This window comes from Chiloscyllium punctatum, chromosome 49 (assembly GCF_047496795.1).
Source record: "Chiloscyllium punctatum isolate Juve2018m chromosome 49, sChiPun1.3, whole genome shotgun sequence".
Lineage (NCBI taxonomy): Eukaryota > Metazoa > Chordata > Chondrichthyes > Orectolobiformes > Hemiscylliidae > Chiloscyllium > Chiloscyllium punctatum.
In genome coordinates, this window is record NC_092787.1 from 21,666,496 (window position 1) to 21,738,399 (window position 71,904).

The following is a 71,904-nucleotide window of genomic DNA, read 5'->3' on the forward strand; positions in this document are numbered from 1 at the left end:
TGCTCTAATGTCTGCATAATCTGCTCTTGCACATATCCAGGAACTGTTGCTCCCGCTGAATAACTCCTCTGTTTTTTGGCGCTCTGTAATAACCATTCAGTAACAGTGTGACAAGTAATTCTTTTCCGTGTGTTAATGTGTGTTTCAGGGAGAAACATTATTGAACCTGTCATGCTCCTGTGTAGCGTGTTAGTTTAAATCAAACCGTGATGGTATATATTAATACAATAAATATCTGGTATACAGGCCTTTGATTTGAAATCTATGTATATGATATTCATGGTGAAATAAATTAAATCTGTGTATTTAAGCTTTGAAAGTGACCGGTGGCAAATACAAAACGAAATGTCATATCTGTGTAATCAAAGCCTCTATTTAAATAAAGCAGTGTCTTTGTGGAGGTCATTGACCCAGAATTGTTTCTTTATTTCCTCACACCTTTGCCTCAAGTGGATCCTGTCATCAGGCCTGAGTTACAGTATGATTCAGTCAGAAGTCACACAACACCAATGATTTGGAGATGCCAGTGTTGGACTGGGGTGCACAAAGTTAAAAATCACACAACACCAGGTTATAGTCCAACGGGTTTAATTGGAAGCACACTAGCTTTCGGAGTGCCACTCCTTCATCAGGTGATTGTGGACGACACAATTGTAAGCTGAAAATGTGTTGCTGGAAAAGCGCAGCAGGTCAGGCAGCAACCATGGAGCAGGAGAATCGACGTTTCGGGCATGAGCCCTTCTTCAGGAAGAAGGGCTCATGCCCAAAACGTCGATTCTCCTGCTCCTTGGATGCTGCCTGACCTGCTGCACTTTTCCAGCAACACATTTTCAGCTCTGATTTCCAGCATCTGCAGTCCTCACTTTCTCCTAGTTGACACAATTGTAAGGCACAGAATTTAAAGTAAAAGTTTACAGTGTGATGTAACTGAAATTATACATTGAAAAATACCTTGATTGTTTGTTGAGTCTTTCATCTGTTCGAATACCACGACAGTTTCACTTCTTTCATGTGTAAATCACAAAACTTGTTTTAAAAGTTGCACTCTCAGGTTAAATTGTTACAGTTAACTGTAATTTTAAAAATCTTTTTCAAAAAAGATTTTGTGATTTACACATGAAAGAAGTGAAATTGTCACGGTATTCGAACAGATGAAAGACTCAACAATCAAGGTATTTTTCAATGTATAATTTCAGTTACATCACACTGTAAACTTCTGCTATAAATTCTGTGCCTTACAATTGTGTCCTCCACAACCACCTGATGAAGGAGCAGCGCTCCGAAAGCTAGTGCTTCCAATTAAACCTGTTGGACTATAACCTGGTGTTGTGTGATTTTTAACACAACACCAAGTTATAGTCGAATACTTTTTATTTGAAATCACGAGCTTTCGGAGATTTGCCAGAGTGGACCCAGGGATTGGAGGGGAATGGTGGGGGTCCGCGTAATTTGAAGGTTGGGTTCGAAAGGCTAGGGTTGGTCTCTCTACAACAAATGGTATTGACGGGAGATTTGATGGAGGTGTTTAAGACTGAGAGGCTGAGCTCAGATAGGTAAAACAAAAATTCTTCTCATTTGCTGATGGTGCATAAGATTAGGATTTTAGGAAAGAGATGCAGGAAGAAAGTACTTGGAGCAAATGGTAATGATCTGAAGGGCTTTTGCCCGAAACGTTGATTTCGCTGCTCGTTGGATGCTGCCTGAACTGCTGTGCTCTTCCAGCACCACTAATCCAGATAATGATCTGGAAGTCCCTGCCAATGGAGATGGGAAGAAGGAATCTGGATGATGATAAACCGGCAGTGGCTATGGTGAAATGGGACAGACTGCACTGAAAGCCAGCAAGAACTAAATGGTCTGAATGGCTGTAAGTGACTCAGCTCCAATCTGTAGAAAGCTGTGAGCGAGTGTTGGGCTATTACCCTTTTGGAGGGCAGATGGCCACGTTTATGAAGAAAGCTGGGTCTCAGCATATTTCTTACCTGATGCTCTAATCCCTCAGAAATCCCTCTGTCTTTCATTGTTTATTCATGGGACGTGAGTGTCGTTGTTAAAGGCAACATTTTTCATTCGGCACCTAATTACGTTTGACAAATTTGTTAATGGATTGATGCGACTGAATAGCTTGCTCGGCCATTTCAGAACCCAGTTAAGAGCCAACCACGTTGCTGTAGATTCTGAATCACGTGTAGGTCAGACCGATGAGGCTGGCGGATGTCCTTCTGTAAAGGACCAAATGATCATAAGAAGGAGGAGGTGAAGAAGGGAAGGCAATGGCCTAGTAGTATTATCACTGGACTGTTAAACCAGAGACCTAGGTAGTGTTCTGGGGACATGGGTTCAAATCCTGCCACGGCAGATGGTGGAATTTGAATTCAATAAAAGAAAATCTGGAATTAAGAGTCTAATGATGACTGTTGTAAACTGTTGGGGGAAAAGCCATCTGGTTCATTAATGTCCTTTATGGAAGGAAATGGCTATCCTTACCTGATTGGGCCTACATGTGAGTCCAGACCCACAGCAATGTGGTTAAGTCTTAACTGCCCTCTGGGGCAATGAATGCTACCTTGTGATTTTAAAAAGGCCATTCGGCCCATCAAGTCTGCTTCACCATTCAAAGGGATCATGGCTGACCTAATAATTCTCAACTCCACTTTCCTGCTCTTTCCACCAGAGGGCATAGGTTTAAGGTGAGAGGGGAAAGATTTAAAAAGGACCTAAGGGCAACTTTTTCACACAGAGGGTGGTACGGATATGGAATGAGCTGCCAGAGGAAGTGGTGGAGGCTGGTACGATTGCAACATTTAAAAGGCGTCTGGATGGGTACATGAATAGGAAGGGTTTAGAGGGATATGGGCCAAAACGGAATTAATATTTAATGTTGACCAGGAAACCATTGTTGATTGTCAGGAAAAACCCATCTGGTTCATTCATGGCCTTTAGGGAAGGAATCTGCCATCCTTATCTGGTCTGGCTCCAAACCCATAGCAATGTGGTCGATTTGTATCTCCCGATTGGGCAATTAGGGATGTTGTTCAAACTGCCAATACAGTCTCTGGTTTGGTTCATAGATCATAGAATATTCCAGTGCAGTACAGGTCCTTCAGCCCTCGATGTTGTGCCGACCTGTGAAACCAATCTGAAGTCCATCTAACCTACACTATTCTATTCTCATCCAGATGCCTATTCAATGACCATTTAAATGCTGTTTGAACGTTGGTGAGTCTACTAATGTTGCAAGCAGTGCGTCCTTGCCCTTACCACTCTCTGAGTAAAGAAACCACCTCTGACATCCATACTATATCTGTCATTGCTCAATTTAAAGCTGTGTTCCCTCGTACTAGCCATTGCCATGCGAGGAGAAAGGCTCTCACTGTCCAACATATCTAACCCTCTGATTATCTTATATGTCTCAATTAAGTCGCCTCTCAACCTTCTCTCTAACAAAACAGCCTCAAGTCCCTCAGCCTTTCCTTGTAAGACCTTCCCTCCATACTAGGTAACATCCTAGTAAATCTCCTCTGAACCCTTTCCAAAGCTTCCACATCCTTCCTATAATGCTGTGACCAGAACTGTACTCAATACTCCAAATGTGGCTGCACCAAGAGTTTTGTACAACTGCAGCATGACCTCATAGTTCCGAAACTCAATCCCTCTACCAAGGTTCCTCCCTTGTTTTGATCTCATTAAACATCAGGATCTGTTGTAATTCCAGATTAACACAGTGATCAAGGTTATGAATGAAGTTATTGTGAAATTATAAATTGCCAATTTGGAACTGTGTATCTGGGGAAGGGATGGATTAGCAGGTATGTAAACGCAACATATTTTCACACAAGACCATTGTGAGGTTATAATTATATCTGGGAACTTCAGGTTTGCCTTCAATGGGATGGCATGGGATACCTCGGCCACAATCAACAGTTAAGCCCCCCACCCGTCCCCTTCATCTCCCTTCTCTTCCCCCTTTGTCGCTATAAGTTGAAAGAGAAGAAATGGCTTTGAGATAGTAGGGATGTAGGAAATAGAAACAGGAATAGACCATTCAGCCTGCTCCATTATCATTGTTGATCATCTACCTCTGGGCCATTTTACCTCCTGTCCCCTACACCTCGAAACCCTATCAACTATCATTTAATTCTCTTCGACACCTTGATCAGGTTGCCACTTATCCTTTGAGATGCCAAGAAATGCAAGTCCCCTCAATAAAAGCCACTGGGGGGTGGGAATGGAACTTGATGCGTGGAATTCTCCATTGCTTGTTCCCCAGTTTGATCCCATCTCAAGGCTATTTCCCCAGAGGCAGGTTCTGGCCACTAAGACCCAGCGGTCAGAGGCTGACCCGGACATCCTGAGATCAAGAGTTTTTTGAGCACCATGATGTGGGAATCGAACAGGAAAGTGGAGTTGATCGTAGTAAATAGTGGAGCAGGTTCTAGGGGCTGAGTGTCCTACTTAAAAATTAACCGATAAAAAATGATTGTATCTACTGGAATTTGATTTGATTTATTACTATCATGTGTATCAAGGTACAGTGAAAAGTGTTTTACATGCTTTACAGGCTGATTGTACTATACAAGTTCATCAGGGAACAGAACAGAGTGCAGGGTACAGTGTTAAAGCTCAGAGAAGGTGCAGAAAGAGATCAACATTAAGATTAAAGAGGTCCATTCAAAAGTCTGATAACAGCCGGGAAGACGCTGTTCTCGAATCTGCTCGTAAATGCATTCAAACTTTTCTATCTTCTGCCTGACAAAACAGGGTGGAAGAGAGTGTAATCGAGGTGGGAGGGGTCTTTGATTGTGTTGGTTGCTTTCCTGATGCAATTGGAATTGTAACTGGAGTCAATGGATGGAAATTACTACAGGTGCTGAGTTAATGTGGACTCGAAACGTTAGCTTGCTCTCCATGGATGTTGTTTGACCCGCTGTGATCTCCAGCATTTGTTGTTTTCAGTCAATAAATAGGAGGCTGGATTGTGTGATGGACTGGGCTGTGTTCATGACTCTCTGTAATTCCTCACAGTCTTGGGAAGAGAAGTCACCATACCACACTGTGATGCACCCAGCTGGGATGCTTTCTGTGATGCATTCAGATAGGATACTTTCTGTGATGCACCTATAAAAAATTTTGAGAGTCTTTACCAAATTTCCTGAGGGTCCTGAGGAAGTAGAGGGGTTGCTGTGTTTTCTTGACAATTGTATTGGCATGGGTGTACCAGGATAGATTGTTGGTTCTCACTCCCAGGAACTTGATACTCTTAACCAACTCCACCTCAGCACCATTGATGCAACTGGGGCGTGCTCTCCATTCTGCTTCCTGAAATCAAAGGCCAGCCCCTTTGTTTACTGATGGCGATGGAGAGGTCATTGTGTTTACAATATGCTGCTAAGTACTCTATCACCTTCCAGTTCTCCGTCTTGTTGTTGTTTAAGACCTGACCTATAACAATGGTGTCGTTCGCAAATTTGTAAATACAGTTGGTGCAGAATTTAGCCACACAGTCATGTGTGTAAAAGGAGGATAATAAGGGGTTGAGTGTGCAATCTTGTGGGGCACTGGTGTTGAGGATTATGGTGGAGGAGGTGTTGTCACCTATCCTTACTGACTACAGTCCATTGGTCAGGAATCCAACTACAAAGGGGAGAGCAGAGACCTAGGTCCTGGAGTTTGGAGATGAATTTGTTTGGAATTATGGTGTTGAAGGCGGACCTGTAGTCAATACGTAGGAGCCTGACGTAGGTATCCGTGTTATCCAGATGTTCCAGGGATGGGTGTAGGGCCAGAGAGATGGCGTCAGCTGTGAACTGTAGTATTGGTAAGCAACTTGCAAGAGCTCAACATGATCTGGGAGGATGGAGTTAATGTGAACCATGACTAACCTCTTGAAGCCCTTCATAATTATGGACATCAGAGCTGGAGATCAGAGGCTGGAGATGTCTATGAATGCTCCTGCCAGCTTGTCCTCTGGAGGACGAGGGAATGAAAGCCTCTGGAGGGTGTACAAGCTCCTAATTCTTATGTGGCTCATGTCCTTACATGAACAAGAATGTGATGTGAGGTGAATTGGAAACTAGATGCGGAATTAAGGTTTGGGGACGATTTATAATTAATTGATGTGGGGCCTGCAGTAGCTTTTGAAGAAGGGGAGATGATGACTCAGAGGTGATCATGCATACAAAATATTGCATCTGGTGTACTTTTCATCTGTCCCAGTTCGGACCCATTTCCCTTTCTAGATATCAGTTTCTGTCATACTTGTGTGCAATATGTACAAATTCTATTTCGACAAAAATAGCAAAGGAATTAAAATTGTTTATTGAGGGGAAGCAATGATCAGAACATTGGAAGAGAATTAATGGAAATTACCAATCATGATCAAAAAAAAAAGTTACCGCAGAATGAGGTACAGGTAGTTCTCCTATAACGCACGTTTCTTAAATGCGATTTGGCTGTAACGTGATTTGTGAATAGCGGACTTTGTTTTATAAAGCGAACTCCTGTCCACTGTTACGTGATTCCCGTCCCCGGCACTAGGTGTCGCAGTGCGCGGAGGACTGGACTCCCGCGTTGGCATCGCGTGGTCAGTTTGTTCGCGCACTTTCTGGTGAAAGGTACAGACCTGTTTGTCAGTGATTTCAGTGTTAAGTTTACTGTATTATTTCACTAAAATACATGATTTAAGGATTTGCTTAGACTGTGTTATTGTTTGTGTTAGGCTAACTATTATTTTTGTTTCGACTTTTCCTGATATTTTTGGCGGTTGGCCCCTAATCCTGTTTTTCCCCACAAGGCTCCATTATTTATATCCAGGAGAAAGTGAGGACTGCAGGTGCTGGAGATCAGAGTCGAGAGTGTGGCGCTGGAAAAGCACAGCCGGTCAGGCGCAGCGTCCGAGGAGCAGGAGAGTCGACGTTTTGGGCATAAGCCCTTCGTCAGGAATGAGGCTTGAGGGTCGGGGCTGAGAGAGATAAATGGGAGTGGGCGGGGTTGGTAACTGGGAAAGCGATAGGTAAAGTTGGAGGCTTGGGGCTGCACCCGCCAACCCCACCGCCCCCCGTGGCAACACTTCAACTACCCCGACCCACTCCGACAAGGACTTGCAGGTGCTGGGCCTCCTCCACCACCAAACTATTACCATCCGATGCCTGGAGGAAGAGCGGCTCATATTCTGCCTTGGGACCCTGCAACCACACGGGATAAATGTGGATTTCAACAGCTTCCTCATTTCCCCTTCCCCCCCCCCCACATTATCCTAGTCTCATGCCTCCAACTTGGCACCACCCTCCAGACCCATCCATCACTGCCCCCTCTGACCTATCACCTTCTCCCTCACCTTCATCACTTTCCCATCTCATTCCTGATGAAGGGCTAATGCCCGAAACGTCGATTCTCCTGCACCTCAGATGCTTCCTGACCGGCTGTGCTTTTCCAAAACCACACTCTTGACCCATTATTTATATTGCATGATTTTCTATAACACAGTGTCACACAGGAACATCACTACTGCCTTGTAGGAGAACTACCTGTACATCTATAGTAAAAATAAATGAATTGCTGGTAGCATCTAGAGTCAGGCACAAGTGGATTTCCTGGCAAAGTGCAGATTTGTGTTCTCACTGGGATAGGCACCGGTGTTAAAGACACATAACAGGTTGTAAAAGCAGTTCAGCTTGCTCTCTTCATCAACAACCTGGGAGTGGTGGAAATTAGGGTCCTCTTTAAAAGTGAACCTCTTACAGTATTTCATATATAGTATTTTCTGTGTAGCATGAGTGTTACAGCACTAACTAGCAAACAGATCTCTCTAGTCTGAAGAAACAAAGGAAAAGAAACAAAACAAAGGAAAGTTTATAAGAATCCCTGAGATCATATCTTATGTCAAAAAATATATGAGGCACCACACTACCCTAATATAAATGCAGTGCTTGAAAAAATTTTTATTCTTCAAAGGTATGAAAACTGACCTTTGAATGGAGGTGTGCAAGGGACCATCCTGGCGTCATGAGTAACTGCCAGTGGTCATTGGTCGAAAGAGTTTAGACATGTCATTGACACAGCAACAATGTATCTCAACTGGGGTAGGTGAGTAAACAGGAGTGAGTGATTTCAAAGAAATGAGCCACCACCTTCCTGGGGGAAGACCAGAAGTTCTCCAAAATTGGTCTGACGGAAGAACAAAGATGGTCGCTGCCAAGGATCAAGAAGATCATGGGCGGTGCAGTGGCTCAGTGGTTAGCACTGCTGCCTCACAGCATGAGGGTCCCAGGTTCGATTCCAGCCTCTGGCAACTGTCTGTGTGGAGTTTGCACATTCTCCCCATGTCTGCGTGGGTTTCCTCTGGGTGCTCCGGTTTCCTCCCACAGCCCACAGATGTGCAGGTCAGGTGAATTGGCCACGCTACATTACCCATAGTGTTAGGTGCATTAGTCAGAGGGAAATGGGTCTGGGTGGGTTACTCTTCGGAGGGTCAGTGTGGATTGGTTGGGCTGAAGGGCCTGTTTCCACACTGTAGATAATCTAATCTAATCTAATGACATTGTACATCTACTAGGGACCTCTGCTGAAAACAGCAAATGCTGGAGATCACAATGGGTCAGACAGCATCCCTGGAGACGGAGCAAGCTAATGTTCCCTTAGCTTGTCCGTAAGGATTCTGGGTAATCCAAGATGGAGGACGGGAAACATTTCTGGCTGTAAGAGCTGCTCCTTTTTTTTTGAAGTATTTTAGGTGCTGGAGGTGATTTCCTCGAATTACTGTTTTATATGCTGTTGCATTGTTTTGGAACTTTGGAAAAAAAAAAGTCAAAACAACAGCAGCTTTAAAAGAGAGATGAACAGACAAAGGAAGCACATGGTGAGAACAGTGCAGGACAGAGAGAGAGAGAGAGAGAGAGAACCTGAACAGTTACTGCCTTTGCTGTTTTTGAATTCATGTCATAGAGTCATAGAGATGTACAGCATGGAAACAGACCCTTCAGTCCAACCTGTCCATGCCAACCAGATATCCCAACACAATCTAATCCCACCTGTCGGCACACGGCCCATTTCCCTCCAAACCATTCCTATTCATATACCCATCCAAATGCTTCTTAAATGTTGCAATTGTACCAGCCTCCACCACTTCCTCTGGCAGCTCATTCCATACACATACCACCCTATGCGTGAAAAAGTTGCCCCTTAGGTCTCTTTTATATTTTTTCCCCTCTCACCCTAAACCTTTGCCCTCTAGTTCTGGACTCCCCGACCCCAGGGAAAAGACTTTGCCTACTTACCCTATCCATGCCCCTCATAATTTTGTAAACCTCTATAAGGCCACCCCTCAGCCTCTGACGCTTCAGGGAAAACAGTCCCAGCCTGTTCTGCCTCTCCCTGTAGCTCAGATCCCTGGCAACATCCTGTAAATCTTTTCTGAACCCTTTCAAGTTTCACAACATCTTTCCGATAGGAAGGAGACCAGATTTGCACGCAATATTCCAACAGTGGCCATACCAATGTCCTGTACAGCCACAACATGATCTCCCAACTCCTGTACTCAATACTCTGATCAATAAAGGAAAGCATACCAAACGCCTTCTTCACTATCCTATCTACCTGCAACTCCACTTTCAAGGAACTATGAGCCTGCACTCCAAGGTCTCTTTGTTCAGCAACACTCCCGAGGACCTTACCAATAAGTGTATAATTCCTGCTAAGATTTGCTTTCCCAAAATGCAGCACTTCACATTTATTTGAATTAAACTCCATCTGCCACTTCTCAGCCCATTGGCCCATCTGATCCAGATCCTGTTGTAATCTGAGGTAACCCTCTTCGCTGTCCACTACACGTCCAATTTTGGTGTCATCTGCAAACTTACTAACTGTACCTCTTATGCTCACATCCAAATTATTTATGTAAATGACAAAAAGTAGAGGGCCCAGCACCGATCCTTGTGGTACTCCACTGGTCACAGACCTCCAGTCTGAAAAACAACCCTCCACCACCACCCTCTGTCTTCTACCTTTGTCGCTGGACAACAGAGTGCATCTGGAAAAATTAACAACAGTGAATTTCACAACTAATCTTGGAGGGACTGGTTTGGGCGAAGTTCACAACGCAGAATCAGATAAGTTAATTGTTGTTTTAAGTCTCCAAGAGAAAGGCTGTATTAGTGAGTACAGTGGGTTCTTTCTTGATTATGTGTTTTTGGAGATAAGTCTCTTGATTAAACTTAAAATATAAACCATAGCTATTAATTTAATCTGATGCAGTGTTTTGTAGAGGAATAAGATGGTGTTATTTTATGGGTCTGTATATTGTGAAAGAGCAAAATGGCCTTTGCAGTGATATGTACTTCTTGTCAGATGTGGGAGTTTAAAGAGACTTTAATGGTTACTGCGGATTATATCTGCCATAAATGCTGTTGGATGCGAATCTTATCAGATCGAGTAGATCGGTTGGAGAAACAGACAGAAGCGATGAGGAATTTGCAACAGCAACAGTATGTGATGGATAGCAGTTATCGGAAGGGGGGGGAATGTCTCAGATACAGTCATATAGCAGGTTAACTGCAGGAAGGGTAAGAGAGATGGCAGCTAGGGCAGGAGTCTTTTGTGGATATACCCATTTCAAACAGGTGTGCTGTTTTGGAAAATGTAGGGGGTGATGAATTCTCAGGGGAACATTGCACGAACAGCCAAGTTTCTGGTATTGAGACTGGCTCTAATGCAATGATGGGTATGTCAGCTTCGAAGAGATCAATTGTATTAGGGGTTCTGTAGTCCGAGGTACAGACAGACATTTCTGTGGCCAGCAGAGAAAAAGCAGAATGGTGTGTTATTTCCCTGGTGCCAGGATCAAGGATGTCTCAGAGAGGGTGCAGAATGTTCTCACGGGGGAGAGGGACCAGCAGGAGGTCATCGTCCACATTGGAACCAACGATATAGGAAGGGTAAAGGTTGAGATTCTGAAGGGAGATTACAGAGAGTCAGGCAAAAATTTAAAAAGGAGGTCCCCAAGGGGAGTGATATCCAGATTACCCCCAGTGCTATGAGCTAGTGAGGGCAGGAATAGGAGGATAGAGCAGATGAATGCATGGCTGAGGAGCTGGTGCATGGGCGAAGGATTCACATTTTTGGATCATTGGAATCTTTTGGGTTAGAAGTGACCTGTACAAGAAGGACGGATTGCACCTAAATTGGAAGGGGACTAATATACTGGCAGGGAGATTTGCTAGAACTGCTTGGGAGGATTTAAACTAGTAAGGTGGGGGGGGACCCAGGGAGATAGTGAGGAAAGAGATCAATCTGAGACTGGTACAGTTGGGAACAGAGGCGAATCAAACAGTCAGGGCAGGCAGGGACAAGGTAGGTCTAATAAATTAAACTGCATTTATTTCAATGCAAGGGGCCCAACAGGGAAGGCAGATGAGCTCAGGGCATGGTTAGGAACATGGGACTGCAATCTCATAGCAATTACAGAAACATGGCTCAGGGATGGGCAGGACTAGCAGCTTAATGTTCCAGAATACAAATGCTACAGGAAGGATAGAAAGGGAGGCAAGAGAGGAGGGGGAGTGGCATTTTTGATAAGGGATAGCATTACAGCTGTGCTAAGGGAGGATATTGTTGGAAATACATCCAGGGAAGTTATTTGGGTGGAACTGAGAAATAAGAAAGGGATGATCACCTTATTGGGATTGTATTATAGATCCCCCAATAGCCAGAGGGAAATTGAGAAACAAACTTGTAAGGAGATCTCAACTATCTGTAAGAATAACAGGGTAGTTATGGTAGGGGATTTTAACATTCCAAACATCGACTGGGATTGCCATAGTGTTAAAGGTTTAGATGGAGAGGAATTTGTTAAGTGTGTACAAGACAATTTTCTGATTCAGTATGTGGATGTACCTACTAGAGAAGGTGCAAAACTTGACCTACTTTTGGGAAATAAGGCAGAGCAGGTGACTGAGGTGTCAGTCGGGGAGCACTTTGGGGCCAGCGACTATAAATCTATTCGTTTTAAAATCGTGATGGAAAAAGATAGACCAGATCTAAAAGGTGAAGTTCTAAATTGGAAAAGGACAATTTTGACGGTATTAGGCAAGAACTTTTGAAAGCTGATTGGAGGCAGATGTTCGCAGGTAAAGGGATGGCTGGAAAATGGGAAGCCTTCAGAAATGAGATAAAAAGAATCCAGAGAAATTAAATGCCTGTCAGGGTGAAAGGGAAGGCTGGTAGGTATAGGGAATGCTGGTTGACTAAAGAAATTGAGTGTTTGGTTAAGAAAAAGAAGAAAGCATATGTCAGGTATAGACAGGATAGATCGAGTGAATCCTTAGAAGAGTATAAAGGAAGTAGGAATATATTTAAGAGGAAAATCAGGAAGGCAAAAAGGGGACATGAGATAGCTTTGGCAAATAGAATAGAGGAGAATCCAAAGGGTTTTTACAAATATATTAAGGACAAAAGGGTAACTAGGGAGAGAATAGGTTCCCTCAAAGATCAACAAGGCGGCCTTTGTGTGGAGCCGCAGGAGATGGGGGAGATACAATATGAATATTTTGCATCAGTATTTACTGTGGAAAAGGATATAGACTGTAGGGAAATAGATGGTGTCATCTTGCAAAATGTCCAGATTACAGAGGAGGAAGTGCTGGATGTCTTGAAACGTTTAAAAGTGGATAAATCCCCAGGACCTGATCAGGTGTGCCCGAGAACCCTGTGGGAAGCTAGAGAAGTGATTGCTGGGCCTCTTGCTGCGATATTTGTATCATCGATAGTCACAGGTGAGATGCCGGAAGACTGGAGGTTGGCAAACGTGGTACCACTGTTTAAGAAGGGTGGTAAGGACAAGCCAGGGAACTAGAGACCAGTAAGCCTGACCTCAGTGGTGGGCAAGTTGTTGGAGGGAATCCTGAGGGACAGGATGTACATGTATTTGGAAAGGCAAGGACTGATTAGGGATAGTCAACATGGCTTTGTGCGTGGGAAATCATGTCTCACAAACTTGATTGAGCTTTTTGAAGAAGAAACAAAGAGGATTGATGAGGGCAGAGCAGTAGATGTGATCTATATGGATTTCAGTAAGGCATTCGACAAGGTTCCCCATGGGAGACTGATTAGCAAGGTTAGATCTCATGGAATACAGGGAGAACTAGCCATTTGGATACAGAACTGGCTCAAAGGTAGAAGACAGAAGGTGGTGGTGGAGGGTTGTTTTTCAGATAGGAGGCCTGTGACCAGTGGAGTACCACAAGGATCGGTGCTGGGTCCTCTACTTTTTGTCATTTACATAAATGATTTGGATGCGAGCATAAGAGGTATAGTTAGTAAGTTTGCAGATGACACCAAAATTGGAGGTGTAGTGAACAGCGAAGAGGGTTACCTCAGATTACAACAGGATCTGGACCAGATGGGCCAATGGGCTGAGAAGTGGCAGATGGAGTTTAATTCAGATAAATGCAAGGTGCTGCATTTTGGGAAAGCAAATCTTAGCAGGACTTATACACTTAATGGTAAAGTCCTTGGGAGTGTTGCTGAACAAAGAGACCTTGGAGTGCAGGTTCATAGCTCCTTGAACGTGGAGTCGTAGGTAGATAGGATAGTGAAGAAGGCGTTTGGTATGCTTTCCTTTATTGGTCAGAGTATTGAGTACAGGGGTTGGGAGGTCACGTTGTGGCTGTACAGGACATTGGTTAGGCCACTGTTGGAATATTGCTTGCATTTCTGGTCTCCTTCCTATTGGAAAGATGTTGTGAAACTTGAAAGGGTTCAGAAAAGACTTACAAGGATGTTGCCAGGGTTGGAGGATTTGAGCTATAGGGAGAGGCTGAACAGGCTGGGGCTGTTTTCCCTGGAGCGTCGGAGGCTGAGGGGTGATCTTATAGAGATTTACAAAATTGAGGGGCATGGATAGGATAAATAGACAAAGTCTTTTCCCAGGGTCGGGGAGTCCAGAACTAGAGGGCATAGGTTTAAGGTGAGAGGGGAAAGATATAAAAGAGACCTAAGGCCAACTTTTTCACGCAGAGGGTGGTACGTGTATGGAATGAGCTGCCAGAGGATGTGGTGGAGGCTGGTACAATTGCAACATTTAAGAGGCATTTGGATGGGTATATGAATAGGAAGGGTTTGGAGGGAAATGGGCCGGATGCTGGCAGGTGGGACTAGATTGTGTTGAGATATCTGGTCAGCATGGACAGGTTGGACCGAAGGATCTGTTTCCATGCTGTACATCTCTATGCCTATGACTCTTCATCAGACTCTTCATCAGAGCCCTCCAGGTCTACTGCTCCTGTTCCTTCTCTCTTCACGATGGTTTTGCTCTCCTTATCTGAGGAAATATGGTCTGGCTGTGGAGAGGGCATAAAAAAGCTTTATCAGACTGATTCCTGGGATGATCATATTTATGTATGAAGATGGGCTAGATTGCTTAGAACTGTTTTCATTGGAATACAGAAAATTGAGGGGAATCTCAGAGAAATCTGTAAAATTTAACAGGAATGGGCAGGGTAAATGTAGGAAAGATGTTCCCGATAACTGGGAAGTCCAGAACCAGGCGTCATAGTTTAAGGATACAGGGTAGGTCATGTTGGACTGAGATGAGGAGAAATTTCTTCACCCAGAGAGTGGTCAGTCTGTGGAATTCCCTGCCACATGAATGATTTCTAGATGGAAACAGCTATTTGTCTTTAGGCTAAAGGGGTCAAAGGGTATGGAGAGAAAGCGGGAAGAAGATGCTGAGTTGAATGATCAACCATGATCATATTGAATGGGGGAGCAAGCTTGACAGGCCAAATGGCCTACTCCTGTTCCTATTTTCTATGTTTGTACTTCATTCACCCTGTGTCTCAGAAATAACTTGTATGTGGAATTGTGAACGTTCAACTCCTCCAATGAGTTATTTAATTGCCCTAAGCTGTTTGTGATTGGCTGCAGCTGCAGAGCTTAGATCTGATCCATTTTCGTATGCACTCATTCAGCTCTGTCTATTAGTCACTGTTTATTTTGTTTGACATGTATGTAGTCCTGTTTTGTAGCTTCAGCAGGTTTTCACCTCAGTTTGAGGTGTGACTGGTTAGTAACGGTATGGCAGGGATATGCCAGTCCATGTGGTGACAGATTGTGATTGAATACTATTCTGCTACTGGCCCACAGCATGTCATGAATGCCCAGTCTTGTGTTGCTAGATCTGTTTGAAATCTGTCCTATTCAGAACGGTGATTGTGCTACACAACGTGATGGTACGTATCCTTAATGTGAGGTTGAGAATTTGTCTCCACAAAAATATCTAACAGGTATATTTGTTGAGGAAAAGGTCATATGTGTTTTTTCTTCTTGATGGTTCTCTCATGACCTGTTGCAAACCCATCTAACAGCAAGAGCCTTTAGCACTTGGTCACTTCAATTGGCAGTGATGGTTTATTGAGGTCTCCCATTCGATGCCCTTGCCACCCTCCATGCGTTCTCCAAGTGGTGTTGAACGTGGAGGGATCTTGAATCAGCAGTCAAGGATGGGATAGTAGATAGTAACCATCAGGAGGCTTCCTTGCCCATGTTTGACAGGAGATTTCATGGGATGCAGAATCAGTCTTGAGGACTCACAGGACAACTCTTTCCCAAAAGGATACCTCTGTGTCACCACTGGTAGTGGGTCTGTTCTATCAGTGAAGTAGGATGGTCCCCAATAGGACATCACTGAACCAGATGGGATCTTACAACAATCACCACATCTTTAATGGTCATTTTTAAATTCCAGTTTTTTAAATTAATTGAACTTTCACTATCTGTAATAGTGGGATTTGGACCTGTTTTTACAAAGCATCATCCTGGTGTTCTAGATTACTAGTCCAATGACAATAACACTGCACCTATGCTATATCCTCCCCGCTTCATTTAAACACCTTGTAAATATTAATCGTCAGACACCTGTAGCATCGAATTAAATTGTTAATTTCTTTGCTCATTCATGTGTTCACCCTCTCCTTTTTCTGGCAATGCATGGGTTTCTTATTCCCTTATTATTGTGTAATGTATACATTCTGGAGACTGTGTTTATTTTTCATGTGTATATCCATGTAGTTTTAAAAGCATATAATTTCCCCTTGCCTGTCCTATTCTTCTGCAGTATTTCTCTGTTAATTGCTTTTCAGCTCATTCCTCACTTCGGGGTTAGCCTTGTTTAACTGATTACGTTTCCACCCAGCACTTTACAAAGTGCTTTTTGTTAGTCTTAAATCATTTTTTTGCAGATATTCTCTTCAGAGCTTCCAACACTTCAGGACCGTGAATGTAATCTCAGTCAAAGGCAAGAACTGGAGCCTGGAAATGGCTGTCAGTAATTTTATCATGTTTGTGGTTAAAGTGCTTGTATCAACTTCCTTTCCTAGCTCCTTTTTAAGGGAGCTGTTAATTGATTAAAACTTTAAATTGATTACAACTTCTGTAAACAAGAAAAGAGCTTGACTAGATTGTATTCATGCAATAATCTCTAAACTACGGTACAAATAGGATGCACTCTGCATAGCTTGCAGACCCTGAAGTGCCAAAACCAAAGAAACATCTGTACCACATTTATTGAGTACAATTCTAACCCCCCCCCCCCCCCCCCACCCGGCTAATATGTCTCCTAGTTTCCTGCTCCTTGCTATACTGCGGAGTGTCTACTAATACTCATTCCGGCCGCAATCTCAGCATGACCAATATCATTGACTATGCCATGTGGATTTCATGAAGAAGGTATCATTTGAGTGTTCAAGTAATAGACACACCGTATAAAATGTGGTTGCCAGAGACACATGACTGGGCTCACTGCTTTACTTGAGCCAGTCAGAAAATGCAGGCTAGCTAATATGTTTTTCCAACAGCAACTGCAAAGAGAACCACTCGGAATTTGATTAACTCCCCTTGGACAACACAATGGATTTTGACAGATGAGATCATCCAAGGCTTTTGAGTGAGCAGATAAGAGGCTGAAAGAAACCAGACCCCCTTGTGGAATTCCAGCGTAATTGGCTTTGCTTTGTGGAATAATGAATCATTAAACATTAAGAAAGCTATCATCTTAAGCCTGATCAAGATCATCAAACTTAAAATGGTGGCTGTTGCAACTTTTGACGAGTTATTGTTCCACAGGACTCTCTCCTCTGAAGATACTACCTCTAAGCCACTACCGCTACCACCTGATAAAGGAGCGACGCTCCGAAAACTAGTGTGCTTCCAATTAAACCTGTTGGACTATAACCTGGTGTTGTGATTTTTAACCTCTAAGCAACCTTCTTAGAGAATTCTAACCTTCAAATGGAGTTACACTGCTTTATACATACAGCTGTTAACCCTCGCTTTAAAATGAGAACTCTCCATGGAAGGCAGCGCCTTCAGAGAAGAGAGTGCTGAACTCCAGAAAGAGGTTCGTTTCAGAAATCAATCACAGTTCTGCTAAAAGAATCCAGACAATCTGCAAGTGTCACAACCAGAGAACTAATGTAGCACAAGTAGACTTGCTCTCTGTCTCAAAACCTGTTGTAATTACTGAGTTTTCCAAAAAAAGAGTGTGATGGAATACTCCCCACTTGCCTGGATGGGTACAGCTCTATTAACACTCAAGAAGTTGGTATCATTCGCAACAAAGTAACTCATTTGATTGGCACTCCATCTAATATATATAATTTTAATTTGATGTACCATTGATGCACATGTAAGAAGTGTGTACCACCTACAAGATACATTGGAACAACTTAGCAATGCACCTGCATTTCCTTGAACCTGATTTATTGCATCCGTTGCTTCCAATGTGGTCTCCTCCACACCAGAGAGACTGGGTGCAAACTCGGGGACTGGTTCAGGGAACATCTGTGGTTCGTACACTTCAATCAACCCCATCTTCCAGTTGTCAGTCCTTTCAACTCTTCCTCCCAAACCCCTGATGACAAGTCCATCCTGGGCCTCCTCCACCATCAAAATAAGGCCACACGCAAACTGGAGGAAGAACACCTCATCTTCCGCCTTAGGATCTTACAACCATATAAGACCATAAGACATAGGAGTGGAAGTAAGGCCATTCGGCCAATCGAGTCCACTCTGCCATTCAATCATGGCTGCTGGGCACTTCAACTCCACTTACCCGCATTCTCCCCATAGCCCTTAATTCCCCGAGACAACAAGAATCTATCAATCTCTGCCTTGAAGACATTTAGCGTCCCGGCCTCCACTGCACTCTGCGGCAATGAATTCCACAGGCCCACCACTCTCTGGCTGAAGAAATGTCTCCACATTTCTGTTCTGAAATGACCCCCTCTAATTCTAAGGCTGTGTCCACGGGTCCTAGTCTCCTCGCCTAACGGAAACAATTTCCTAGCATCCACCCTTTCCAAGCCATGTATTATCTTGTACGTCTCTATTAAGTCTCCCCTTAATCTTCTAAACTCCAATGAATACAATCCCAAGATCCTCAGCCGTTCCTCATATGTTAGACCTACCATCCCAGGGATCATCCGTGTGAATCTCCGCTGGACATGTTCCTGTGCCAGTATGTCCTTCCTGAGGTGTGGGGACCAAAACTGGACACAGTACTCCAAATGGGGCCTAACCAGAGCTTTATAAAGTCTCAGTAGCACAATGGTGTTTTTATATTCCAACCCTCTTGAGATAAGTGACAACATCGCATTCGCTTTCTTAATCACGGACTCAACCTGCATGTTGACCTTTAGAGAATCCTCGACTAGTACTCCCAGATCCCTTTGTACTTTGGCTTTATGAATTTTCTCACCGTTTAGAAAGTAGTCTGTGCTTTTATTCTTTTTGCCAAAGTGCAAGACCTCGCATTTGTTCATGTTGAATTCCATCGGCCATTTCCTGGACCACTCTCCCAAACTGTCTAGATCCTTCTGCAGCCTCCCCACTTCCTCAGTACTACCTGCCTGTCCACCTATCTTCGTATCATCGGCAAAGCTTCGCTAGAATGCTCCCAGTCCCTTCATCCAGATCATTAATATATAATGCGAACAGCTGTGGTCCCAACACTGAACCCTGCGGGACACTGCTCGTCACTGGCTGCCATTCTGAAAAAGAACCTTTTATCCCAACTCTCTGCCTTCTGTCAGACAGCCAATCCTCAATCCATTCCAGTAGCTCACCTCGAACACCATGGGCCCTCAACTTGCTCAGCAGCCTCCCGTGTGGCACCTTATCAAAGGCCTTTTGGAAGTCTAGATAGACCACATCCACTGGGTTTCCCTGGTCTAACCTGCTTGTCACCTCTTCAAAGAATACCAACAGGTTTGTCAGGCATGACCTCCCCCTACTAAATCCATGATGACTTGTTCTAATCAGACTCTGCTCTTCTAAGAATTTAGAAACCTCATCCTTAATGATGGATTCTAGAATTTTACCAACAACCGAGGTTAGGCTAATTGGCCTATAATTTTCCATCTTTTGTCTCGATCCTTTCTTGAACAATGGGGTTACAACCGCGATCTTCCAATCATCCGGGACTTTCCATGACTCCAGTGACTCTTGAAAGATCTCAACCAATGCCTCCGCTATTTCCTCAGCCACCTCTTTCAGAACTCTAGGACGTATCCCATCGGGGCCAGGAGATTTATCAATTTTAAGACTTTTTAGCTTTTCTAGCACTATATCTTTTATAATGAAAGCCATACTCAACTCAGCCTCCTGACTCCCTTTAATTGTTGGGATATTACTCCTGTCTTCCACTGTGAAAACTGACGCAAAGTACTTGTTAAGTTCTCCTGCTATTTCCTTATCTCCCATCACTAGGCTTCCAGCATCAGTTTGAAGTGGCCCAATGTCTACTTTTGTCTGTCGTTTGTTTCTTATGTATTGAAAGAAACTTTTACTATCGTTTCTAATATTACTGGCTAGCCTACCTTCATATTTGATCCTCTCCTTTCTTATTACTCTCTTTGTTATCCTCTGTTTGTTTTTGTAGCCTTCCCAATCTTCCGATTTCCCACTGCTCTTGGCCACTTTATAGGATCTCTCTTTTTCTTTAATACATTTCCTGACTTCCTTTGGCAGCCATGGCTGTCTAATCCCTCCCTGGATAATCTTTCTTTTCTTGGGGATGAACCTCTGTACAGTGTCCTCAATTATACCTACAAATTCCTGCCATTTTTGCTCTACTGTCTTCCCTGCAAGCCTCTGCTTCCAGTCTATTTTTGTCAGTTCCTCTCACATGCCCTCATAATTACCTTTATTTAACTGTAACACCATTACATCCGATTTTGCCTTCTCTCTTTCAAACTCCAGACTGAACTCTACCATATTATGATCGCTGCTTCCTAAGGGTTCCCTTACTTTAAGATCTTTTATAAAGTCTGGTTCATTGCAAAGCACTAGGTCCAGAATAGCCTGCTCCCTTGTGGGCTCCATGACAAGCTGTTCCAAAAAGCCATCCTGTAAGCATTCCATGAATTCCCTTTCTTTGGATCCACTGGCAACATTATTTACCCAGTCCACCTGCATATTGAAGTCTCCCATGATCACCGTGACCTTGCCTTTCTGACATGCCTTCTCTATTTCCCGGTACATGTTGCGTGCCTACTCCTGACCACTGTTAGGAGGTCTGTACACAACTCCAATTATGGTTTTTTTGCCTTTGTGGTTCCTCAATTCCACCCACACAGACTCCACATCATCTGACGCTATGTCATTCAGTGCCATAGATTTAATATTGTTCTTAACTAACAAGGCAACCCCACCCCCTCTGCCGACCTCCCTGTCTTTTCGATAAGTTGAAAATCCTTGGAGGTTTAACTGCCAGTCCTGACCCTCCTGTAACCAAGTCTCTGTGATGCCTACCACATCATAATCATTCACTATGATCTGTGCCATTAGTTCATCTGCTTTGTTATGAATGCTACGCGCATTCAGGTAAAGCGCCTTAATGCTAACTTTCTTATCAAAAGAGATATTGGAAGTCATATGATGTCCTAAGTTATCCTTGCTTTTTTCTGCATTCCCAGTCTGCCTCAATTTTAAATCCGCCTGGACACATGCTATCCTGCTGCTTGTCTTTCCATTTAACGCCATACTCCCTGTTGCTTTTACTTTCCCTTCCCCCCAACTCAGAAGTTTAAAGTCCTACTGACCACCCTATTTATCCTCTTCGCTAGAACATTGGTACCTGATCGGTTCAGGTGGAGACCGTCCCAACGGTACAGATCCCCCCTGTTCCAAAACTGATGCCAATGCCCCATGAAGTGGAATCCCTCTTTCCCACACCAATCCCTTAGCCACGTGTTTACTTGCCTAATTTTCTTGTCCCTGTGCCAATTGGCACGTGGCTCAGGCAGTAATCCGGAGATTACGACCCTTGAAGACCTGTGCTTCAATTTCCTGCCTAGTGCCTCGTAATCCCCAAACAGGTCCTCCACCCTAGTCTTGCTTATGTTGTTAGTACCAACGTGGACCACAACAACTGGATCCTCCCCCTCCCGCTGCAATATCCTTTCAAGCCGGTCGGAGATGTCCCGCACCCTGGCACCGGGCAGGCAACACACCATGTGAGACTCCCGATCCGGCTTGCAAAGGATACTATCTGTCCCCCTAATTATAGAATCCCCTATAACCACTACTTGTCTATTAACTCCCCCCTCTTGAATGGCCTTCTGCACAATGGTGCCTTGGTCAGTTGGCTCATCCTGTCCAGAGCCCTTTTCCTCATCCGTACAGGGAGCAAGAATCTCATACCTGTTGGACAAGGTCAAGGGCTGAGGCTCCTCCACTCCTGAACTCAGGTTCCCCCGACCTGCCTCACTTACAGTCACACTCTGATGAGCCTGATCACTAGCTGAATGTGAATTACTTAATCTCCCAGGTGTGACTGCCTCCTGAAACAAAGTGTCCAGGTAACTCTCCCCCTCCCGGATGTGCCACAGTGTTTGAAGCTCAGATTCCAGATCATCAACTCTGATCCGGAATTCTATGGTCTTGACATAGAATTCACCAGCTTCCAAATCTTCCCACCCTCCATCTCATCCCAGGTCCACCCTACCCCTTGTCCTGACCTAAACCTGTCCATCTTCCTTCCTATCTGTCCGCACCATCCTTCCCACTGACCAATCACAATTACCTCCTACCTATATCCACCTATCACCATCCCACCTAGCTTTCCCCCAGCCCCACCTCCCCCCCTCTATTTATTTCTCAGCCCCCTTCCCCCTCCCCAGTCCTGATCTGAAGTGGCGACTCCCCTGCTCCTCAGATACTGCTTGACCTGCTGTGCTTTTTGCAGCTCCATACTTTATCAGAGACAAAAAAAATGCAGATGCTGGAATTGAAAGTAGACAGACAGGAGGCTGGAAGAACACAGCAAGCCAGGCTGCATCAGGAGGTGGAGAAGTCAACATTTCGGGTGTAACCCTTCTTCAGAATATATTTCTCAACTCCATTCTTCTGCCTTCTCCCTGTAACCCTTGATCCCCTTCACAAGAATTAACCTGTCTATCTCAGTCTTAAATAAACTCAATGACTTGGCCTCCACAGCCATCTGCAGCAATGGGTTCCAAAGATTAACCACCGTCTGGCTGAAGAAATTCCTCCTCATACCTGTTCTAAAGAATCACCCCTTCATTCTGGCTGCTAGTCTCTCTTTCTAGTGGAAACATCTTCTCTATATCCAGTCTGTCCAGGCTTCTCAGCATTCTGCCAGTTAAATGCCACCAAGCATAGACTGAGAGTCCTTAAACACTTCTGATTTGCAAATTCCAGTCCAAGCCAAATATCATCCTAACTTGGAAATATATTGTCATTCCTGTGCTTCAGAATCTTGGAACTTCTTTTCATACAGTGCAGTGTGAAACCCCAAGGACTGGAGTGGTTCAAGAAGGCAGCTTGCCATTACATTCATGAAGGCAATTAGGGATGGGCAATAAATGTTGATCCAGATAGAGTCATCGAGTCATAGAGATGTACAGCATGGAAACAGACCCTTTGGTCTAACTCATCCATGATGGCCAGATATCCTAACCCAATCTAGTCCCACCTACCAGCACCTGGCCCATATCCCTCCAAACCCTTCCTATTCATATACCCATCCAGATGCCTTTTAAATGTTGCAATTGTAGTTGCCTCCACCACTTCCTCTGGCTGCTCATTCCATACCCGTACCACCCACTGCATGAAAAAGTTGGCCCTTAGGTCTCTTTTATATCATTCCCCTCTCACCCTGTAGTTCTGGACTTCCCCATCCCAGGGAAAAGATTTTGTCTGTTTATCCTATCCATGCCCCTCATGCCCAGAAGAAAGTCAAGATCTGGTTAGGCCTTGGAATGTACTAGGCTGCAGTGGGTACTGCAGATGCTGGAGGTTAGAGACAAGATTAGAGTGGTGCTGGAAAAGCACAGCAGGTCAGGCAGCATCCGAGAAGCAAGAAAGTCGATGTTTCGGGCAAAAGCCTTTCATAAGGAGAGACCTACCTGCTGTGCTTTTCCAGCACCACTCTAATCTTGACTTGGAATGTACTGCCAGAGAGAATAGCGGAGGCATATTCAATGGTGACTTTCAAAAAATTAGGAAAATTTACCAGGATGTTGCCGGGACTGATACAATTACAGCGTTTAAAAGACATTTGAATGGATGCATGGTTTGGAGGGGGTATGGGCCAAGAGTAGGTAGGTGGGACTAGTTTAGTTTGGGATTAAGGTCAGCATGGACTGGTTGGACCGAAGGGTCTATTTCCATCCTGTGTGACTCTATTACTATGACTGGAGAGGCTGGGACTTTTTCCCCTGGTGAGGGGTGACCGAGCAGAGATTTATAAAATCATGAGGGGCATACATTAGGTGATTAGCCAGTGTCTTTTGCCGAGGGAAGGAGAGTCCAAAACTAGGTTTAACACGAGAGGGGAAAGATTTAAAAGGGACCTGAAGGGAAACTTTTTCACACAGAGGGTCTGAACTGCTAGAGGAAGTAGTAGAGGATGGTACAATCACAACCCTTAGAAGACTTTTGGACAAGTACGTGGATAGGAAAGGTGTAGAGGGACATGGGACAAATGAAGGCAAAAGGGACTAATTCAGTTTGGGATACATTATCTGGTCAGCATGGACGAGTTGGGCTGAAGAGTCTATGTTGTATGGCTCTAAAAGGAAAGTGAATCATCATCTGTAAAGAGCTTAGGGCTGCAGGGAAATAATGGGAGTCAGGATTTACTGAGATGCGTTATTATAGCACGAAGGCAAAAGGCAGAATAGTCTCATTTTCTACTGTCACCAGTCTATTATTCTAAGATTATTTATCCAAGCCGACTTTCCACTCTTTTTGAAGTCTTCGTGTCTCTTCTTTGCAAAAAAAAAATGGTGAGATAAAACATAAAGCTACATGTGCGAGAGTTATCCTGGGAAAAGAATGTTTATTTTCAGGGAGTCCCGCTAGCCTGGAAACAATATTGGTGAAGCAACGCCGTGCTCAGGTCACGCTGCCCAGTGCGTGCACGCCCCAGATGAGCAGACGCGCGCTCACGGGGTCTGTGCCCGTGAGTCGGGGTGGACGGTGTGTGGCTGGGTCTGGGAAGGGGGATACAGTGTAACCCCGGCCCGAGGTAGCGGAGCAAGTGGATACATTGTAACCCGGCCCCAGGAGACTCCGCTAACCCACTGCTGGTAAGGAGCAATCCCCCGGGGGAGGGGGCACGGCACGGGGGAGGGGGTGGAGGGATCAGGGTATCGGGCAAGGGGGGAGGGAAATGGGGTCAGTACTTCAGATAGAGGGGGGCGGGAAGGGAACAGTGTTCCAGATCATGGGGGTGGGAAATGGGGTCAGGATTCCAGATATCGGGGGTAGGGGGTGGGATGTCGGGGGTTGCAATGTCAGGGTTCCGGATGGAGGTGATGGGAGGTGGGGGATAACAGGCTTCCAGGTGGGGGTGAGGGGAGTTCGGGGAAGTAGGTAATGTCAGGGCTCCGGATGGGGGGGGGGGGGTAATGTGAGGGTTCCAGATTGGGGGGGGGGGTGAGGGGGAGGGTAATGTCAGGGTTCCGGATTGGGGGGGGTGGGGGGTGAGGGGGAGGGTAATGTCAGGGTTCCGGATTGGGGGGTGGGGGTGGGGTGGGGTGGGGGGGTGAGGGGGAGGGTGATGTCAGGGTTCCGGATTGGGGGTGGGGTGGGGTGGGGGGTGAGGGGGAGGGTAATGTCAGGGTTCCGGATTGGGGGGGGGGTGGGGTGGGGGGTGAGGGGGAGGGTGATGTCAGGGTTCCGGATTGGGGGTGGGGTGGGGTGGGGTGGGGTGGGGTGGGGGGTGAGGGGGAGGGTGATGTCAGGGTTCCGGATTGGGGGTGGGGTGGGGTGGGGGGTGAGGGGGAGGGTGATGTCAGGGTTCCGGATTGGGGGTGGGGAGGGGTGGGGTGGGGTGGGGTGGGGTGGGGTGGGGTGGGGGGTGAGGGGGAGGGTGATGTCAGGGTTCCGGATTGGGGGTGGGGTGGGGTGGGGGGTGAGGGGGAGGGTGATGTCAGGGTTCCGGATTGGGGGTGGGGTGGGGGTTGAGGGGGAGGGTGATGTCAGGGTTCCGGATTGGTGGGGGGTGGGGGGTGAGGGGGAGGGTAATGTCAGGGTTCCGGATTGGGGGTGGGGAGGGGTGGGGTGGGGGGTGAGGGGGAGGGTGATGTCAGGGTTCCGGATTGGGGGTGGGGTGGGGTGGGGGGTGAGGGGGAGGGTGATGTCAGGGTTCCGGATTGGGGGTGGGGTGGGGGGTGAGGGGGAGGGTGATGTCAGGGTTCCGGATTGGGGTGGGGTGGGGGGTGAGGGGGAGGGTGATGTCAGGGTTCCGGATTGGGGGGGGGTGGGGGGTGAGGGGGAGGGTAATGTCAGGGTTCCGGATTGGGGGGGGGTGGGGGGTGAGGGGGAGGGTAATGTCAGGGTTCCGGATTGGGGGGGGTGGGGGGTGAGGGGGAGGGTAATGTCAGGGTTCCGGATTGGGGGGGGTGGGGGGTGAGGGGGAGGGTAATGTCAGGGTTCCGGATTGGGGGGGGGGTGGGGTGGGGGGTGAGGGGGAGGGTGATGTCAGGGTTCCGGATTGGGGGGGGTGGGGGGTGAGGGGGAGGGTAATGTCAGGGTTCCGGATTGGGGGGGGTGGGGGGTGAGGGGGAGGGTAATGTCAGGGTTCCGGATTGGGGGGGGTGGGGGGTGAGGGGGAGGGTAATGTCAGGGTTCCGGATTGGGGGGGGGGGGTGGGGTGGGGGAGAGGGTAATGTCAGGGTTCCGGATTGGGGGGGGGGGGGGTGGGGTGGGGGGTGGGGGGGAGGGTAATGTCAGGGTTCCGGATTGGGGGGGGGTGGGGGGTCGGGGAGAGGGTAATGTCAGGGTTCCGGATTGGGGGGGGGGAGGTGGGAGGGAGAGGGTAATGTCAGGGTTCCGGATTGGGGGGGGGGAGGTGGGAGGGGGAGGGTAATGTCAGGGTTCCGGATTGGGGGGGGGGTGGGGTGGGGGGTGAGGGGGAGGGTGATGTCAGGGTTCCGGATTGGGGGTGGGGAGGGGTGGGGTGGGGTGGGGGGTGAGGGGGAGGGTGATGTCAGGGTTCCGGATTGGGGGTGGGGTGGGGGGTGAGGGGGAGGGTGATGTCAGGGTTCCGGATTGGGGGTGGGGTGGGGGGTGAGGGGGAGGGTGATGTCAGGGTTCCGGATTGGGGGTGGGGTGGGGGGTGAGGGGGAGGGTGATGTCAGGGTTCCGGATTGGGGGTGGGGTGGGGGGTGAGGGGAGGGTGATGTCAGGGTTCCGGATTGGGGGTGGGGTGGGGGGTGAGGGGGAGGGTGATGTCAGGGTTCCGGATTGGGGGTGGGGTGGGGGGTGAGGGGGAGGGTGATGTCAGGGTTCCGGATTGGGGGTGGGGTGGGGGGTGAGGGGGAGGGTGATGTCAGGGTTCCGGATTGGGGGTGGGGTGGGGTGGGGTGGGGGGTGAGGGGGAGGGTGATGTCAGGGTTCCGGATTGGGGGTGGGGTGGGGTGGGGGGTGAGGGGGAGGGTGATGTCAGGATTCCGGATTGGGGGTGGGGTGGGGTGGGGTGGGGGGTGAGGGGGAGGGTGATGTCAGTGTACCGGATTTGGGGGTGGGGTGGGGTGGGGTGGGGTGGGGGGTGAGGGGGAGGGGGAGGGTGATGTCAGGGTTCCGGATTGGGGGTGGGGTGGGGTGGGGTGGGGGGTGAGGGGGAGGGTGATGTCAGGGTTCCGGATTGGGGGTGGGGTGGGGTGGGGTGGGGGGTGAGGGGGAGGGTGATGTCAGGGTTCCGGATTGGGGGTGGGGTTGGGGGTGAGGGGTGAGGGGGAGGGTGATGTCAGGGTTCCGGATTGGGGGTGGGGTGGGGGGTGATGGGGAGGGTGATGTCAGGGTTCCGGATTGGGGGTGGGGTTGGGGGGTGGTGGGGGGGGGGAGGGTGATGCCAGGGTGATGCCAGGGTTCCGGGTGTGGGGGTGAGGGGGAGGGTGATGCCAGGGTTCCGGGTGAGGTGGTGGGGTGGGGGGGGGGGGGAGGGTGATGCCAGGACTCCGGGTGTGGGGGTGCGGTGGGGGGGTGGGGGGTGAAGGGGAGGGTGATCTCCGGGTTCTGGGTTTTGGGGGGGGGGTGATGTCAGGGTTCCGGGTGAGGTGGTGGGGTGGGAGGGTGATGCCAGGACTCCGGGTGTGGGGGTGCGGTGGGGGGTTGGGGGGTGAAGGGGAGGGTGATCTCCGGGTTCTGGGTTTTGGGGGGGGGGTGATGGCCGGGTTCCGGATGTGGGGGGGGGTGGGTGATGTCAGGGTTCCGGATGTGGGGGGGGGTGGGCGATGTCAGGGTTCCGGATGTGGGGGGGGGGGGGGGTGGGCGATGTCAGGGTTCCGGAAGTTGGGGGGGGGCGTGGGGGGTGAGGGGGAGGGTGATGGCCGGGTTCCGGAAGTTGGGGGGGGGCGTGGGGGGTGAGGGGGAGGGTGATGCCAGGGTTCCGGATGTGGGGGTGGGATGGGGGGTGAGGGGGAGGGTGATGCCAGGGTTCCGGATGTGGGGGTGGGGTGGGGGGTGAGGGGGAGGGTGATGTCAGGGTTCCGGATTGGGGGTGGGGTGGGGTGGGGGGTGAGGGGGAGGGTGATGTCAGGGTTCCGGATTGGGGGTGGGGTGGGGGGTGAGGGGGAGGGTGATGTCAGGGTTCCGGATTGGGGGTGGGGTGGTGTGGTGTGGGGGGTGAGGGGGAGGGTGATGTCAGGGTTCCGGATTGGGGGTGGGGTGGGGTGGGGGGTGAGGGGGAGGGTGATGTCAGGGTTGTGGTGTGGGGGGTGAGGGGGAGGGTGATGTCAGGGTTCCGGATTGGGGGTGGGGTGGGGTGGGGGGTGAGGGGGAGGGTGATGTCAGGGTTCCGGATTGGGGGTGGGGTGGGGTGGGGGGTGAGGGGTGAGGGGGAGGGTGATGTCAGGGTTCCGGATTGGGGGTGGGGTGGGGGGTGAGGGGGAGGGTGATGTCAGGGTTCCGGATTTGGGGTGGGGTGGGGGGGTGGGGGGGGGGGGAGGGTGATGCCAGGGTGATGCCAGGGTTCCGGGTGTGGGGGTGAGGGGGAGGGTGATGCCAGGACTCCGGGTGTGGGGGTGCGGTGGGGGGGTGGGGGGTGAAGGGGAGGGTGATCTCTGGGTTCTGGGTTTTGGGGGGGGGGGGGTGATGTCAGGGTTCCGGATGTGGGGGTGGGGTGGGGTGGGGGGTGAGGGGGAGGGTGATGCCAGGGTTCCGGATGTGGGGGTGAGTTGGGGGGTGAGGGGGAGGGTGATGTCAGGGTTCCGGATGTGGCGGGGGTGTGGGTGATGTCAGGGTTCCGGATGTGGCGGGGGTGTGGGTGATGTCAGGGTTCCGGATGTGGGGGGGGGATGTCAGGGTTCCGGATGTGGGGGGGGGGGGGATGTCAGGGTTCCGGATGTTGGGGGGTGGGGGGGGGGGATGTCAGGGTTCCGGATGTTGGTGGGGGGGGGGGTGATGTCAGGGTTCCGGATGTTGGGGGGGGGGGATGATGTCAGGGTTCCGGATGTTGGTGGGGGGGGGGGGGTGATGTCAGGGTTCCGGATGTTGGGGGGGGGGGATGATGTCAGGGTTCCGGATGTGGGGGGGGGGGGCGGGTGATGTCAGGATTCCGGATGTGGGGGGGGGATGTCAGGGTTCCGGATGTGGGGGGGTTGGTGGGTGATGTCAGGGTTCCGGATGTGGGGGGGGGGGATGTCAGGGTTCCGGATGTGGGGGGGGGGGGGGGATGTCAGGGTTCCGGATGTGGGGGGGGGGGGATGTCAGGGTTCCGGATGTTGGGGGGCGGGGGGGGGGGGGATGTCAGGGTTCCGGATGTTGGGGGGGGGGGGGTGATGTCAGGATTCCGGATGTTGGGGGGGGGGGGGGGGGGTGATGTCAGGGTTCCGGATGTTGGGGGGGGGGGGGGGAGGGGGTGATGTCAGGGTTCCGGATGTTGGGGGGGGGGGGGGGTGATGTCAGGGTTCCGGATGTGGGGGGGGGGGTGGGTGATGTCAGGGTTCCGGATAATGGGGGGGGATGTCAGGGTTCCGGATGTGGGGGGGGGGGGATGTCAGGGTTCCGGATGTGGGGGGGGGGGGGGGGCGTGGGTGATGTCAGGGTTCCGGATGTGGGGGGGGGGGGTGGGTGATGTCAGGGTTCCGGATGTGGGGGGGGGGGGGGGTGGGTGATGTCAGGGTTCCGGATGTGGGGGGGGGGGGGGGTGGGTGATGTCAGGGTTCCGGATGTGGGGGGGGGGGGGGGGTGGGTGATGTCAGGGTTCCGGATGTGGGGGGGGGGGGGGGTGGGTGATGTCAGGGTTCCGGATGTGGGGGGGGGGGGGGTGGGTGATGTCAGGGTTCCGGATGTGGGGGGGGGGGGGGGTGGGTGATGTCAGGGTTCCGGATGTGGGGGGGGGGGGGGTGGGTGATGTCAGGGTTCCGGATGTGGGGGGGGGGGGGTGGGTGATGTCAGGGTTCCGGATGTGGGGGGGGGGGGGTGGGTGATGTCAGGGTTCCGGATGTGGGGGGGGGGGGGGTGGGTGATGTCAGGGTTCCGGATGTGTGTGGGTGGGGGGGGGGGCGGGTGATGTCAGGGTTCCGGATGTGGGGGGGGGGGGCGGGTGATGTCAGGGTTCCGGATGTGTGTGGGTGGGGGGGGGGGGGCGGGTGATGTCAGGGTTCCGGATGTGTGTGGGTGGGGGGGGGGGGCGGGTGATGTCAGGGTTCCGGATGTGGGGGGGGGGGCGGGTGATGTCAGGGTTCCGGATGTGTGTGGGTGGGGGGGGGGGGCGGGTGATGTCAGGGTTCCGGATGTGGGGGGGGGGGGCGGGTGATGTCAGGGTTCCGGATGTGGGGGGGGGGGGGGGATGATGTCAGGGTTCCGGATGTGTGTGGGTGGGGGGGGGGGCGGGTGATGTCAGGGTTCCGGATGTGTGTGGGTGGGGGGGGGGGCGGGTGATGTCAGGGTTCCGGATGTGTGTGGGTGGGGGGGGGGGCGGGTGATGTCAGGGTTCCGGATGTGGGGGGGGGGGTGGGTGATGTCAGGGTTCCGGATGTGGGGGGGGGGGGGTGGGTGATGTCAGGGTTCCGGATGTTGGGGGGGGGGGGGGGGATGATGTCAGGTTTCCGGATGTGTGTGGGTGGGGGGGGGGGGCGGGTGATGTCAGGGTTCCGGATGTGGGGGGGGCGGGGGGAGTGATGTCAGGGTTCCGGATGTGGGGGGGGGGGGGATGATGTCAGGTTTCCGGATGTGTGTGGGTGGGGGGGGGGGGCGGGTGATGTCAGGGTTCCGGATGTGGGGGGGGCGGGGGGAGTGATGTCAGGGTTCCGGATGTGGGGGGGGGGGTGGGGCGGGTGATGTCAGGGTTCCGGATGGGGGGGGGGGGAACGGGTGATGTCAGGGTTCCGGATGGGGGGGGGGGGCGGGTGATGACAGGGTTCCGGATTTGGGGGGGGGGGGGCGGGTGATGTCAGGGTTCCGGATGTGGGGGGGGGGGGTGGGTGATGTCAGGGTTCCGGATGTTGGGGGGGGGGGGATGATGTCAGGGTTCCGGATGTGTGGGGGGGGGGGGGGGGGGTGATGTCAGGGTTCCGGATGTGGGGGGGGGGGTGGGGCGGGTGATGTCAGGGTTCCGGATGTGGGGGGGGGGGGGTGGGGCGGGTGATGTCAGGGTTCCGGATGTGGGGGGGGGGGTGGGGCGGGTGATGTCAGGGTTCCGGATGTGGGGGGGGGGAACGGGTGATGTCAGGGTTCCGGATGGGGGGGGGGGGGGAACGGGTGATGTCAGGGTTCCGGATGTGGGGGGGGGGGGGGATGATGTCAGGTTTCCGGATGTGTGTGGGTGGGGGGGGGGCGGGTGATGTCAGGGTTCTGGATGTGGGGGGGGCGGGGGGAGTGATGTCAGGGTTCCGGATGTGGGGGGGGGGGGTGATGTCAGGGTTCCGGATGTGGGGGGGGGGGGTGGGGCGGGTGATGTCAGGGTTCCGGATGTGGGGGGGGGGGGGTGGGGCGGGTGATGTCAGGGTTCCGGATGGGGGGGGGGGGGAACGGGTGATGTCAGGGTTCCGGATGTGGGGTGGGGGGAGGGGGGGGTGATGTCAGGGTTCCGGATGTGGGGGGAGAGGGGGGGGAGGGGGTGATGTCAGGGTTCCGGATGTGGGGGGAGGGGGTGATGTCAGGGTTCCGGATGTGGGGGGAGGGGGGGGGGAGGGTGTGATGTCAGGGTTCCGGATGTGGGGGGAGGGTGGGGGGGAGGGGGTGATGTCAGGGTTCCGGATGTGGGGGGAGGGGGTGATGTCAGGGTTCCGGATGTGGCGGGAGGTGGGGGGGAGGGGGGTGATGTCAGGGTTCCGGATGTGGGGGGAGGGGGGGGGAGGGGGTGATGTCAGGGTTCCGGATGTGGTGGGGGGGAGGGGGGCGGGTGATGTCAGGGTTCCGGATGTGTGTGGGGGGGGGGGGGGGGGGGGGGGGGGGGGGGGGGGGGGGGGGGGGCGGGTGATGTCAGGGTTCCGGATGTGGGGGGGGGGGGGGGGGGTGATGTCAGGGTTCCGGATGTGGCGGGGGGGGGGGGGGGGGGGCGGGGCGGGTGATGTCAGGGTTCCGGATGGGGGTGGGGGGGAACGGGTGATGTCAGGGTTCCGGATGTGGGGGGAGGGGGGGGGAGGGGGTGATGTCAAGGTTCCGGATGTGGGGGGAGGGGGGCGGGTGATGTCAGGGTTCCGGATGTGGGGTGGGGGGGGGGGAGGGGGTGATGTCAGGGTTCCGGATGTGGGGGGGGAGGGGGGCGGGTGATGTCAGGGTTCCGGATGTGGGGGGAGGGGGGCGGGTGATGTCAGGGTTCCGGATGTGGGGGGGGAGGGGGGCGGGTGATGTCAGGGTTCCGGATGTGGGGGGAGGGGGTGATGTCAGGGTTCCGGATGTGGGGGGAGGGGGGCGGGTGATGTCAGGGTTCCGGATGTGGGGGGAGGGGGGCGGGTGATGTCAGGGTTCCGGATGTGGGGGGAGGGGGGCGGGTGATGTCAGGGTTCCGGATGTGGGGAGAGGGGGGCGGGTGATGTCAGGGTTCCGGATGTGGGGGGAGGGGGGCGGGTGATGTCAGGGTTCCGGATGTGGGGTGGGGGGGGGGGGTGGAGTGGGAGGGGGTGATGTCAGGGTTCCGGATGTGGTGGGGGGGGGGGGGGGGGGAGGGGGTGATGTCAGGGTTCCGGATGTGGGGGGAGGGGGGCGGGTGATGTCAGGGTTCCGGATGTGGGGGGGGGAGGGGGGCGGGTGATGTCAGGGTTCCGGATGTGGGGGGAAGGGGGGGAGGGGGTGATGTCAGGGTTCCGGATGTGGGGGGAGGGGGGCGGGTGATGTCAGGGTTCCGGATGTGGGGTGGGGGGGCGGGTGATGTCAGGGTTCTGGATTGTGGAGGTGGGGGGGGTGATGTCATGGTTCCGGATATGGGGGGAGGCTGGAGAATGGGTAGGATCAGTGTTCCAGGTTCGGGGGTGTTGGATGGTGGTACCAGATCTGGGGGTTGTGGGGCAGGTGGGGATCAGCGTTCCATACCCGGGGGGTGGGTGGGTGGGAAGGAGGGGAGTGTGGAGGTGGAGGGTCAGCGTTCCAGGTCTAGAAGTATGTGGGGTCCGCATTCCAGAAGGCAAATGTATTTTCTTCTCCGAGCATCATAAGCCTGTGGAAGTTTGATCCCAGAGTGTTGGGGTGATAGAGCTATGAAACATTTGTAAGGCCGAGGTAGGTAGATACTTGACCAACAAGGATTATGATTGGATCGGCAGGAATGTGAATTTGAAGGCGCAGCTAAATTAGCCATGATCTTATTGAGTGGTTGAACAGGTTTCAAGGGCCAAATATCTATGGAAATTGGGTGCACGAAGGTCTCAATTTTCACATCGATTCAAATAAGAAGGAATTTGTCATTGAGGTTTGCTAGTTTGGACTCCTTTTTCACAGAGAATGATGGAGGCAAGGACAGTAAATACACTCAAGGCTGAGTTTGACAGATTGCTAATGGATAATGGGGTCTCGGTTATGGGGGACCAGCAGGAAAATGAAGATCACGTTGATCTTGATTGTATTGGCTAACAGTATGTGGTTGAGAGGCCAAATGACCTAATTCTGCACCTATTTATAATGTTTCTGTAAATTTTGCTGCACAGATTGGAGTTTTGCAGCACTGAGGCAGCTATTTGGTTCTACAACTTCATACCAGTGTTTCTGTTTCAGATTAGCATTGGCCGAAATATTTCATCTCCTCCACTGACATACCTTCATGTTGCTGTCTCTCTCATTTGGTCAGGTTTCACTCCCTCCGACCATCTCAATGGTGTTCCGCCTCCAGCACACTGTGTGATTGCAGCCTGAAGTTGTGCAGGAGGCAGGTGAGCACTTAGGGCTATTCTACACTAGAGTTCCCCGGGGAGGGAGCAGACACAGATAGTGTCAAGTTCAACGCTGCAACTGTATTGATATTTATCAGAGTAAAGGGTAAGACTTTAATTTTGGTATTAAATTTGGAAGTTGGTAGAAACTCTCAAGCAGTCAGACAACATCTGTGGACAGAGAAACACAAAGGGTTACATTTCCAGGTTGGTTTGATTAGAAAGGGAAAATGGGTAGCACAGCTGCTTCTGAATGCCAGGAACCTAGGTTCGATTCCAGTCTTGGGTGACTGTCTGAGGAGTTTGCATGTTCTCCCTATGTCTGTGTGGGTTTTCTTTGGATACTCTGGTTCCTCCCACAGATGTGCAGGTTAATGTGCTTGGCAGTGCAAAATTACCCAGAATGTCCAGGGATGTGCAGGCTAGGTGGATTGGCCTTGGGAAATGTGGGGTGAAGGGGATTGGGTGTGTCTGGATGGGATGCTTTTTAGAGGGTCGATGCAGAGCCAAAGGGCACTCTATCTGCAACGTAGGGATTCTATGGTCCAGATGAACAGTTAATAAGGAGGTAAGTGGGCTGAGAGTACAAAATGATTGAATGACAGGTATCATGAGGGTGAATGAAGTGTCCAGCAGATGTGTGCACATTTACAACAGATTTTTCACAGGTAGAACAGTAAGGAATAGAGAATCTGAGAATGATTTGGAGATGCTGGTGTTGGACTGGGGTGTGCAAAATTAAAAATCACACAGCACCAGGTTATAGTCCAACAGGTTTAATTGGAAGCACTAGCTTTCGGAGCGCTGCTCCTTCATCAGGTGGTTGTGGAGTACACAATTGTGTGATGTAACTGAAATTATACATTTAAAAATACCTTGATTGTTTGTTAAGTCTCTCATCTGTTAGTGACCATGTTAGTTTCACTTCTTTTATATGTAAGTTGCAGAACTTTTTTTAATAAGTGAATTCTCAAGTTAATTTTAACAATTGGTGTCAGCCCAGATAAGATGTCCAAGGTGTTAGCCCCCTGTATACCATACTGTTTAGACTGGTTCGAATCTAATAAATGAGTTAACAGAATCTTACATGGATTCATGCAGAATCTGAGAAAGTGGAGGAAACTCCACAGCTCCGGGACATGACAGCGAACAACTACACCAGTCTATGTTCAGATTTCTGCATTTGTATTTCCTAAATGTTGTCAGAATCAGATGGGCACGTTCCATCATTCATCAGTGGTTTTAAACTCCTCAGGATCTGGTTCATATGATTCAGTCCTGGAGCTCTCAGCCTGTTTCAGATTAATTTTGTGAACCACTTCACCCCGGGAGATCGAATTTGGCTGGGATTGATGTTTGTTGAGGGATCACTTATGTGAGGCTTCATTTGGCATTTGAAGTTTTGGAATTGAAGTTGCCAGGCATCATGGGAGTGGAGCACGTGACTTCCACTTAAACCCAACAATTAACAACTTGGCTCACTTCATAGAGAACAGTGGATGTCAGGGCACCTTTGGCATATTACCAATATCTGCTCTGTATAATGGCTTCGATCACTTGAGTGAGCATTTTTCTAAAGTAGGGCTCCTGTTCCAGAAGTGTAAAAATAAATGATGTTTTTTATTGAATTGAATGGAACTCTGCAACTTCTGCAGTTGAAAGACTTGGCTGAGTTGGCAGCCCTCTGGACTTTGAGGCAGAAGGTCAGGATAGCAGCACATTTATTAAGATAAGATTAGATTAGATTCCCTAAAATGTGGAAACAGGCCCTTCAGCCCAACAAGTCCACACCAACCCTCCGAAGAGTAAACCACCCAGACCCATTTCCCTCTGACTAATGCACCTAACACTACGGGCAATTTAGCATGGCCAATTCACCTGACCTGCACATCTTTGGACTGTGGGAGGAAACCAGAGCACCTGGAGGAAACCCATGCAGACACGGGGAGAACATGCAAATTCCACACAGACAGTCACCTGAGGTTGGAATCAAACCTGGGACCCTGGTGCTGTGAGGCAGCAGTGCTAACCACTGAGCCACCGTGCTGCCCAATTATCTCTGTGATGAACTGTTAAAGTGCTCGCTTTCAAAAGTGGCATTAAACCAAGGTCTGGTCTGCTCCCTTGAGTGGCTGTAAGAGATCTCAGGATTCTTTTTGAAGAGCATCAGGCAAGGTGGGGGAGATGGTGGCTTAGTGGTATTATCGCTGGATTATTAATCCAGTGATGTTCCGGGGATCTGCGTTCGAATCCTGTTACAGCAGATGGTGGAATTTGAATCCAATAAAAAAGAATCTGGAATTAAGAGCCTGATGATGACTATGAATCCATTGTTGATTGTTGGAAAAACCCATCTGATTACTAGCCTCCTTGAGGGAAAGAACTCTGCCACCCTTAACTGGTCTGGCCTACGTGTGACTCCAGACCCACAGTGATGTGGTTGACTCTTAACTGCCCCCGAGAGCAATTAGGGATGGGCAATAAACGCTGACTTGGCCGATGATGCCCACATCATATGACTGAATAAAAAAAGGGAGTTTTCATAGTGCCTGGCTCACACATCACTCTTAACCAATATCATTAGATGCGATTAGTTAATTATTTATCGACTGTTTTTTCCCTGTGGGAGTTTGTTACGTGCAGATTGGCTGCTGTATTTCCCTGCAATACAACAGCGACTACACTTCCAGTATACTTCATTCGTGGTCAAGTGCTTTGGGATGTCAAGAAAGATAACTATCCCAATTTTCTCTTTAGTTCTGGAAAGACGGTTAATCAATTTGACTCTGCAAAAAGTGCAGCAATTAACATATCAATAACCTGGTATTATTGGGAACACTTTCACACCGTAATGGAGATGCTTACGTGCCTGTTAAGGGTAACCTCTGTAGCCTACACCATTGTAAGGTAGCACAGTTATCCTCTAACCACTCAGGTGGTGTTCTTTATTAAAACACAAGACTAAATTCTCCCCATATCTGCGTGGGTTTCCTCCGGGTGCTCCAGTTTCCTCCCACAGTCCCAAGACGTGCAAGTCAGGTGAATTGGCCATGCTAAATTGCCCACAGTGTTAGGTGCATTAGTCAAAGGGAAATGGGTCTGGGTGGGTTACTCTTCAGAGGGTTGGTGTGGACTGGTTGGGCCGAAGGGCCTGCTTCCACACTGTAGGGAATCTAAAGTCCTCTTCTGCAGTAGACTGGTTTTAACCTCTGGAGATCCATCTTTGTGGAGCCATTTTGTAGTTGGGTTGCTACCATATTCACTGTCCTGCTGGGTGCTTTCCATTTACTTGTGGACTTGTCGTGTACTCAGTGGAACTTTTCAAGCAATCTCAAAAACCCCAGTCTTACTTCGAAAAAGCCCTTTCTAACTTGGCTTTAATGAGAAATGCCTTCAAATCTGAGGGTAACACTCAGTTAGGCAAGCTGAACAACTTACTGGCAATAATTGACTTTAAATCGATTCAAATATAGTTCTGATGAAGGAATTGTTGATGAATACATCTGGGGAATTGCTCTGTAGTATCACTGGACTAATAATGCAGAGCCCCAGATAAATGTTCTGGGCACATGGGTTTAAGTCCCACTGTGGTAGATGGTGAAATCAGAATACAATGAAATCTGGAATTAAAATGTCAACTTAATGGCCTGCTGTTGACATAGGAACCCCATCTGGTTCACGGATGCTCATTAGGGAATGAAATCTGCTGTCCTTGACCTAGAGTGGCCTACAGGTGACTGCATGACCCACATAGCTAACTCCTAACTGTCAGAGGTCGGTTCTTTACACGGCGAGTGGTAGGTGCGTGGAATGCACTGCCAGCGGTGGTGGTAAAGTTTGAGGTTTGGCAGTTCTGCAGAATACAAAACTGAACTGTGGCTGTGCAAGTTAAAAAACAGTTACAGCAGAGAAAATGCCCATCAGATTTGCATAAACCGTTGGCTTGAGCAATCTAACATTAAATCGGACTGCTCCGATTTATCCCCACAGCTGTGTTCACTATATGGGGAGAATTTAGTCTTGTGTTTTAATAAAGAACACCACCTGAGTGGTTAGAGGATAACTGTGCTACCTTACAATGGTGTAGGCTACAGAGGTTACCCTTAACAGGCACATTTGGGACATTTAAGCGACTCTTGGATAGGCACATGGCTGATAGTAAAATGTAGGGTATGCAGGTTAGTCTGATCCTAGAGTGGGGTTAAAGGTCAGCACAGCATCGAGGGCTGAAGGGCTTGAACTGTGGTTTACTGTTCCAACTACCCTCTAGGTAATTAGGGATGAATGATAAAATGACGCTGATATTCCACCAACAAGGAAAACAGGAAATGCACAGGGTCTTTGACAGGCAGGGAACCAGCCAAAAAGTGATCTTGAGCCCAATAGGATACTGCATCAAAAGCTTAAAGGAGCAAATTGCATATCAAATGAAAATGTTTTTGTTTTGAATGAAGGTACAGAAGCTGGTAGATTTTTTTGAAAAGTAGAATGAAATGTAATACTGTAATACTTTGGGACAGGGGCTGGGTGAAGCATTGACCATTGTCGATCTGAAGGAAAAATGAGCTAACTGCTTGAAACAAAATAGTGAACACAGCTGTGGGGATAGATCGGAGCAGTCCGATTTAATGTTAGATTGCTCAAGCCAACGGTTTATGCAAATCTGATGGGCATTTTCTCTGCTGTAACTGTTTTTTAACTTGCACAGCCACAGCCACAGTTCAGTTTTGTATTCTGCAGAACTGCCAAACCTCAAACTTTGCCATCCAACCTGGTATGGGTAAGGGTTTGTACAAGAGAAGTGACGATACTGTCCATTACCGGTAGCATAGTTGACTCATGTATTTGACTGTTTGTATTTCTCATGACGTGAGCATAACCAGTGCAAGCGACTGTCTGCAGTGAGCTGGAGATGGCTGTCTTGTGCAATTTGGCACTGTATTGAGGTGTCTCCCACGGTCAGCCATAAAACTACTATGCTTCAGCAGCATTTTAAAATTCGTTTTTGAGAGCGGTGAGAATCTGCCAAAGAAAAATAATGCACAGTCAGAAAGCTACAGCGGTGGCAAGTTTGTGGTCTTAAAAGCTTTTGAAACATGAGGAAAGTCTGATGAGGGTAAGAGCTCCATAAACTTGTGCTCCTGGGAAAGAATGGCTTAAATAGAAAGTTTGCAACCTGAATATTGATTTCCACAAATTGGGAATAAAGAGAGATGGAAGAACGACTTTATCAAAGTCATGGTGGATGGAACTAGCATATGGGTAATTATTAAGAGTATTGACTTTACAGTTTGATTTGATGTGATCTATTGTTGTCACATGTACCTCAGTACAGTGAAAGGCTTTGTTTTGCGAGCAGTACGGGCAAATCATAGCAAGCAAGGACATAAGAGATCAAAGGGTGCTTAGACAGAGCAAGACACAGGTTACACTGCTCAGGAGGTGCACAAAGAAGATCATGAGCAAGATCGACTTTATTTGAAGTTAGAGAGTCCCTTCATCAGTCTAATAGCAGCAAGGAAGAAGCTGTTCTTGAACCTGTTGGTGCCTGTGATCAAGCTACTGTGCCTTGTGCATGATGGAAGAGGTTGGAGAGCATTACTGGGGGAGGGGTGGGGGGTGGGGAGCGTGCTTTGATGTTGGCTGCCTTCATCAAAGTTTGTTTGCAATAAATGCACACAGCCTGCTTATTAACCAGAAGAGAATAAGATTGGAGACATCGGTTATTGATTGTATTAAAATAATTGTTAATGTATACGAAAGAAAGTTTGCGTTTAAATAACATGTTGAAACGTCTTGAAGCACTTCATAAAAAGGAAGGTAGTGGTGACTGTGTCACATGAGCATGCCTAATGCACTAGCACGAGGTCTTTAATTCATTAACAGAAGCTCCTCGTCAGCTGCAAGTTTACTCCCCTCCCTAGCTTTCACTTTGCGTGAGCCTTATCGTCAGGTAGGCTTCAGTTGGATGGGAACTTGATGCCTGCAGTCAGGGATTGATCTGATGAAGAACTGGTTGCTGCTGTCAGGGGGCTGACTGGGTGAAGAACCACATTCTGCCATTAGGAAGAACCCAGTGGAGCCAGATTTGTAGAGGGCAGGGAGCTAACCTGTGCACTTGAGTCAGAAGTCAAATGACACCAGGTTATAGTCCAACAGGTTTATTTGAAATCACAAGCTTTCGGAGCACTGCTTCTTTGTCAGGTGAAACGGCACTTCATCTGACAAAGGAGCAGCACTCCAAAAGCTTGTGATTTCAAATAAACCTGTTGGACTATAACCTGGTGTGATGTGACTTCTGACCTCGTCCACCCCAGTCTGACACCGGCACCTCACATGGTGCATTTGAGGTCGATAGTTCCAAGAAGCAGACTGGTACAATGGGTTCGTAGTGAACGAACACGGGTTAGGGGGTAGTATGAATTTGTGGGTGTTGCTAAACGTTAATGCGTTCATACAAGTCAGCAGAGCTATGAAAATGCTGGGATTTCAGGGTTAATGCGAGAGGGCCTGAGATTTGGGATGAGTAATTAGGGAAGTGCCGCTGTGGTTGAAACTTGAAAACGTTTTGCTCAGCCTTTGTTTAAGTTGTTGATGTCGATTTGACTAGAATATTATTAAAGTCAAGCTGAGAAAGAAAGTGGGGTCAGGTGTGGGAGCCACTATTATTAAGCTGCTGAATAGTAATATGCTAGGTATGCTTGTTTTTTTACTCTATATCTTTGTACACAGCAGTCACCACATAATGTTTAATATTGTGCTAAGATGTTAACTGTATTAGCTGTATTGAAATGAGTTAAATGTGACTGTGTTTTCAAAAATGCTGCAGTGTATGTTTTGCTCATCATCTGTATCACCTAAGTGCACTACAATAGAAGTAGGTCAGAAGCATCAGGAAGGAATCTGGAGAAGGAGATTTCATTATCGTCTAATCAGGGTTAGCTTGGATTACAAGATAATTACTTTGGATGCTGGGAATTTGAAATAAAGACAGAAAGTGCTGGAGCAGCTGTGGAGAGAAAAACAGTTTATGTTCATGACCAGAATAACTTCTCTTCTGAGCTATGATTCTTTGGAAGTATGACTTTTATTCGGAACAAGTACCATTATCGAACCCAAAATATTAACTCTTCTCTCTATCCATTGATGCTGTCAGACCTGCTGAGCTTCCCCAGCACTTCCTCTACTCCAGCGCCAGTCTCTTTTGGTTTAATGTGGTAAAATCACGAAAACTTCTCAATAATCAGATCTGTATCCACGCTGCAGAATCCACTTGATGTCAAAGGAATATGATAACATCACAATAACAGATTGACATGGGGTGTAGTGTTTACAGAATGTTAGGGCAGTTGCGCTCAGTACAGAACCTGTCAGAAATTAATGCAAGGAGGTTGGAATTGTTGCACCAGGGAAGCAGAGGCTTCAACTGTTTCAGTATGTTGAGCGCTGAAGCACACGCTGTAGGTTCCATCAATGTAGTTTGCCTTTTATCTGTTTGTAAATTCTGGATGTTTTCCACTGCTGTTCTGTTTCTTGTCAGTGCACTCTCCAGTTTATTTCCTCAAGTTGTATTCTTAAATTTTAAAGTCATCTCTATTCTGGTTTATTACACTGGTCTCTGTCATACGTTATGTTCTTCTCAGTCGCTATCTGAAGGCTTATTATGTTGTGATCACTATTGCCTAGATATTCCTGGAGAAGTCCTTCTCCCATCTGGTTCATTTTCCAGATTTACTGGTGATCCAATCTCTCTCTCGCTGGGATTTTTATAAACCAGGTAAGAAAGGAGTTCAGTTCAGTTTGTTAAAAGATTATTTCATCTACCCCTTTCACCACCTCTTGTTCTTGTTTTATTTGGGGGGAGGTGGTTAAAATCTCCCACGATTATCGTTCTTTGTTCTTTTACTCAGTTCGCATTTTGCTTCTAGAGTTATTTTTCCAAGTCCTTTCTCCTGTTTGGTGATCAGTGGTGCGTTCCTGTTAGTGTGAGTGATCCATTTCAACTCAATCACTGAATTCTGTTTCTAATCTTGTGTTATTTATGTTCCTACTTCTTTACTGTCATTGTATTACCTCTAATTAATACAGCTTACATTCCTGGTATTTTCAGGATTTTGTTTTAAAATGTAATATTTTGCAGTCCAAAATCAGCAATGAGTAGATCTGACTCACTGCAATGAGACAATGTAATTAGGTAGAAAGTGATGCACTGTCTCTAGAATTAGTAATCCCAAACCAGTCAGGTCACTGCAGATATTGCTTTATAATGTTTTGCTCCTTTTGATTGTTAGCTAGTCTTTGATTCTCCACTGAAATAAAAATGCAGCTTCAGTCTCATTCATTCAGCTTATTTTTCAATGAGCAACTTACCAAGGTTGAATGGAGCTGAGATTAGCAGCAATATGTTACAGCTTTCAGTCAGAATGGGTATTGAACCCATTGTCCAGACCTGCAGCTTCTGATCAGCAGGCCTGATGTACCTCCTGTAGAGAGTTAGTTAGAGACAGAGTCTGTAGAGGGATTTAGACAAAAGCACTCAGGAGCAGATTTTTATTGAATTCACATTTCATTATTGACTATGCTGGGATTTGAACTCATGTCTGCAGTACACTGGGGACTCTGGATTACTCGTATAGTCATGTTACTGCTATGTCATAGACTTCCTTAATTATTAACGTATAAGATCTGGAGGGGACCGGATGGGGTGGATACTGGGAGAAGAGGTCACTGCTTAAGAAGAAGAGGTCTCCCTGTTTAAGACCGTAAGACACAGGAGCAGAAATTAGCAGAAATTCAGTGGAGGCAAGGTCATTGAATTTATTCAAGGCAGTGTTAAAGTAGGTTATTAGTGGACCAGGAAGTGGCACAGTGGCTCAGTTGTGGTTAGCCTTGTTGCCTCACAACGCCAGGGACCAGGGTTTGATTCCACCCTTGGGCAACTGTCTGTCCATGTGAAGTTTGCACGTTTTCCCCGTGTCTGTGTGGGTTTTCTCCCACAGTCCAAAGCTGTGCAGATTAGATGGATTGGCCATGCTAAATTGCCCCAGAGTGTCCAGGGATGTGCACGTTGGGTGGGTTGGCCATGGTGTTTACGGGGATGGGGGGGGGTGGGCCTGGGTGGAATGCTTTTTGGAGGGGCGGTGCAGACTCGATGGGCTGAGTGGCCAGTTTCCGCACTGTAGGGATTCTAAATGCAGGGGTATGGAGTGCAGACAGGAAGCTGGAGTTGACACCATAACCAGATCAGTCCCGTTCTTAATGGGCAGCACAGTGGCACAGTGGTTAGCACTGCTGCCTCACAGCGCCAGAGACCCGGGTTCAATTCCCGCTTCAGGCAACTGTCTGTGTGGAGTTTGCACTTTCTCCCTGTGTCTGCGTGGGTTTCCTCCGGGTGCTCCGTTATCCTCCCACAGTCCAAAAATGTGCAGGTTAGGTGAATTGGCCATGCTAAATTACCCATAGTGTTAGGTGAAGGGATAAATGTAGGGGAATGGGTCTGGGTGGGTTGCGCTTCGGCGGGTCGGTGTGGACTTGTTGGGCCGAAGGGCCTGTTTCCACACTGTAAGTAATCTAATCTAATCTACAGCAAAACAAGCACCAGGGGTTAAATCCTGTATTGCCTGTTATCTTGCAGATTTCAGAAATAGTACCATTCTGTAATGACTGCACTGATACCAGACTGCAACTTTTCTGTCTGCGCAATTAGACTGGTATCCAGTTGTTGTTGTTCAGTACACTGATCCCCTTGATGTAAGTAAACAAATCAAGAGGTTCCAGTCACTTTAGTGTTAGGAATTTTCCAATACTCATTGCCAGGATGCAAAGGGGTTATCTAAATGCTCTAGTACTGATTCTCATGGGCCCCTTATTGAGCATCCAGGTTTGTGACCTTTGTACGTACTGTCGGGGACCGTTGCACTCTCTTCACGTGGGACCTAAACAATTGTGGACTAGGCTTTTTGGCTACAGGCGACATGAAGCTGAACTCAGTCCTGCCCCTCATCTGCCGCCCACACTTGCACGTTTTACCAAGAGTCAGTTATTGATGGTAAGGAATGGGAGCCCTAAGTCCTCTCGTTTTGGACAAAAGGCTACAGATGCTGGGACAGTTGGAGTTTTGGACACTGAGCGCGATACATTTTGTTAGTTAAGAAATTGTAGAACCAAAGAGTAGACCATGATCTGCTTAAATATTTATAGAATCAAACAATTCCTACAGTGAGTAAGCAGGCCATTCAGCCCACAGAGTCCACACTGACCCTCCAAAGAGCATCCCACCCAGACCCAACCCCACGCTATCCTTGTCACCCTGCATTTCCCATGGTTAATCCACCGAACCTGCACATCCCCAGATACAATGGGGCAATTTAGCATGACCAATCCACCTAACCTGCTTCTCCCAGACACTGTGGGGTAATTTAGCATGGCCAATCCACCTAACCTGCTTCTCCCAGACACTGTGGGGCAATTTAGCATGGCCAATCCACCTAACCTGCATATATTTGGACTGAAGAAAGGTTGAGGGACTGAATGGCTTCTTGCCGCTCCAATGCTCTTGGCTGCCCTGAGGGCAAATGCTGGTTCTCAGCAATACTCTGGCACGGGTCAGGAATCGAGCTGAAGTCTCGTTTCCAGTGTGGTTCAGTGCTGCAGCCAGTATCATGTGTACCTCCTGAATGGGGAGATTCCGTTCCCTGTGTTGCTCTGCACAAAGTTGACTCTTTGGCTTGTTGTCTGCTGATGCTTTATCCTGAGCTGATGCTTTATTGACACTTATTAATGTGCTAGCTGTAGTTCGCCTTTACTTTCCACACTCAAGGGCAGGAGAAGGAGGTAGGTCCAAAGTCTGCCTAATTGAACCCAGACTGTCGACAGTGTTCTGAAGTATAGGTTAGCCGGCTTGGCATCTAAGAGCTGGTTAGCTCAGTTGGCTATTTGGCTGGCTTGCAATATTGAATGAAGCCAACAGCGCAGGGTCAATTCTTGCCACTGACTGAGGTTACCATGAATGTCCAACCTTTTCAACCTTCGCCCTCACCTGAGGTTTTGTGGCCCTCGGATTAAACCACCATCAGTTGTCCCTCACTAACAAGAGAGCTTCTGGGACTATGGCGACTTTATCCAGCTGACTAAGCTCATGGGGACCTGAGGACTTTCTTGGTGCCATAGGGCTTGTTTCCTTGCTTGCCTTGTAGGTACCCCAGTGTATGCCTGCTGTCAGGTAGAAGAAAGTGTGGACTGCAGCTGCAGGAGATCAGAGTCGAGAGTGTGGTGCTGGAAAAACACAGCAGGTCAGGCAGTATCCAAGGAGCAGGAGAATGGACATTTCGGGCATAAGCTCTTCATCAGGAATTGGTACAGTTCCTGATGAAGAGCTTATGCCCAAAACATCGATTCTCCTGCCCCTCGGATGCTACCTGACTTGCTGTGCTTTTCCAGCACCACACCCTCGAGCCACTGTCAGATGTGTTGCTGAGACGCAGAATTCTGATGGCCAGGTATGAGGGGTCTGTTGTGCTGTAAATCTGATGGGTTGCTGTGATTAACTCATAAACTATGAGAACATTTGACTCTCTCTGCAGAACATTACTTTACGGTACATGTTATTTTTCCAATCCCCACTCAGATTTGTCCATTGTAATTTGTCTTGTTGATCTTCAGATAATTAGTCTTATGGGTGATGGCGTTGATGTAAATAATAATGCATTACATTCTTTCATGGATGGTTTTGATAATATTTGGCAGGCCCAAGCCATTTTCTGTTGTTTGGTAGGTGAATTTGGTAGGACATGGATTTAAGATAACCTGCAGAAGAATTAAAGATTAGATTCCCTATAGGGTGGAAACAGGCCGTTTGGCCCAACAAGTCCACACCGACCCTCCAAAGCGTAACTCACCTAGACCCATTTTCCTACACTTACCCCTGATTAATGTACCTAACAGTATGGGCAATTTAGAATGGCCAATTCACCTAGCCTGCACGTCTTTGGACTGTGAGAGGAAACCGGAGTACCCAGAGGACACCCACGCAGACACAGGGAGAATTTGCAAACTTCACACAGACAGTTGCCTGAGGCGGGAATTGAATCCGGGTCCCTGGTGCTGTGAGGTAGCAGTGTTAACCACTGAGCCACCGTGACCCCCTAAATTCAAATCCCACCAGTTGTCGTGAATGGTTTAGATCCATATCCCTAGAGCATTTGGCCAGGCCTCTGGGTTACTAGCTCAGTGACATTACCATTACACCACCATCTCCCATCTCTTAAAGAGATCAGTGGAATTTATTTTTCGGTGAACTGGAATTGTGTATACACTTGCAAAGGAAAGGCTCAGAGGGCTGTGGAGAATGTGGACCTAATCAGGTAATTCACTCATAGAACCTCATGCATGTAGTATTAGGGGTTAAGACCATGGGAAATAGGAACAGGAGTAGGCCATTTGGCCCCTCAAGCCTGCTCCACTACTCAGTGCGGTCATGGTTGATCTGAGATGCCTCATGTCCACCTTCCTGTCCTTTCCCTGTAATCCTTGATTCCCCTACTGATTAAGAGACCATCTATCTCAGGCTTAATTATACACAAGAGCGCTGCCCCACAGCTGTTTGTAGCAACAAGTTCCAAAGACCTTCAACCCTCTGAGAGAAGAATTTCCTCCTTGGTGCCCGTTTACTCTGAGATTGTGCCCCCTGATCCCACACTCCCCCAAGAGGGGTAACAGCCTCTCAGCATTTACCCTGTCTAGCCCATTAAGAATCCGATATATTTCACCAATTAAGTGTGACTGCTAATGGGGTGGTATTTCTCATTGTAGAAATGATGCAGTATAATGTAATGGTGGTATTTCTTACAGCCCTGTGCTAAGATGAAGTCACAGTAAGATGTTTCTTCAATAAAGTCAGTGTTTTCTTTACCCCAGACTCTGTAAAAACTCTTTAGCAACGCAACAAGATTAAGAACACTAGACTACTAAAGTATGATGGACTAACTAGCTTCCTCTTGTGTTGTGTGTTTCTATTATTTATATTTCAATGAATTTTGAAAACACCGTCTTGAAGTCTAAGATGCTGTACGGGATAAATAATTCTGCTGTTAACTGTGATCTGTTTCCTGTGATTATAGCTGCAGTATATAGGGTGGTTCTGCTATTCTCTGCTCACACAAGGAGAGTTTGCATGTTCAAAATTGGGTACAAATCTAAAGGGAGTGCAAGAACAGAAGGACCTGGGTGTACAATGCTCAGATCAGTGGAGATGGCAGGTAGAGAAAGCCACAAGTAAAATGTGGTATCCTTGTCTTAATTAACAGGGGTGTAGAGTGCAAGAACAAGGAAGTGATGTTGAGCCTGTATAACACACTTGTTACTGTATATACTTAATTTGGAGATGCCGGTGTTGGACTGGGATGGACAAAGTTAGAAATCACACAACACCAGGTTATAGTCCAACAGGTTTAATTGGAAGCACTAGCTTTCAGAGTGCTGCTCCTTCATCAGGTGGTTGTGGAGGACACAATTGTAAGGCACAGAATTTATAGCAAAAGTTCACACTGTGATGTAACTGAAATTATACATTAAAAAATACCTTGATTGTTTGCGAAGTCTTTTGTCTGTTAGAATGACCATGATAGTTTCACTTCTTTCATGTGTAAATCACAAAACATTTTTTAAAAATTACATTCTCAAGTTAATTGTGACAATTCCTATCGGAAAGATGTTGTGAAACTTGAAAGGGTTCAGAAAAGAATTACAAGGATGTTGCCAGGGTTGGAGGATTTGAGCTACAGGGAGAGGCTGAACAGACTGGGGCTGTTTTCCCTGGAGCGTCGGAGGCTGAGGGGTGACCTTATAGAGGTTTACAAAATTATGAGGGGCATGGATAGGATAAATAGGCAAAGTCTTTTCCCTGGGGCCAGGGAGTGCAGAACTAGAGGGCATAGGTTTAGGAAGAGAGGGGAAAGATATAAAAGAGACCTAAGGAGCAACGTTTTCACGCAGAGGGTGGTACGTGTATGGAATGAGCTGCCAGAGGATGTGGTGGAGGCTGGTACAATTGCAACATTTAAGAGGCATTTGGATGGGTATATGAATAGGAAGGGTTTGGAGGGATATGGGCTGGGCGCTGGCAGGTGGGACTAGATTGGGTTGGGATATCTGGTTGGCATGGACAGGTTGGACCGAAGGGTCTGTTTCCATGCTGTACATCTCTATGACTCTATCACTGTAATTGGTGTCAGTGCAGTAAGATGTTGAGATGCTAAAGGTGTTAGCCCCCTGTGTTCCCTGTCTGTGCCATAATGTTTAGACTGATTCTAATTTAAAAAGTGAGTTAACAGTTTCTTATATGGATTCATGCAGATTTTGAGCAAATTACAATGTAACTCTGCAAGTACAAATTCACCCCACAAACATGTGTTTGTGTGTCTGTCTGTATGTGGTGGGGGTTTGTGAGTGACTATGAGAGAGTGTATATGTATGTGTGTGTGAGTGTAAAGTGGTCTAAGTGTATGAGAGGGTGAATGTGAGAATGTGAGAGTGTGTGTGTGTGTGTGTGTGTGTATAGCGCAATGGTGGTCACCTGTAGTGTGACATAAACCCAAGGTCCCAATTGAGGCCCTCCCTATGGGTATGGGTCATTCTAACAGATGAGACACTTAACAAACAATCAAGGTGTTTTTCAATGTATAATTTCAGTTACGTCACACTGTAAACCTTTGCTGTAAGTTCTGTGTCTTACAATTGTGTCCTCCACAACCACCTGATGAAGGAGCAGTGCTCCGAAAGCTAGTGCTTCCAATTAAACCTGTTGGACTATAACCTGGTGTTGTGTGATTTGTAACTCTGTATATACTTAAATTTTTTTCACTTACGTTTTAAGGTTAAATTTATAGGGTCGACTGTTATATGGAAACTATTTTTGAGATGCTGAAAGATTCATACCGTATCAGTAGCAGAAGCCCAATTGGTCCCTAAACAAATAAAGAGGGGGAGAAAAGATTTATGGTAATTCTGAAAACCTGGAGCAGCCAGTGAACTGGAAGACCAGGAACGGAGCAGAACAATCAGCAAACTGGAAACTGGATTAGTGGTGCTGGAAGAGCACAGCAGTTCAGGCAGCATCCAACGAGATTTCGCTGCTCGTTGGATGCTGCCTGAACTGCTGTGCTCTTCCAGCACCACTAATCCAGTATTTGGTTTTCAGCATCTGCAGTCATTGTTTTTACCTAGCAAACTGGAAAGCTGGAGTGAGATATGACGGCTGGTACACTGACTCCGAAATGTTGATCTGTTATCTGTGAAGAACTAGGGTAACTTTTACACGAGATATAAGGAAAATTCCAGGTTATTTGGCCAAAAATAGGGGGTCGACTTTTGCATGAGATCAACTATTACTCAAGTCTGTACGGTAGATCTCAGCTGGAGGATTGCGTACAGTTCAAGATGCCACATGGTAAAACTACAAACACATGGGAGTGAGTACAAATGTGATTTACAAGCATGCTTCCAGGAATGAGGAACTTCGGTCTCGAGTAGACATTAAAGATCTTAGGGCAATCATCCTTCAGGAGGCAGGCTGAGAGGAGATCTAATGGAGGTTTTCAAAACCATAAGCAGGCAGGACAGAGGGGTTAAGGAGAAACTCTTCCTCCTTGTCAAAGGAACAAGAAATGTGAGGGGAAAAATTACAAGTGATTTGCAAACGAAATAAATATGATGGTGTGAGAAAACCGTATTCACACAGTGAGCAGGTAGGGCCTGGAAGTATGATGGAAGCAGGGTCGATTGAGGGATTCAGTTGAGTATTGGACCATTATTTGGATAAAATAAAGTGAGGGGGAATGGGGAGAAAGCAGGAAGTTGGTACATTGTAACAATGCGCCTTTGAAGAGCCGGTGTAGGCACAAATGGGCTGAATGGCCTCCTTCAGCAACCTAAGCTTCTGTGATACTGTAAAATCTTGAAAATATCTCTGGCTGAAAGCATCTACCCTGCTGGCATTGTCACATCACCCTCTGGAACAAGGAGGTATATTTTAAGACTTACAGTACTAACTTTTATAAACTGTTTTGTTTCCAATGACTGGGGAGAGTTAGGATTGGCTACATCCGTGCACGACTCGCTAGATAGTTGCTTGATCAAAGAATAGTTTGACATTGCATAGGAACCGATCAGCAGAGTGGGATTAGGTTTGGGTAGCTTGAGGACAAAAACGATTGATGTCATCTTTCTCTTGTTCACAATGCCGGCATCTTAAAAGGTGACGTTTGCTGACCAGTAAAACAAGGAGAGAGTTTTCACAACAGACTGTGTGGGGAAGGGGAAGAGAGTGTGTGACATTGTTGTGATTATATGGCACGAGAAAGGAATTCTAGTCACAGTAACAGACGTAGGAAGTGCAGGACATGAGCTTGCCAACTCTCCCACAGACCTGAGCGTGTTCTGGAATTGCAAGCTCACAAGTGCCTGGTATGTAATTTTTTTTTCCCAATGGACAAAGGAGGTGGAGGAGCAAGAGAAAAGAACAAAGAAGGGATGGTAAGCGAAGAGAAGAAACTATGCATCAATGCTCTTCTTGGCTGCCATCTGTGTGGTGGGTGCTGATCACTTATGCCCTTGGTAATGGTATTTTTTTGGTACCAGGGACAACTTGGATGCTTGTCTGGAGATGAATCATCTCACACTTAGGATTGACTGCTGCGTGGGCCAGGTTTCAGTCTGTCAGCGCATTACTCCCACAGCAATCAATTACTCCCCACGTTGCTGTATAGGAAAGCCTGCTCTCTGCAGGACTGAAAGTGAAAAAGATCGAACCTTCCACATACTTAAAGCATACAGAAGAGAATTCTAGATCACTGCAGGCAGTTGGTTGACAAGTTTAACACGGTGCTTTTTACATCTTGACCCTTTTGAGTGCTGAAACCTCTTTTGCCAATTTTGTTTTTCTTCATAACGAGCACAGAGAACGCTGGAGAAACTCACCAGGTCCAGCAACGTCTGTTGTGAGAGAGAGAGATTGAATTAATATTTCGAAACCAGTGGGGTGGGGGAGTCCAGAACTAGAGGGCATAGGATAGGGTGAGAGGGGAAAGATATAAAAGAGACCTAAGGGGCAACTTTTTCACGCAGAGGGTGGTCTGTGTGTGGAGTTAACTGCCAGAGGAAGTGGTGAAGGCTGGTACAATTGCAACATTTAAAATCCATCTGGATGGGTATATGAATAGGAAGGGTTTAGTGGTATACGGGCCAAATGCTGGCAAATGGGACTAGGTTAGGTTAGGATATCTGGTCAGCATGGATAAGTTGGACCGAAGGGTCTGTGTCCGTGCTGTATATCTGTGACTCTTCACAGGGAAAATAAAGCATCGTCGTCATCATCGGTGGTCCCTATAGACGAGGATGACTCTCTTCCACTCTTAGGATGAGTCTGTAGGCAATTGTACAGATCCATGGGGCTACCGCAGACTCTATCACACTTGGGGCAGGTGGTGGTCACAGGAAGGAGTGGGTCGGGTGTAGGTGTGGCAACGCATTCCTTACGCTGTTTGTGCAGGATTCCACTTTTTCTCAACGGCAAGTCTCAAGGTGCTCAACGCCTTCCCGGATGCTCCTCTCCCATTTTAGACGGTCTTGGGGCAGTGTTTCCCAGGCCTCTGTGGGAACATTGCACTTACCCAGTGAGGCCTTGTGGGCATCCCTGAGGCGCTTCCTCTGTCCCACCTGGGACTCGCTTGCTGTTTCGGAACTGGGAGTAGAGCACCAGCTTGGGGAGTCTTGTGTCGGTCATGTGGACAACGTGCCTAGCCTATTGCAGCAGATCGATGGGCTTCAGTGCCTTAATGTTGGGGAAGTTAGCCTGGTTGAAGATGCTGGTGTGGGTGTGTTTTTCCTCCCAGTGGATTCGCACAGTCAACATTGGTAGGACTGCCCTTCCTGTGTGAGATTGGTGATATCATCATTCAGATGTGACATTAAACTGAGGCTCTGTCTGCAGCCCCTCAGGTGGATGTAGAGATTCCCAGTGCATTATTTCTAACAAGAACACAGTAACACTCCCTGGTGTGCTAAATTTATCCGTCAGTTGCTGTCATAAAAGAACACAGATGTGTCTTCCTGAGCACCACTTGTCGATGCTTTACATTGAGTTGAAGAGCCCAGTGTGACCCCTGGTCTTGTGAGATGGGAGACTGCGATGATAGAAGGTACAAAGGGACAGGGCCCAGAGGAGGTCTGAATGGCACAGCAATGAGCGACCGCTGTCCGAGATGAAGCTCATAGTACAAGCCCAGGTTAGAGGCTGAAATTGTTGAACTGACTGAGTCTGAAAGACTGCAAAGTGCCAGATTGAAAGCTGCCCTTTAACCTTGTGTTGAGGCTTGTTGGAACCTGTGGAGTATTTCCTGGTTTACGAGGGAATCCTGTTCCTAGGCCAACAGGGGTGTACATTGTGGGTCACGTTCACCCAGACCATCTGGGATACCTTGGGTAAATTCACTACCATCCCTCCTCCTTATGACAATTGGTCTAGAATAGAATAGAATGCCTACAGTGTGGAAACAGGCCATTTGGCCCAACAAGTCCACATTGACCCTCTGAAGAGTGACCCACCCAGTCCCACTTCCCTACCCTACTCTGCATTTACCCCTAACTAATGCACCTAACTAGATGTCCCTGAACCTGCACATTCTGTGGGAGGAAACCAGAGCACCCAGAGGAAACCCATGCAGACGTGGGGAGAATGTGCAAACTCCACACAGACAGTCACCCGAGGCTGGAATCCCAACACGGGTCCCTGTTGCTGTGCCACTGTGCCATCTAAGTTACTGATACCCACGTGGAAAAGGATACCTTTGGCAGGAGATGAGCTCAATTTTGAAAGAAATGATAAAAATGTATTATATGTTACTTAGCAAGTTTTATTACAGCAAAGGTATGTTAAAGTGGTGCAATTGTAACATCAAAAATAAAACAAAGAAATGTAGAGAAAAAGCAGAAATTGCTGGAGAAGCTCAGCAGACCTGGGAGCATCTGTGGAGAGAAATCAGAGTTAGCGTCCTTTTTGTTTTTATGAAGAACTGTGGATGCTGGATATCTGAAACAAAGCAAAATATAAATTGCTGCAAAATCTCAGCAGGTTTGGCAGTATCTTTTTTCCTCAACTGAGGGATTCCCCACCACTGTGTTTGACGGGGCCTTTAGCCGTATCCAATACGCCTCCTGCATTTTTGCCCTCACCCCTTCCTTCCCACTAGGGTTCCTTGGTTCACACTTCCCACTCCACCAGTTTTCGCATCCAGAGGATCATAAGCTGCTTATTTCAGCCACTTCCAGTAGGATGCCACTACCAGATACATATTCCCCCACCCTCCCATGTCAGCTTTCCACAGGGATTGTTCCCTCTGGGACACCTTGGTCCACTCTCTTTCCCCCCTCCTCCCCCCCACATCTCCCCACACCCTCATGGCACCTTCCCTTGCAATTGCAGAAGTGTAATACCTGCCCATTTACTTCCTACTTCCTCAGTACCCAAGGCCCCAGACACTCCTTCCAAGTGAAGCAGTGATTTCCCTGCATTTCACTCAATTTAATCTACTCTATCCACTGCTCATAATGTGGTCTGCTGACACCGGGGAAATGGAAAAACTGCTTTGCGTAACACCTACCTTCCGTTCATAAAAATGACCTAAGCTTCCTGTTGCCTGCTACTTTGACACACCACTCTGTTTCCTGTTTCTGTCTCGGGTCTGCTGCAGTGCTCCACTGAGACTCAATACAAGCTGGAGGCACAACACCTCGTCTTCTACTTAGGTATCTTAAAGTCTTCAGCATTCCGCATTGAATTCAGCACCTCATTTTCCGTTTGTGGACTCCACAGCATTCTGGACTCAACATAGAGTTCACCAACTTTAGGGCTTGAGCTCTCCCATGTCCTTACCCCAAGCCCCACACTCCAGGCCTTGTTATCACATGGTCTGACATTACACACAGCCCATTGTTAGTCACTAACAGTCTCCATTAACAGCTATTCACTCTCCTATCCTGATTGTATCCACTCCTTTATGCAACTGTTCTTCTCTCTCTTAGGGCTCTATCTCAACCTATCGTTTACTCCTTACCCCCTTCCCCCCACTCTTTCTTCTGCATAAAAATCAACATTCCCCCTTGCTACTATCAGTTCCGAGGAAGGGTCAGTGAAATGTTAACTCTGCTTTCCCTCTCCACCGATGCTGCCAGACCTGCTGGGCTTTTCCAGTAATTTCTATTTGTTATTGAATTTAACAATTTCAGAACATGGCTACCTTCTTCCATTAGGAGAAAGTAAGGAGTGCACATGCTGGAGACCAGATTCAAGAGTGTGGTGTTGGAAAAGCACAGGAGGTCAGGCAGCGTCCGAGGGGCAGGAAAATTGACGTTTCGGGCATAAGCCCTTCATCAGGAATGTGCTTTTCCAGCACCACGCTCTCGACTACTTTCTTTCATTGTTTATTACCTACCCCATACCCCAGATCTTATCATTTAAATGGGTTGCTTTCACCACAATCAACCTATTTTCAATCACTCAGCTCCCATTACCACTTACCAAGCTTCTCTTCTTGCCTGGTTTACTAACCACCATCTGTTTGTCTGCCTACCCCTTTTCTCTCCCCTCGCCTTGCCCCATCTCTACCTATCCTCTCACTGCTTTATTGCCCCATATCAGCATTAAGTACCACCTTTCCCTAACTGCTTTTAGTTACGAAGAATGGTCTCAAAACATTAGCTCTCTTTCTGTCCACATAGTTGCTGCCAGACCTGCTGAGTTTCTCCAGCTTTCTGTTTTGGTTTGTTAATGGTAATACTAATAAGCTAGTAGCCTAGAACCCCAGGCTGATGTTCTGGTGACTTGGGTTCGAATCCCACCAAGGCAGATGGAGAAATTTTGAAATTTGTAAAAATCTAGCCTAATGGTGACTAGGTAGCTATTGTCAGGAAAAGAAACCCACCTGATTCCCTTGAAGGAAGGAAATCTGCAATCCTTACTTGTTCTGCACATGTGATTTCAGATCCACAGCAATGTAGATGACTCTTAACTGTGTAGAGTTTTCACATTCTTTCCATGTCTGTGTGGGTGCTCCAGTTTCCTTCCACAGACCAAAGATTAGATGGATTGGCCATGCTAAATTGCCCATGCTAAATTGCCCTGTAGGGTGTAGGGATGTGCACGCTAGGTGGATTAGGCAAAAGTGAAGCAGGTGCATTGATGTCTCTGTTGACAGGCTGCTAGGAGGATGCAATTAACGCACGAGAGTGGGAAAAAAAGACACAGGATTTTCAGAGCATGGCACAACTCTGCAGTGTCCACTGACTCCAAGCGTGATGCTGCTGCTCCTTTAACAAGGTTATTCTGTCCTTTCATTTTTTTCAGTGGGGTCGTAAAGGCAGAGGTTCCGATATGTCTGGGTTTATCTACTTAAAGAAGTGTTTAAGTTTTTAAAAAAACTTGTACAATGAAAGGGGAATGACCAGTTCTTCCAGTTCAGGGTTTGGTTTAGTTTGGTTTTAGCAAGCTGTTTGGTTTGCAGCTACTGGTTATGTGGCTGCTGGTCAAGGACACAGCTCCATGCTGATCCTCTCTGTCTCTCTCTCTCTCTCTGTCTCTCTCTCTCTCGCTCGTGCTCTCTCTCTCGCTCGCGCTCTCTCTCGCTCTCTCTCTTCTGTCTCCCACATCTCTCCTATAAGAACCTGTGTTTGACTTTACCTTTCCTTTTGCCAAGGGGGTGTTTATGGGGATGTTGCAAATATTTGGAACAGCGTCATTTAGTTACAATAGAGTCAATTGGGTTTTTAGATCAGTTATGTTATTCTATATTCTGTTCTCTTTTCGTCTGTAAATAAATTCAGTTTTGCTTTGAAACTGAATAGTTGGGTCAGCTGCATCACTCCTGCAATGTCACCTTTCACCTGCTTAAAGCAACTAGAAAGGTTTGGGTCTGGGCTGCCACCTTGAAATGTTTTGAGCAGGTTATGGCCTGGTCTGTAACACCTGGTTTTGTGGAACATGGCGGTAGCTCAGGATTGGGGGAACTGTTTATGTCTCAACAAAGCTTGGAATCAGTGGACACTGCAGAGTTGTGCCATGCTCTGAAAATCCTGTCTTTTTCTCCCACTCTCGTGCGTTAGTAGCATCCTCCTAGCAGCCTGTCAACAGAGACATCAGTGCACCTGCTTCATCTTCGGAACAAAATACCCCACAAAGAAATTAATGTGATTCTATCAATAATCTAACCAGCAAGGCCTACCTTTAAGGATTTTAACATTTTCATTTTGTCTCCTGCTTTCAGCGTTGGAGTGACCTAAAGCAATTGTGTGACCATTGCCCGAAATCAAGTGACCATGCGCTAACTTGCAATGACACTGCGATTGGCCAGGCAGCTCTCTGTACACATTTTAGGGCAGAACTGTATTTTGGAAGCTGTCCAACTGGAGCGATCTGCATTGAAAAGGTTTGTATCTCACTTTCTTTTCTCAACACTTTAGGGAATGAAATCGGCTGTCTAAACCCAGTCTGCCCTGTGCGCATCTCCACATTGACTTCTCTCTTCCCTCTGAAGCGGCCTAGCAAGCCACTGAGGTGTATTCAGAAATGCCACCTTCTCATCAGCCTGCTTAATTGGCACCCCATTTGCCACCTTGTGCATTCACTCCCGACTGTGTATCGCGTTCAAGGTGCGCTTGGAAGTTGCACCCGCCTCTTTTAACAACACCTTCCAAACCTGCGACCGCGACCACCCAGAAGGACACTGGTAGCAGACGCATGGGAACACACTTTGAACTGCTTCTCCACTCCTTCACCGTCTCTGGCTCCAAATCCTGGGACACCACAGCAGCATTGTGATAGTGCCCACTGCAGTGTCTCAAGGAAGCAACTTCCCACCAACTTGTCCAGGGCAGTTAGGGCTGGGCACCACATTCTGTCTTGTCATTGAGAATCCCAGTCAACAATTTTTTTTTGAGAGAGAGAAGGTCATTCAGGGATGTGTAATAAATGCTGATACCATTAGCAACACCACATTCAATGAAACTGCCCAGAAAAATAGTGGACTGTGCTTGAGGAACAAGTGTTAGCTGTTTAGCATTTTCCCAAGAACCTGGATAGCTCTTTCTGAAGTTTGTTTGGATGTGTTTAATATAGAGATGTTTTCAGTTTATTGAGAAGGTCAGTTCTGAGCTAACTTTGTCGTCCAAATAGAAAGAGATGAGTTATTCCTCAGTAACTGCCTCTCATTTTATTGAATCAATTGATTGTGCTCACTTCTTTCTAAAACAAACCGTGAATTTCAAATATTTATTTTATTTTTGTTCCAGGCATGTTTAAGGTGAGGACGCAATATTCACAGAACTAGAGCTGCTGCCAACTTCAAAAGAGTTGAAAAATGCAACAAACTATCTGCTGCTTCTGAAATATTGCTGGATATACACAGCAGATCACCTGAAGCGAAGTCTGTGTTTGGGGAATTTTAACTTGTTTGCAGATGCTTCCAACAAAAGCTGATTTTATTTTGGATTTCTTGGATTATTGATTTCATTTGTCACTATTGTGTTTGTTGCTGTGAAATGTGATTTAAAGAGCTTTGAAAGCAGTCTTCCTGAGTCCCAATGAATGCTATAAATATACTAATCCTCTATGCTTCTGAATGTAGTGCCTTTAACTCCTTCATGCTGTGAAACCTTGAGACTTAACCATTCCTAAACTGTCTCAGCTGCCCTCCCAGATTGTACCCATTGGAAATGTGAGCTCAGAGGAGGTTCTGCTGATTTATATCTGAGCTCACGGTAAAAGGTGTCCACCATCAACCCTGTGCTTCCTGACTCTCACTGGCTTCCAGTCTAGCACTGCATTAGTTTTAAAACTTCCCATTCACTCCAAATCCCTCTTTCTCAAACCTCGCCATCTACGTTCCCTTTATTTATTGTTTCTGCTCAGAGGTCAGTGCACGATGGAAGCTTTTGGCAAGAGAAGCCAGTTTGTGTGAACGTGTCAGTTGGGGGTGTATGGAATGTCTGAGTGGTTTGCAGATCACACAGAGTATTGCTTGGGCTGCAACCCTCTGATAGCTGTAAAGTCTTCCAATTCTCCAACTCTCTGATTTTCATTACCCCAGGCTGTTGGTTCCACCCTGTCTAGGCCTTAAACTCTGGCATTCTCTCTCTCAAAGCTCTTTGCCTTTTCATGGCTTTCCTTTCCCCTGAAAACCTTACACTTTTGACCAAGTCTTTCTTGTTCGCCTGTCCAAACATCTCAACATGACTGGGTGTCACATCAGTGGCTTTTGTTTTTGTAAAGTGCCTTGGGATGTCGCACTGTGGCAACTGCACTATGTAAATGCACGGGAGAAGGTGGCTGTAATGTCACCAGGACCGACCTACAGACTATAGGGACTCTTTTTCAAACCCCACCACAGCACCTAGTGGAATTTATATTTAATGAATGAATGCAGTTAATTAATCCCAAAAAGTCTGGAATAAAAGCTAATATCAGAAATTGTGAGTGCGAAACTGTCGATAGTTGTAAAAATATCCATTTGGTTCTCCCTCATTCCTATTACGGAAGGAAATCTGTCATCCTTTCATCCTACATATGACTCCAGATATGTGGTTGCCTCCTAGAGTCATAGAAATGTACAATACAGTAAAAGGCCCTTCAGCCCATCATGCTTGCACTAGTTAAAAGACAAACAACCCATTATTCTAATCCAATTTTCCTGGTTTTGGCCCATTCCCTTGGCATCACAATTGAACTTTTGAATGCTTTATGGATGTGAAATAACTCCAGAGAGGCCGGTATCCCATCACCAGGTCATCCTTGATTTACACATGCACTGTACCTGGACTCCAACCAGCCAGTCCCTAGACTGAGGAGAATCTATGACACCCCTGTTTATATATCTGTCAGTCAGGACTCCAGGATTAACAGCCCCAATTAGGGAACTCATACTCAATAATATCTAACTGGCCAATCTTGCTCCAATCACTACAAAATATTATAAGAGTTTCTGCCTCTATCATCTTTACAAGCAATGAGTTCCAGATTCCCACTGCCTTCTGGGTGTGGAAAAAAACTTTCCTCACATTCTCTATAAACCTCTTGCCCCCTGACCTAAACCTATGTCCCTGATCATTGACCCCCTCCACCAAGAGGAAAGGATTCTTCCTATCGACCCTAACTATGCCCCTCATCATTTTACACATCTCAATCATGTTCCCTTTCAGTTCCCTCTGCTCCACAGAAAACAACCCCAGTGCATCCAATCTCTTATTATAACGAAACCCTCCATCCCAGGGACAATGTCTTGATGAATCTCCTCTGCACCTTTTCCAGTGCAATCACATCCTTCTTCTTTACTGTCCTCAAAGGGAGCATTAGGGACATGCAAGAAAAGACAGCACTTCTAGTAAATCCATTGTTCTATTAAACACAGTGAAAATATTGGAGGTTCAGTTGTAGTTTGTCGGTTCACAGAATCTCAAATACGTAGACTTTGAAACGACATTTCAAATCTGGAAGAGCTAAGCACATTAATTGGATCATGAGACCATAAGACATAGGAGCAGAAATTAGGCCATTTGGCCCGTCGAGTCTGCTCCACCATTCAATCATCGCTGATAAGTTTTTCAACCCTATGTTCCTGCCTTCTCCCTGTAACCTTTGATCCCATTGATCAAGGAGGTGAAGTGCTTTATATAAAGCATACAAATATTAACCATCCATCTGTGTGCAGTATTTGGGGAACTAGCAGTCATAGGAACCCCTTCTCCTTAAAACATTTGACATCCAATAACCATTTGAATATTTGCCGGTAGGGATAAATGGTAACAATTGCATCTGTAAACCCTATGACTTTAGCAAAACAAATTCTTTTGTTCAATTGTTTTGTTGCAGGTTGAAAAATATGTCGTTGTTACAGCAATCATCATTGTGACAACCCTCTTGATCATCTATAGTTCGAGCAGTGGCAACAGCTCGTTGGGTTACAAAAGTGGCTTCATCTACCATGTTGTGAATCGGGCGCCACTAAATTTAAAGAAATGGGTCACAAAAGATGGTTACTTACCAGTTGTTGGGAACAAGGTAAGACCCTCTCTGAGCTTTTCCTTTTGTGAAATAACTTAATGCCGGGAACGTTTAATCCCAAAGAGAGTTAGGCAAAACTGCTTTCTCTGAGAGTGTTTAGAATACCGTGAGGAATAGTTGAAGGAAATGGCATATACAAGTTTGATAAACAAGTGAGAGACAGCAAGAAATAGAATATGATGGAGTTAGATGAAGAATGATTTTTGAGAAGATTTGTAACTCAGGTTGAGATTCTTGATGTAGGTTTGCTTGCTGAGCTGGAAGGTTCATTTCCAGATGTTTTGTCACCCTACTAGGTAACATCTTCAGTGGGCCTCCGGGCAAAGAACTGCTAATAATTTCTGCTTTCTATTTATATGTTCAGGTTTCTTTGGGTTGGTGATGTAATTTCCTGTGGTGATGTCATTTCCTGTTGTTTTTCTCAGGGAGTGGTAGATGGCGTCTAACTTGATATGTTTGTTGATAGAGTATATATGTTCAAAAAGAAAACTAGTCACCAGGATACATGGACATCAATTAGCCGCAAAATGATATGACCCTCTCTCACTAGTATCCTTACATATAGATAAGGAAGGACACCACTTCGACTGGGACAATACATCCATCCGAGGACAAGCCAAATAGAGAGACACAGGAGAATTCCTAGAAGCATGGCATTCCAACTGGAACTCTTATCAACAAGCACATCGAGTTAGACCCCATGTACCACCCCTGAGAAAAAGAACAGGAAATGACATCACCAACCCAAAGAAACTCGAACATATAAATAGAAAGCAGGAATTATCAGCAGTTCTTCGCATGGAGACCCGCTGATGTTACCTAGGGTGATGAAACGTTTGGAAATGAACCTTCCATCTCAGCAAGCAAACCTACATCCAGTGTTAGATGAAGAATCATGGGAGTTGGCTCATTTAGAGCATTAGTACTGACATAAGGACAGCACGGTGGCTCAGTGGTTAGCATTTCTGTCACACAATGTCAGGCACCCAGGTTCGAATCCTGTCTTGGGTGACTCTCTGTGTGAAGTTGGCATATTCTCCCTGTGTCTGAGTGGGTTTCCTCCAGGTGCTCCACTTTCCTCCCACAATCCAACTCTGTTCACAATCCAAAGATGTGCAGATCAGGTGAATTGGCCATGCTAAATTGCCCATAGTGTTAGGTGCATTAGTAAGGGGTAAATATATGGTAGGGGAATGGGTCTAGGTGGTTTACAGTTCGAAGGTTGGTGTGGACTTCTGGGCTAAGTGTCCTGTTTCCACACTAAGGAATCTAATCTATAAATCAGTTTAGCTGAATGGTATGTTTCTACGCTGTAAATCATTATAATGCTTTAAAATATCCATGGATGATTTTAAAAAAAATTAACTGGCCCATTTAAATCCTGTTGGGAATTGGAACCTGTCTTTTCCAGCTGTTATTGCAATATAAGACAAAGAACTGCAGATGCTGGAGATCTGAAACAAAAAAAAACCAAATTGCTGGAGAAACTCAGCAGGTCTGGCAGCATTTGTGGAGAGAGAAACAGTTAACGTTTCGAGAGAACTTCTTTCGAACTTAAAGCAGTTTTGATTCTTTGTCTGCCTATCATTTTCCTTTCTCTCTAGGCTCCCTCTCCATCTAACCTTCACTCCTTCTCCCAACCCTTGTCATCAGCATAACTACCACCTTTGATCAGCTGCTTCTAGTTCTGAAGAAAGGTCTTTGGATTCGAAACATTAACTCTGTTCTTCTGTCCACAGATGCTGCCAAATGCGCTGCACTTCTGGATTTGTTTGTTGCAGTCTTTGTAGCTCCAGTTATGACCAGATGTTGGTGCTTGTTAGTGCCTGTTTGATCTATTTGAAATAGCTATCTGCTTAGTCCCACTTCCTGTCTTTCCCTGCAACTTGTTTGTTTTTCAAGTATTTCTTAATTTCTCCTTTGAAAGTTTGTATCAAATTTACTTCTACCACCCTTCCAGGCATTGAATTCCAGATCATGGTAACTCATTGCATCTTTTAAAAGTGACTCATCATCTCCCCTCCCCAGTTCTTTCGACAATTGACCTAAATTTGTGTCCTCTGGTTTTTTGAGCCACCCGCTAATGGAAACAGTTTCTCCTTATTTACTCAAACATAAATAATTGCACACACCTATTTGAATCTCCCTTGTAGCTTCTCTTAAGAACGAGAAAATTGACAGTTTTCCCCAGTGTCTCCACACTGTTGGGGGATGTAAGATAGGAACTTCAAGAATGAGATAGATGTTCTTAATCAGTAAGGGAGTAGAGAGTTATCTTGGAACATAGTAACAGGAGTAGGCCATTCAGTCTTTCAGCCTGTCCCACCATTCAGTGAGATCATGGCTGACCTATGGCCTAACTCCATATACCTGCCTTTGGCCCATATCTCTTAATTTTTTTTGTTAAGCAAAGATATTAAACTTAATAACTGGTTCAGCATCCACTGCCATTTGTGGAAGATAGTTCCAAACATCTACTACCCTTATGAAAGTGCTTTGTAACATCTCTCCTGAACAGTCTGGTCCTAACTCTCAGACAATGCCCCCTAGTTTTAGAATTCCCAACCAGCAGAAATGGGTACCCTGTCCTTTCCTGTTAATAACTTGAAGTATTCAATTAGATCACCCTTTAATTTCTAAATTCTAGAGAAAACAGGCGTAATTTGTTTACTCTCTCATAACTTAATTCCTGAAGTTCAGATACCATTCTTGTCAACCTACATTGTTCTTCCTCCAATACCAAAGGTAGAGGGTGCCCAGATCTACTCAGAGTACTCCAAGTGGAGTCTAACCAGGGTGTTGTATAACTGCAGCATAACTCCTGCATCCTTGTTCTCTGTTCCCCTGGATATAAAGGCTAAAATTCTATTCCATTCCATTAGCTTTCTTGATTGTTTTCTGCACCTGCTTGTGACATTTTAAAGATTTATGCACCTGAACTCCTAAGTTCCTTTGGGCATCCACTGCATTTAACTACACACCATCTAGAAAGTACCCTGATCTATCCTTTTCAGTCCAAAATGGATAAGCTCACACTTGCTTACATTGAACTCTATCTTCCACAATTTTTTGCCTATTCACTTAATCTATCAATATTCCCTTGTCATTTTATGCTGTCATCTACACTATCTACAATCTACAAGAGCAAATTTAGATATGTGACTTGCTATGCCATTTTCCACATTATTAATAAACAATATGAATAATTGAGGCCCTTTGGGACAGGATTGGTTACATCCTGTCACCTATTGTCCCTAATTTCTGTCATCCACAACTCAACCATTTTCCCAGCCATTTCAATAATTTGCCCTCAATTCACTTCTACCTTAGTTAACAGTCAAAAAGCTTTATATCAAAGAGCTTCTGGTAGTTCCATGTAAAAACATCCGTTGGCTTAGTCACTCCGTTAAAGAGTTAATTGAGATTTGTCAGGCATGACCTACCTGTCATAAATCCATGATTAATTGAAAATTTAGTGCCCTATTCATGATTATAGACTCCAATAATTTCCCCACCACAGATATTAGGCTAACTGGTCTGTATTTCCTGGTTTTCTTCTTACGCCCTTCCTAAAAAGCAGAGTACACTTGCAATTTTCCAATCCATTGGGAGGACTCCAAAATCTAGGCATCTCTGAAAAATTGTAGTTAGAACATCTACAGTATGCTCTCCTACTTCCTTTAATACCCTTAGATGGAAACTGCCAGGAATTTGTTATTCTTTAAACTCCATTAACTTCCTCATTGCTGATGTTTACTTTAATTTTTTTTAGTCCCTGTTTCCATTGCACGACTAATTTGCCCTGAACCTCTGGTAAGCTATCCTCCTTTGGTACTGTAAATACTGAGGCAAAGTAATTATTCAATATGTCTGTCATTTCCCTGTAGTCATTGACAATATCCCCAGTTTCAGTCTTTAGTGGGTCAACATGGCTCTTCATCACCCGCTTTCCTTTTATGTAATTATAAAATTTCTTATTGATTTTGATGTCTCTTGCACGTTTCCTTTCATAATCCCCTTTAGTAGCTCTTATAAACTGTTTTTTGGCCCTTTGCTAGTCGTTTTCTCTTTCCAATCAGCAGGATCTGTGCTGTTGTTTGCATTTTAGTTTTATGCTGACCATTACTTCTTTAGTTGTGGCTGTTTTTTCAGTGAAGTAGAGCTTTTCCCTCTCGAGTATAAATGGGTTTTGTAATGGGTTAAATGTTTCTTTAAACGTCCTCCACTATTCTTCAGTTGTTTTACCTTTGAGCAGACGTTTCCAGTTTACTGTGGACCATCTCTGTCTCATCTCATTAAAGTCAGCTTTAACTAAGTCTAGAACTCTCGTAGCTGATTCAAGCTTTTTGCTTCCAAAGCTATGTTGAACTCGATCATGTTATGATCACTATTTCGTAGAAACCCTACAATATGGAAACAGGCCATTCAGCCCATCGAGTCTGCACTGAACCTCTGAGGAGCATTCCACCTAGACACCCCAAACCTGTAATTCTCATGGCTAATCCATTTACCTGCACAACCCTAGACACTATATGGGCAATTTAGCATGGCCAGTCCACCTAACCTGCACATCTTTGGACTGTGGGAGGAAACTGGAGCACCCGGAGAAAACCCACGCAGACACGGGAAAAATGTGCAACCTGCACTCAGAGTTGCCAGTGGGTGGAATCGAACCTGGGTACCTGGCGCAATGAGGCAGCAGTGCGAACCACTGAGCCACCATGTCATTCCCAAATTAGCTAGGGTTAAAGGGAAAAGGCAGAGAACCAGGCTTGAGGATTATCAGATCTTGATCTCCATTAACGGTGGAGCAGATGGATTCGGTCAAATTTGTCCATGCCGAGCAGATATCCCAACCCAATCTAGTCCCACCTGCCAGCACCCAGCCCATATCCCTCCAAAACCTTCCTATTTATATACCCATCCAAATGCCTTTTAAATGTTACAATTGTACCAGCCTCCACCACTTCCTTTGGCAGCTCCTTCCATACACGTACCACCCTCTGTGTGAAAAAGTTGCCCTGTAGGTCTCTTTTTTAATCTTTTCCCCTCTCTTCCTAAACCTATGCCCTCTAGTTATGCACTCCCTGGCCCCAGGGAAAAGACTTTGTCTATTTATCCTATCCATGACCCTCATAATTTTGTAAACCTCTATAAGGTTACCCCTCAGCCTCCAACACAGCCCCAGCCTATTCAGCGTCTCCCTATAGCTCAAATCCTCCAACCCTGGTAACATCCTTATAGATCTTTTCTGAACCCTTTCAAGTTTCACAATATCTTTCCAATAGGAAGGGGACCAGAATTGCACGCAATATTCCAACAGTGGCCTAACCAATGTCCCGTACAGCCGCAACATGACCTCTCAACTCCTGTACTCAACACTCTGACCAATAAAGGAAAGCATACCAAACGCCTTCTTCACTATCCTATCTACCTGTGACTCCACTTTCAAGGAGCTATGAACTTGCACTCCAAGGTCTCTTTGTTCGGTATAAGTCCTGCTACGTTTTGCTTTTCCAAAATGCAGCACCTCACATTTATCTGAATTAAACTCCATCTGCCACTTCTCAGCCCATCGGCCCATCTGGTCAAGATCTTGTTGTAATCTGAGGTAACCTTCTCCGCTGTCCACTGCACCTCCAATTTTGGTGTCATCTGCAAACTTACTAACTGTACCTCTTATGCTCGCATCCAAATCATTTACGTAAATGACAAAAAGTAGAAAACCCAGCACTGATCCTTGTGGCACTCCACTGGTCACAGGCCTCCAGTCTGAAAAACAACCATCTACCACCACCCTCTGTCTTCTACCTTTGAGCCAGTTCTGTATCCAAATGGCTAGTTCTCCCTGTATTCCATGAGATCTAACCTTGCTAACCAGTCTCCCATGGATAACCTTGTCGAATGCTGATGGGCTGAATGGCCTAATTCTGCTCCATAGTCTTCTGAAGGAGTAAGGTCAAAGTTGACCAAACTACTTCCTTGTAACTATAGTTCAAATGAATGTTTAATACCTGTGCCATTTCCCTCTCGTTGTAAAGTTCTGTGTTGTAAAGAGGACCTTGAAAGTTAATTCAGTATTATCCAGGTATTGAAGGAAAAACAGCTGACTGCATTAAAGGAATGAGTTGGAATTGATTTAGCATGACCGAACTTTGCAACCGTCATAAGTTGGTGACTCCACGTTGTACAGAGGTTTGATAATTTCAGTTAATCATCTCACAATCAGGTCAGCTATCTTACCAATAATTAATAGTTGTTGCCGCAGCTTATTGGAAAAAAGAATGTCACTCTTGTTTTCTCTCCCCGCTTGCCTGCTCCTTTTGAAGAAGTCTTTGTGTTGAGTGTAGTTCCGAGAGGGTCTGAAGTTCGCAGTGCCTCACTGAGTCTGAACAATGTGCAGCACTGGCTCTCAATCTTTCTTCACTCAACAGGTATATTGTTTCTTGCAAGATAGCTTTCAGGAGTGCAAACCGCACTTGATCATTATTTCCCCTTATTCCAACAATCATTAAATCCCATTTGCAATCAAATAACAATGGGAAAAGAACTAAAGCCAAGATGAGGAAAATCTTATCTTCTACAGTGAGTAGTTTGAGTCATGCAGCACAGAAACATACCCTTTGGTGCAACTCATGCTGAACATAATTGCAAACTAAACTAGTCCCACCTGCCAGCTCCTGGCTGATCTCTCTCAAAACCTTTCCTATTCATGTATCCAGTCAAATGTCTTTGAAAGGTTGTAATTGTGCCCATATCAACCACTTCCTCGAGAAGTTCATTCCACATGCGAACCACCCTCTGTGTAAAATATTTGCCCCTCATGTCTTTTTAAAATCTCTCTCCTCTAACCTGAACAGTGTGCCCTCAGTCTTGAAATCCCCCATCATAGGGAAAGGGACGGCCTTGTTATTTTATAAACCTCTATAAGGTCACCTCTCAACCTCCTACACATCAGTGAAAAAAGTCCCAGTCTGTCCAGCCTTTCTTTATACCTCGAACTTTCCATACCTAGCGGCTTCACATCTTTAAAGTGTGGGGAATGGAAACAGAGACAATAGTGGAGGAAATGTTTGCAGATTCCCAGGGAATGAGCAAGGGAGAGTGCGACCAATTAGACAGTTCTCTCAAGGAGTGGGTACAGCAGACTGGACTGGCTCCCTTCTGGTCTCTGGTGGAAGATCAGCTATCCAAACTGGGATAGAAACAGAAATGCTGGAGAAAGGTCTGCCAGTGTCTGTGGAAAGAAAGCAGAGTCAATATCTTGAGTCAGAACAGTTCTGAAAAAGACTCACGTGACTCAAACTATTACCTCTGTTTCTCTCTCCACAGACCTGCTGAGTTTTTCCAGCAATATTAGGGTGTTTTTTCAGCATCTGCAATTTCTCATTTAATTTGAACTGGAATTGTGGAGACATCTGTTCAGGTCTATCTTGGCACCACAAACAAACATTGACCTACTGACAATGAAAGCGACTCATTGATAATCAATGTTGTGCCAAAACACTCGAGTAGACAAAACTGACAGGGTGGTAAAGACCAACGAGGGCTGCTTTCTCATTAGAGAGATGATCGGTGGCGGTGGTTTAATGTGAGGGTCGCCATTCCTCAGACGAGAGGGGCTGTTGAGAAAGTTGTGGTAACCTCAGCTGGTGAGGGAATGGAACTCACGCTATTGGCATCACCTATGCATCGCAAACCAGCCATCCAACCAACTGAACTAAATAGGTTGTGCCCACAAATTGACTACAATACCGCAACTGAACAATTAAGAGTTTAAAAAACACCCATGTTCAAAAGGGAAATGTTGAAATTTGGTGAAATGTTCCACACACCTCCCCTGTTCCACCCCACACTCCCAAACGTGTACGCGCGCGCGCACACACACACACACACACACACAAACTTCCCCAGTGCAATTTAAACCAATTCAGGAATCACCCTGACCATGCCAATGTTAATTGACTTTCTATCTCTGTGGTGTGACGATGCAGTGAAGGCCACAATGCCAATTTTAATGACGCAGTCAAACTCTTGTTCCAGACCATGAGCCTCCACTGCAGGCAGTGTGCCCTTGTCACAAGTTCCAGCCACTTACTGGGCAGTGAGCTGGGCTCACAAATCGACCAGACTGAGTGCACTATCCGCATGAACGATGCACCGACGACCGGCTACGAGGCAGACGTTGGGAGTAAGACTACGCTGCGAGTCATTGCCCATTCCAGTGTTTACCGGGTGATAAGGAAACCCCAGGAGTTCCTGAACAAGAGCCAGGGGACGGTCTGTATTTTCTGGGGACCCCCACAGAAGATGCAGAAGAACAGCCGAGGGGGCCTGTACCGACTGATTCACCAAGTGGGCCTGGCGTTCTCCAAGCTGTCTGCTTTTGTTATTGCTCCAAAAAGGATGCAGCAGTTTGATGACTTGTTTCAGAGGGAAACTGGGAGAGACAGGTAGAGTAACAACAATTATTTGTCGGAAATAGGTATTTGTCTGAGTGCTCCTTGCCATTTCCCCCACCTCTATCCCTCACCCCGACATAATACTAGAAACATAGAATTTTACAGTTCAGGAGAAGGCCATTCGACCCATCGTGTCTGTACCAGCCCCTGAGAGAGTCATCCAACCAATCCCACTCTGTGCCTCTATCCCCATAGCCCTCTAACTTGGTCCCTTTCAAATGTACATTTTACCCTCTTTAGAAACCTCCCGTGGAATCTGCCTTGCCCACTCTCCCAGGCAGCACATTCCAACTGTTAACAACTCTCTGACTAAAGAAGGTTCTCCTCAGCCAGACTCCGGGCTTTCTTGCTGACAATTTTGAAGTTGTGACCCCTAGTTACTGACCTAGTAACTACTGCAAACAGAATATCCTCTTTTCTGGAATTTCTGTGGTCCCAGCGACCATAAGACATAGGAGTGGAAGTAAGGCCATTTGGCCCATCGCCCATGATATGTAAATATTGGCAGTGACAAGCAGTGCACTGCTTCTGCCACTCACTTTTTGCACATTACCTGTTTCCAACAGGAGTGTTAATTCTGGTGGATATCCTCACATTAGCCTCTACCCCATGTTAGCTTTGGAAATGTAGGTCCCTTTAAGGGTCAGCCAGAAGGTATTTTCTAACCAACCTCTTCAGTAATGTTATTACATTGTCTCTGAAGTAATTGGGACTTGAACCCAGGCCTCCTGGCTTAGAGGTATGGACACAAACCCAGTGTTACACAACAGCCCCTCTAAGGGTAAACTCAACTGCTTTGAGTTGATTATGACCGGGTAACATTCCGTTAACTTTGTATTGAGAGATGGGTCTCTGCTCTCGGTGGGCTTTGTTTCTGATATGGCGTATACTTTCATTTGCTAATTGGATGATTCTGTGGTGGGTTTCCAAATGGAACAGCTGGGTTACCCATCTGGTGTGTGGGGGCGATGTGGGCACGGTCAGGGGACCCACTTGTAGGCCTGTCTAACATGGCCATCAACACATTCTCACGCACTCACTCTCACACATACACACACTCACACACATTCTCACATTCATACACACACACTCACTCTCTCACACTCTCACTCACACTCTCACTTTCACACACACTCTCTCTGCCCCCCCCCGTCTGTCTCTCTCTCACACACACACACACACACACACACTTACTCTCACACATGCTCGCTCTCTCACACTCTCTCTCTCCCCCCCCATTCATTCTCTCTCTCACACATGCTTGCTCTCACACACGCTCACTGTCTTACATGTTCTCTCTCTCATACATTCTCACACGCTCTCCCTCTCTCTCATACACGCTCGCTGTCTCTCACACACTTGCTCTCTCCCTCTCTCTCACACACTCTCTCCCTCTCTCCCACTCTCTCACTCTCTCACTTTCTCTCTTTCTCCCACACATGCTCTCTCTCACTCACTCTTTCACACTCACATTCTATCTCTCTCACTCCCCTCCAGGGGCTGATTATATCCACCCATTTGTGTGACTGACCTCATGATCCACTGGCCATGACCCTTGAGCTGAATGTCCTGTGTCTCTAAATGCTATCTTTCAGGAGGAGATTGTTAATGGGACATTCTTCTGTCTTTCCCTTCTCTCTGAAGGAAGAAATCGCATTCCTGGTTGAGTACAGGCTGGTTCACTATGGTGATAGCCATTGAACTCTGTGACAATGTCCAAGTATATGGAATGGCACCACCTCATCACTGCAGGTATGTGCTTTATTTTCTGATCAGTGACCAGGATCCAGGCAATAGGGACACTAGCAGAAGTACCTCAAACCTGCTAGCCATCCAATCATGGTTGAATCTACCTCAGTTGCCACAATATTGCTGTTTCCTTAATTCCCCAAAGGTTGATCACATTCATTCCTGCATACACTCACCCACTGAGCTTCCCATTCCTCAGGGATTCAGAATTTCAAAACTTCACCATCTCCAAGTGAAGAAATTCCTCCTCATCTCAGTTGGAAATAGCCTACTCCTTATTCTGAGACTTGACTCCCTTAGTTCTACACATCAAGGAAGTGACCTCATCATCAAATCCTATCAGGGAATTAAAGAATTTAATATCTTTACATTTATTTGTAATTCACTTATGGGATGTGGGTGTCGTTGGCTGGGCCCAGTATTTATCGCCTGTCCCTAGTTGCCCCTTGAGAAGGTGGGGGTGAGCTGCCTTCATGAACCGCTGCTGTCCACCTGTTGTGGCTGACCCACAATGCCCTTCGGGAGGGAATTCCAGAACTTTGTCCCAGTGACAGTCAAGAAATGGCAGTATATTTCCAAGTCAGGATGGTGAGTGGCTTAGAGGGGAACTTTCAGGCGGTGATGTTCCCATATATCTGCTGCTCTTGTCCTTCTAGATGGTAGTGTTTGTGCATTTGGAAGGTGTTGTCTGAGGATCTTTGGTGAATTTCTGCACTGCATCTTGTAGATGGTACACACTGCTGTTACTGAGTATTGGTGGTGGAGGGAGTGAATGTTTATAGATGTGGTGCCAATGAAGTGGACTGCTTTGTCCTGGGTGTTGTCTAGCTTCTTGTGTTGGGGCTGCACCCATCCAGGCAAGTGGGGAGTATTCCATCACACTCTTGACTTGTGTCTTGTAGATGGTGGACAGGCTTTGGGGAGTCAGGAGGTGAGTTACTCACTGCAGGGTTCTGATCTGCTCATGTAGCCACTGTGTTTGTGTGGTGAATCTAACTGAATGTCTGGTCAGTGGTAATCCCTAGGGTTTTGATGGTCAGGGATTCAGTGATGGTAGCACCACTGATACCTTTCATTTAGAGCACATCTTATTAATCTAAACTCCAGGGAATATTGGGTGCTGTGCCTTTTGATCTTGTAGTAAAAATATTAAAAATGTTTATTTTCCACACGTTCCGTTGCAACACCAATGAAAAGAGACAGGATAGTACCCCTCCCTTAAACATGTACCACTATGTTAATGCTCTTTCAGTTTAAAACCAAAGCTCTCTGCTATGTATCTCTCTCTTCTCCTTTACGGAATACTGCAGCCTGTGGTGATACCCAAATAAGTGAGGCTATGCTCCGGTACTTTTCAATTGAAAGGCTAATTCTAAAACATTCCCAATAAATGCGATGAAATCCAAGGGCTTTTGTCATTTGCAACTCGATTTCCTTGCCCTACCTTCGATATTCAGTCTGCCCACTGCCAGCACACAGTCACAGCAGGATGTATCATCAACAAGCTGTACTATAAGAGAACGTAAGGAGTAGAAGCAAAAGTAGGCCATTTGGCCCATCAAGTCTGCTGTGCCTTTCAATGAGATTTATGGCTGATCTCTGAATCCTCAACTCCATTATCCTGCCATAACGTTATAACCTTTGATTCTATTACTGATTAAAAAATCAATCTTGAATATACTTTATCACCTAATCTCTCTGGTCCACTGCAGTAAAGACTTCCACAGACACAGTCCCCTCTGAGAGAAGAAATTGCTCC

At 47.1% G+C, this 71,904-nt stretch overlaps 2 protein-coding genes and 1 long non-coding RNA gene across 11 annotated transcripts in view; all 3 read left to right on the forward strand.

Annotated features, from left to right (window-relative positions):
- Positions 1-401, forward strand: part of LOC140469360 (dynamin-1) — a 246,391-nt gene extending 245,990 nt beyond the window's left edge. For all 9 annotated transcript variants that reach the window (XM_072565798.1, XM_072565803.1, XM_072565799.1 and 6 more), the window contains one exon: positions 1-401. This exon is cut by the window's left edge. The gene's annotated coding sequence lies outside the window, so the exon portion shown is untranslated.
- A 24,063-nt stretch (positions 402-24,464) lies between these two features.
- Positions 24,465-58,306, forward strand: LOC140469363 (uncharacterized). The gene is made up of 3 exons (XR_011956078.1): positions 24,465-24,605; positions 56,144-56,305; positions 57,168-58,306. It is a non-coding gene; the product is annotated as an uncharacterized lncRNA (long non-coding RNA).
- Positions 58,307-59,784: 1,478 nt separating this feature from the next.
- st6galnac6 (ST6 (alpha-N-acetyl-neuraminyl-2,3-beta-galactosyl-1,3)-N-acetylgalactosaminide alpha-2,6-sialyltransferase 6) overlaps positions 59,785-71,904 on the forward strand; it is a 17,254-nt gene continuing 5,134 nt past the window's right edge. Inside the window, exons 1-3 of the mRNA XM_072565805.1 lie at positions 59,785-59,931; positions 67,978-68,387; positions 70,041-70,148. Of these exons, the coding sequence (XP_072421906.1) occupies positions 67,981-68,387; positions 70,041-70,148 (515 nt within the window). The 5' untranslated portion in view covers positions 59,785-59,931; positions 67,978-67,980. The remainder of the gene's footprint in view (positions 59,932-67,977; positions 68,388-70,040; positions 70,149-71,904) is intronic.